The 71,635-nt window shown below is 46.4% G+C and overlaps 3 protein-coding genes across 4 annotated transcripts; 1 reads left to right on the top strand and 2 right to left on the bottom strand.

Annotated features, from left to right (window-relative positions):
• Positions 1 to 34,623: 34,623 nt before the first annotated feature.
• LOC112893243 (RNA polymerase II C-terminal domain phosphatase-like 4) lies at positions 34,624 to 44,018 on the bottom strand. 2 transcript variants are annotated; one of them, XM_025960454.1, is made up of 16 exons: positions 43,251 to 44,018; positions 41,658 to 41,731; positions 41,102 to 41,229; positions 40,708 to 40,888; positions 39,649 to 39,938; positions 39,056 to 39,244; positions 38,881 to 38,919; positions 37,841 to 38,560; positions 37,239 to 37,320; positions 37,030 to 37,160; positions 36,903 to 36,928; positions 36,175 to 36,774; positions 35,981 to 36,090; positions 35,753 to 35,904; positions 35,405 to 35,464; positions 34,624 to 35,269 (listed from the first exon to the last, which is right to left on the bottom strand). In XM_025960454.1, the coding sequence occupies exons 1-8, from the start codon at positions 43,460 to 43,462 to the stop codon at positions 38,021 to 38,023; spliced, it is 1,653 nt and encodes a 550-aa protein (XP_025816239.1). In that variant the 5' UTR covers positions 43,463 to 44,018; the 3' UTR covers positions 34,624 to 35,269; positions 35,405 to 35,464; positions 35,753 to 35,904; positions 35,981 to 36,090; positions 36,175 to 36,774; positions 36,903 to 36,928; positions 37,030 to 37,160; positions 37,239 to 37,320; positions 37,841 to 38,020. The 2 variants fall into 2 exon arrangements, with proteins under 2 accessions (XP_025816239.1, XP_025816237.1); XM_025960452.1 differs by having other exon boundaries at positions 37,239 to 38,560.
• Positions 44,019 to 52,469: 8,451 nt separating this feature from the next.
• LOC112891862 (pyrrolidone-carboxylate peptidase-like) lies at positions 52,470 to 56,565 on the bottom strand. Its single transcript, XM_025958854.1, is given in 8 exon segments — positions 52,470 to 54,227; positions 54,319 to 54,576; positions 55,183 to 55,230; positions 55,327 to 55,431; positions 55,824 to 55,900; positions 55,903 to 55,957; positions 55,960 to 56,120; positions 56,334 to 56,565. Coding segments are annotated over 6 exon segments (645 nt in total). The 5' UTR covers positions 56,080 to 56,120; positions 56,334 to 56,565; the 3' UTR covers positions 52,470 to 54,227; positions 54,319 to 54,336.
• Positions 56,566 to 60,690: 4,125 nt separating this feature from the next.
• Positions 60,691 to 66,477, top strand: LOC112895953 (NADH dehydrogenase [ubiquinone] 1 alpha subcomplex subunit 6). The gene is made up of 2 exons (XM_025963970.1): positions 60,691 to 61,038; positions 66,064 to 66,477. Exons 1-2 carry the CDS (start codon positions 60,826 to 60,828, stop codon positions 66,247 to 66,249), a joined length of 399 nt encoding a protein of 132 aa, XP_025819755.1. The 5' UTR covers positions 60,691 to 60,825; the 3' UTR covers positions 66,250 to 66,477.
• The last annotated feature ends 5,158 nt before the right edge of the window (positions 66,478 to 71,635 follow it).

The following is a 71,635-nucleotide window of genomic DNA, read 5'->3' as shown; positions in this document are numbered from 1 at the left end:
AATCAATCTTGCTTCATAATATCAATCTAATCCAATCTACGATAACTAAGCCCTCACTGCATGATCGGAACATCCTACACGTGATTGAGCCTAACGAATACGCAAAAGCATCGAAACAGACAACCTAAACAGAGATCCTAAAAACAGCCCAAGAGCCGACTCCTAGAGAAACCTCTACCCAAGCCATGATCCGATACTAACATACTGCCGGAACTTTCAACTCGTTTGCAAGGCCTAATCATGCACATATCGAGCTAAATCTCTAATAGATAGAAACTAGCCATAACAGATTGGATCTATTAATAAAAATGAAGCAAGATGCAACCATCGCATCCATGATCGAACACGATGATTGCGAAGCGCACATGAGCAACGAACAGAGCATGATCGGGATATAAAGAGAATAACGTTACCCTATGCGCGCTATGATAACTAGTGCTACTCGCCATCTACAAGGCTTCAGAACGAGCAACACATGAAACGAACGAGCAAGGGTAATGCTGCCCCGATCACGAAGAGCATGATCGGGGCCGCATGGCACTTACCCGATGAAAACCCTGGAATAGGGGAGGCGATGCGTCGTGAGTTGTTGATGATTGATTTTTTTCTTCTTGTTTATTCGTGGTACATATTTATAGTCCGTGGACTTGTTCTCTTTAACTAACCCTAACCAAACACGACACGAATCCTAACTGCCTATATCTAAATTTACACGGCCTTATTGGCCCCAATTACCCACACAGGGTCCGATCCGCAAGCTTACCATAACCATCTTCTAGGCCCATCTTACTCCATGGCCCACTTCTGGCCCATCTAAAATATGGCGATAACAGTAAGTCAGTGCCAAAAACACCGTATGGGTTATGGACAGGAAGAAAACCCACATTAAATTATTTACATGTGTGGGGCTGTCCAGCTGAGATGAAAGTATTTAACCCAAATATTAGGAAGCTAGATCCCAAGACAGTCAGTTGCCATTTCATTGGCTATCCAGATAAGTCAAAAGGTTATCGCTTCTATGGAACTGACAGACATATGAAGTTCGTAGAAACAAGACACACTGTCTTCTTGGAGGACGAGATGGTCAGGAGAGTATGGTAGCACGAGAGATTAGTCTTGAGGAGAAGCGGGTAAATGTACTTACTCCGATGACTCATGAACTTTTTTTCTCGATACCTGTTGCTGCTGCACCGACAGTGCAGGACACTGTGGTGACAACACCTATTGTTAGTTCTCCCATGGCAACAATGAATGAAGATGAGGAACCTTGTGTTCAGAATCCTATAGAAATCGTTGCCGCACAAGAGGAAGAACAACAACAACCCCAGGTAGAAGAGGTGCCAGTTGATGAAGGCCTCTGAAGATCTCAAATAACTAGAAAACCAGCTATCTCTAAATACTATGAAGTCTATGCTAGCAAAGAAATTCAAATGGAGGGTGATCCCCTTTCATTTGAAGAAGCCAAGAGAATTATTCACTCATCGAAACGGCTTGAAGACATGCAAGATGAGATGAGATTAATGAGTACCAACAAAGTTTGGGACTTAGAAGAAATTCCTAAAGGAGCCAAGACACTAGGCTGCAAATGGGTCTATAAAACAAAATGTGACTCCAAAGAAAATGTAGAAAGATATAAAGTACGACTCGTGGCGAAAGGCTTCACACAAAGAGAAGGAATAGATTATAATGAGACATTTTCTCCAGTCTCATACAAGGATTCTTTTAGAATCATAATAGCATTAGTGGGACACTATGATTTGCAATTACATCAGATGGATGTTAAGATGGCATTCCTTAACGGGGATTTGTATGAAAATGTTTATATGGCACAACCCAAAGGTTTTATTGTGGAAGGGAAAGAGGAATGTATGGGATGCCGCCTGAAGAAATCCATTTATAGATTAAAACAAGTCTCTAGACAGTGGTACTTAAAGTTTGATGAAACAATAAGGAAGTTTGGATTTAAAGAGAATGAGGAGGAGAATTGCGTTTATGCAATGTTCAAGAATGAGAAATTTATTTTTCTAATTCTGTATGTGGATGATATCTTACTTGCTAGTAGTGATGTCAACCTGCTATTGGAGACGAAGAAGTTCTTGTCCTCAAATTTTGATATGAAAGATCTTAGTGACGCTTCATTTGTAGGAATAGAAATTCTCCGATATAGAAGAAAGGGGGTATTAGGATTATCGCAAAAGGCATACTTAGGAAAGATTCTTAAGAAATATAGTATGCATGTGAATAAGCCAACACCTGCTTCTATAGTCAAGGGTGATAGTTTTAGGAAATTCCAGTGTCCCAGAACCAGTATGAGATCGATAAAATGAAAGCAGTTCCATATGCTTCAGCTGTCGGAAGCTTATAGTATGCTCAAGTATATACACGCCCTGACTCAGCATTTGTTACCGGGATACTTGGCAGATATCAAGATAATCCAAGAATAGAACAGTGGAGAATGGTAAAGAAAGCTTTACGCTATGTGCAAGGCACAAAAGGCCACATGCTAACATACCGAAGATCCGATTCCCTAGAGATAGAAGGGTATTCAGTGTGGCAGAACTGACTGAATTATTCCGGTTCAAGTGCGCTAGTCATCGCTATACAGCCGATACTAACTCAACGCACTTCAAACGGAACAACCCATTGGTCTGTCGGGTCTCCGCCTGATGCAACCACGGTTCAACAGGATTGAAGCAGGTTTACCTCGCACGAAGGCAAGTTTACAATCACACAACAGCTCACCAACTTTTAATCCACAAGATAGTTAAACATTATTACAAAGTTGTTTCAAAGCTTAAAGTAATTTATACAGACAGTGTTTCAAACGACAAGCTAAACATGCTTGTCAAGTTCACAGCGGAAGAAAAATTAACACGCGACTACACACGTCGCGGAGGTTGACACCACACTCAGCCCGAAGTATGGCGTCATTCAGGAGGGTCACTGCTAGCCGGGGACGGATCCCACTCCACGGACCAGCCAAACGGAACAGAAGTTGGCCATGCAGGACTATCCGTGGGGTTCTCAAAGGTCATACCTGAAAAATTCACTAGCAAGACTGAGTATACTAATACTCAGCAAGGCTTAACCGTTTCATGGTATACTTAGCCATGTAACTAGACTCATGAAGGCTTGAAATGATTCTGGGTTTAATTTTCAGCTGAAAAGCAACAAAAAGTACGATCTACTTTCATATTTTAGCTTTCAGATTCTAGTCTCATTAACCATTCTAGGTAAGCACCTATTCTAGACAAGCAAGTTAGAGATTATCATCCGTCAAGATTATTCCAACAATAATTACTATTATTACTCTATGTGGCAGAAAGAATAAGCAGTCTCAATCTCCGTGAAAAACGGATGATTCTGAATCAAATTTCCAAACCTTGCAAGGGTAAACCTAACTCACATGATTGGAACATCCAAAGATCGTTCCAAATCAACCGTTTCCCTCATATTCCAGGTTATGGATCAGGGCCACCACAAGCAACTGTAGGACTGTACGCACATCCAATTTGCAGGACGTACGTCTGTAGCGCGACTACATGATCGTACTCCTATCTGCTACGCAGAACGTACTCCCACACGTCGGTGCGTGTGTACAACAGAAACTAATTAATCGAGTGGTGGAGACATGTCTATTTGCCGGGCCAATCAGGTACTAGGCTTACCACGTACCATATTTACGGCATGTGGCTAGTACTTTCAAACGCTTAGCCACCACTACCACACACTGCAACCTTATCAACTTTTATCAACACAGACGGGGTTATCTTCCAAGTCATGATACCGCACATGACCCCGTCCATCATCCTTATAGTGATTGCAGAATAGTAAACATTCAACTCCTATATCGCGCGAGTGACAAAAAATCACTCGACTTCTGCCGGTCCTATTAGCAGAGCATCTATTCGATAAGGACTCAGGCTCAATACAAAGGTTCCTAGGATTCTTGCATCTAGGGTTCCATTTCAACTCCAAGACTTAATGCACATATATAAGGATAAAACTGTATAAATAAAGTAATTTAAAATACTGGGTTATGCACCGGGACTTGCCTTCTTGAGCGGGGCTGGGTGCAGGAGTGTCAAGAATTTTCGAACGTTGGTTCGGAGCTTCAGTTAGAGTCTCGACGATGTTTAATAGGTCTTCAGAAAACCCTTGCTCAGTTTTCGGGACTAGCTCGTAGTCTCCATCGTCGAGTGTCGTTGACTCTACATGATATGCAATGATTTGATTAGATGGTTCTCGAGTTAAGAGTTTTAGTTCACAATAAAGTTGCAATCCAACAGAGTAATACACATGCATTCATAAAGTAATAGGTTTAAATATAAACTTATTATTGGTATCCTAATTCAATTATCCTAATTAATTGAATTAGGTTAACAACTTTGATTCTTAATTTGAAATTCATAAATGCTATGGCCTTGAATTTTTGTGGATAAGCTTATTCTTAGTGGATAAGCTTACTATGAATTTTTCATATTTTTTTGAAAATAGACACTAGGGTATTTGAATTTAGTTCAAATGTTAGGTTTAAATTCAAATTTTAGGTAGAACGGTGCTATAAATTTTTGAAAAGTTAATTACGAACTAACTATCAACATATTAACATATGGTAAAAAGATCTAAGCATGAAAAGCTTTGGAACATATTTGAATAAATTCAAATCCTTTCAAGCTTGATTTGCATAAGTTTAAATTAACTCAAGCTATAGGTGAATTTTTCACACAAGATCACTTATACTTTAAACAAGCTACTCATTAAAATTCACAGGTAACAAAGTTAACATGCAAAAGTTACACTCAATACACTCTTTTGCTTGACTTTAAAATAACTTAAAAAGCATTGGGTTTCAAACCATACTTTATTAATCAAAGTTGTAGAGCTAAACCTCAGGAGTATAACAAAGTTCGTTTGACTATTTTTGGATTTTTATACAATTTCCTATGAATTTTACAAATTGACAGTTTTTACAAACAACACTAAATAAGAAACTTGCAGAGAGGCCCTCGGGTTTTTGCACATGGGACCCTAATATAAAAACTTAGATTACAATGGGGTCCTTGACGGGTCAAGACAGCGGCCGTGGCGTCTGACCGGCGTGTTCTCGCCGGCAGCGAGGGTTGGCCGAGGGGAAACTGGTTCTACACGACCACTAGGACGAGCTGCACATGTTGGTGGGTGGTGTGCACGAAGAAAGGTGGCAGAGCAAGGTCGACGGTGAGGAATGGCGGCGGCCGTGGCGGTGCATCCGTGTGCCCAACGAGAGGCCAGTGAACATGGAGGGATGGAGCGCGCACAAGCACCGTGGAGTCGTGGGGATGCTATTTCGGTACCTGGTGCGGCTGGAGGTGGGGCGGAAGGGGGTCGTCGACGTGGAGGTGGCTCGGGTTTCACCGACGGCGATGGCGCCACGGAGTTCTGGTGGCTGGGGTATGGGAGGGCGGTGAAGGAGTAGCTAGAACGCTTCTGTGGGATGATGTAGTGCTGCTGGTGCCCTTGGCTGGGGCTGAGGGGCTCTGCAGCGTCAGTTTGACGGCGAGGCCGAAAGGTGGCGGAGCTTGAGCTCACCGGCGCTGCGGGGAATGATGCTCGAGTGTGGGAAAGCAAAATTAGATGGGTCAGTGAGCTGCAGGGAGTCGCGGTGGTGCTCTAGGAGCACTGGACCGGGGATGGAAAGCGACGTGGGCGGCTGACGACGGTGGCCACGGGCTGCGGCGGAGGTCCGGTGAGGTGCGGTGGTCGGAAGAGGAATTGGCAATGGGAATGCAGTCGCGTGAAAGCAAGAGGGAATGCGTGGGATGCTCCAGGATGTGCTTCAAGTTGAAGAGAGGGCACAGTGAGCGAAAGCTGGTGCTGGCGGCCGGCGGCGAGCGTGGCGGCCGCGGGCGGAGCTCGGGCAGTGGCGGGGGAAGCGTGGCGCATGCGGGAGACGACAGCGGGGAGAACTGGAGCGGCGGTCGACCGGGAAGCGACGCGTGGGGACAGCCAGGAGCAGGAGGTGGTGTCGGTCGGGCTGCAACGACGGCGAGCAGCGGCGGAGAGCAGTTCGGGCGGTGGCAGAGCGGCGTGGCAAGGCGAGGAGAGGCCAGCGCGGTCGGGTGAGCGGCGGGCAGGGTGTGGGAGCAGCATGTGGCGCGCAGAGGGGCGGCACGGGCGCAGTTAAGGCTCAGCACATGGCCGGCGAGGCGGCGGGATCGGCGCGAGCAGAAACAGAGGAGGAGAGGGGCTGGAGGTAGACGAAGGGGACTAAAGTGTAAATCTCCAAAAGTACAGGGACTCCACTAAAAAACCTAAATAACTTTCAAACCATAGCTCAAATGAAAATGTGCCCAAAAGCAAAAGTGTAGGGTTCAACAAGATCTACAACTTTGCTTTAAGGTTCTGTTGCAAAAGAGCTAAGAATTTAAATATACTTTGAAACTTGGCTAAGTTTTAAACTTTAATTAAATCCTATTTAAAAACTACACTACACTTGCATCCTATGTGTAGTTTCATCTATATTTATGATTTAAAAGCAATTTCTTGTCTTTTGCAAAACAACCTTTATATATTTGGATTTTATCTCCCATTCTCTCCCATTTAACACTAAAGGACCTATATTATTCAGAATTACATAAATGTCCTTTTCCCTTTTGCATTCAAATTTGAACACACATACACAAGATCAAACATGCACACTTTATATTAGAATTTAGTGTATTTATAATCCTAATACCTGAATGTCACATTCAGATTCAGATTTTGCGGGAGATGTAGATGATGGAAAATCTACATTAGGTTATGTATTCACTCTCCCAAAAGGAACCATATCGTGGAAAAGGTCCAAGCAAACCGTCATAGCATTGTCAATGATGTATGCCAAGTTTGTAGCATGTTATGAGGCCACGGGGCAGGTAAAATGGTTAAAGAAATTTGTACCGGGATTGAAAGTGGTTGACAACATTCAAAGACCACTCAAGATGTACTGCGACAATGAACCAGCAGTGTTTTATGCTCACAACAATAAGTCAAGTGATGCTGCCAAACACATTGATATAAAATTTTATGTTGTGAAAGAGAAAATCCAGGATCATACTTTTAGTCTCGAGCATGTAAGAACAAAGGAAATGCTTGCGGATCCGCTCACGAAAGGCTTACCACCCAACGTGTTCAGAGAATACCTAGCCGGCATAGGTTTATGGGAAAGCCTATTATTCCTGAAAAGTAAGGGCCTAGTTGAGAATTTGTTTCAAAATAGAAAGATGTATTATGGCTGTTAATCTGATGGTATTAACCGTTATGATGAGGTGGGGGCCACAGGGGCACGTAGGCCAAGGATCGTCGTGCCCTAAAACCCCACAGACAAAACCCTAATCTGATCTAGGCAGCGCTGAGAGCGACAGGAAGCTCTGCCGCCCTCTTCACCGAGCTGCCGCCATCATCGACTACATCGTTGCCTCCTCTGCACCCTCAACACCAGCGTGACTCAGCCACATCACCACCTCGCCGTTGACGCTGGAACTGACGCCATGGGTGCTACTGCATCATCCTCCGCCAAGCCCGAATGTGCTTGCATTCTCCTATCTCCCCCTTACCCTCTCTCTCTCCAGTTAATGTACCGAACACTATTGTTTTGCCCCGAGATGATGAATACACCCACCTGATCTATGCCTAGATGACCTTGTTAATCTATCAGAAGCAACCTCTAGGGGTCTGAACTTGCCGAGGTAGAAGGTGCTGAGACTGAACCAGAAACTTGCCCTCCTCTCCTACCCGGCAAATTGAAGTCGCAAGTGTGGCAGGATCTTAAGACATGGCCATGGGGGCGCTGGCACTGGCAGCGTGCGTGCATGCATGCAACCAGGAACGTGCTGCAAGTGTTGGGTCGCTGCTGGGCTTGGGTGACTCGTCCATCACCTTTCCATGGGCGGAAAATGGATGCAGGCGACCAGTGAGTCAGTGGCAGTGCGTGCCAGCTTCGTAAAGCGCAGCTGCTTTGCTTGCTACGCCGGCCATGGCCCGCCGTTCTTGAAACCAGGTTCCTTTCGCCAAAGGTGTGGCAGCAGCTCCGTTTTGCACTCGATCATCCATCTCAGCAAAAGTTGAGAGGGGAAAAAGAGAAGAGCTTTATTCTTGTCTTTTCAGGAGTACTCTATATATTATACAAAGCGAAGCTTGTGGATAACATTGATGCTTGATCTCGCATTTGACTAACAACCTACGGATCGAGTAAAGTCGCTGCCCATGGAAGTGATCGATTGCCACTGACTGAGGTGCAAAAGCTCTCAGTTTTTTTTATATACTATAGAATTTGCAAGCGTGACAGAGATCGATCAGAAGCGAGGTGATACTGATATGCGATCTCTGTCCCTTGTCCCTTTGTTAGAAAGACACACGCGGCCCGATGAACATTCACGAAGCACTGAGCCGGCCAGAAACAGCTCCGAAAGCCGATGATCGAGAGGCTGCCCAGATCTCTGCGCTCGCTACAACTTGCGTTAAAAACAACCCCTTGTTTCTCTACACGCATTTCAGACTGGCTCTGTTCTGTTCTGTTTTGTTCTACGGAGAGTACTAGTACAGACTAGTACAGTATACTAATACTATACACACAACATGGTGGCGCTGGCGCTGAACAGTGGCATCGGGAGCTGCCTGCCTTGCGCCTGCGGAGCCCCAGCAATGCCTCGTATCACTCCAGACACGATTGTTTACTACTGGTGCTAACCGCGGAATGCTCCATGCACTAACCTCTAGCCAGCCAGCCTCCTCTCGCCTACCACTAGCATTGGGCATCTATTGCTGAGACCGGCCCGTAGTAAACCCTAGCTACTAGTAGTAGCTAATCTGCCGCGTCTTTAGATAAAGGCAAGCAGAGGCAGTGTGCCCCCTAGTAGACTTTGATATGCAGGAGTGTTTTGTTTTTGTCTTGTTTACTACCCTCGGCACGAATCGTTACCGAGGAATGCTGCCTGCTGGCTCGCTAAACAAATCGGTTCTAGGCTTTGACGGTGGCGCGCTAGCGAGGCTTGGACCGAGCGCGAATCGGTGGCTCGGTCCGGTCTGCGAGAGGGAGTTGCCGTGGCTTGGAAGCTGATGGAGAGGAGGATAACCTCGTCCTCGTAGTGCATTCTCGTGTTTTGGAACTTGTACTACTCTGTACGGGATGGGGCGGGCACTCGATGGCGCTTTGTTTGTTGGATGCATGGGCGTAATAGTTATTTCCGGCGCACTGTGTATGGGAGTTTGGGTTCGCGTATTCTGCTCTGACAACTGAATACTAGTATATACTTACTACTAGTATTGTCATGTGTCTTTTGTTTTGCAGGTATACAAGTGCTTGCATCCTCCTCGTTTCGTTCAATCGATGGAGACATCAACAATCCTTCCCTTCTTGTTCGTGCCCATCATGGGCTATACATCCGACCGGAACGAGAAAGAACAAACACCACCGTTCTGTGCTTCTTTCGCCACTGTTCTGTGTTTCTTCTCTATTGAAATCTCGGACGTACGGCGCCCATGCCTGCCTGCAGGAGCTATAGCTAGCAGCAGCTAGCGAGAAGCGGGAGCGGTGCCTCGTGGGCCCTGCAGGCTGGCGCGCTCGTGAGGAGCGCGTGGGAAGAAAGTGGAACCCAGCAACTGGGTAAGCACAGCCCACAGGGCAGGACGTGATCAGCAAGTCCATCGCCGTGGATGGGCGGGCCTCCCTTGTGCGCCACACGGTTGTTCTAGTAGCACAGCACCATGCGGCGCGGGTGTGACCGAGCTGCCGCGCGCGAGCGGGCTGGTCCGCTGCTGTGGAGAGCGCCTGGCGTGGGAGCCGCGCGCCGAACCGGGGCCGGAGGGAGGTTGTGGTGCGTGGCGCGATTGGCTCGCGCGCGGCGGGCGGGCACCGGAACGACGATGGGGTCGCACGCCAAGGAGACGGGGCATGGCATCCCGGCTGCTCGATCGCCTGAGCCATCGGATCGCCAACCCACAGCGCCGCACGTCCCGGCCTCAGCTCCATGGGTTCATCCAGGATGACTGTGTACGTGCAACGCGTTCCATCTTTTCTGCGCAGGAGCAGGTCCTATCGAGGTGACGTTACCCTTGCTATACTGACGCTACAGGGGATTGGCATGCGTCGTTCGATGAAGCCCCTTTTATTCCCTGCTCATTTTTTGTTAGCGCGTGCGATGAGATTAGTCCATGATATCATCGCAGGAGACGGCATGATGCCGTGAGTCCCGGCCAAAAAGGGCAGCAACAAAGAAAGCTCCTAGGATTCTCTCCACAAATCTACTGCTCCTACGTGCCAATATCTAGTAGGAGTAGCCGGGTAGGATTTTGGTAAGACAACAGAAAACGAAAATAGGTTCCAAGCAATTAAGGTCATTTGCCCTGCCCCTGACTCATCCGGCACGTGCCGCCATGCCATGCTTAATTGTAGCACGCAACGTGAGCACGTGACACGCTCTCTCCCCCGGCCTCCATCTGTCGCCACGCGACATGGTCCAAGCATCCGAGGCGACGCCGACCACCATCCTCTACGTACGAACCTATCTCGTCGCCCGGATCACCCATCAACTCGAGAGGGAACAAAAAGCAGCACCCGGGTAACATGGACATCGACCAAAATCCGCCTCGGATCCTTCCCCCGCGCCATCCGATCAAGCCGATTAGTGGCCGTGCCGTCCCGCCCACCCGCCCTAGCCGCGCCGCACGCGGCAGCCACGCTAGCCCTCTTGCCATCGTCAAGGAGCCCCCCTGTCACAACCAAAATTATAAAACCATGATTAACATGTAACTAGTAGTATCATGAGCAGCATTGAATCATAATGGAGCATCATATATGCATGTAATTGAATGATTTTATTTATTTTTTTGCCTTGTTTGCCTTGTTTTTTGCTTCATTTTGTGGCAGCAAACCCGAGGCATAAAATTCTTGGAACGTTTAAAAAACTGTTATTTTGTTTATTCTACCATGAGCATTCAAGATAGATTTTTGAGTGCTTGTTGTTGCATTGAGTTCTTGGTAGCTTTATTGTGCATCTGTAAATTTTTGGCGATTTTTGGAGCCAGGAAAATCCTAGTTTTAAAATTTTGAAGATGAATCATCGTTTTTCTTTTTTTCCCTCTACCCCGGGCCCACCTGTCAGCCTCGGCCCCCGCCTCCTCCGCGCTTCCTAACATGCCCGTTGGCCAGCTTGGGCGGTGGCGCCGCACCAACGGCTGCTGGCTGGGCCAGCGTAGCCACGGGTAGGCAAGGCCCCGCCCGGCCACTTGCCTCCCCTCCCCTTAACCCCGCGCCGGTTCTCCTCCCCCAAACCTAGCCTCCTCCTCCATTACCGCCGCCATCTTCTTCTTCCTCCCGCCGGCCGCTGCGATTCACCGCCTCCGGTGAACCCCGCTTTGATCCCTCACGCCCCCACCTCCTCCTTCCTCTCCTCGACCGATTCCGGAGCTAACCCGACCTTCTTCCCCGCTGTGAAGGGCCCCCGGCGAGCCCCTCCCGCCGGCGCCGCCTCTCCTCGTCGCACCGCCCCTCCGCCACCGCTCACCACTCCTCGATCCTGCAGTGAGCTTCGTCCCCTCCTGGACCACGCCAGGAACTCGTCGCCTTGCCGCGCCGCCGCCCGCCATCGCCAGCCGGACCTGCGCCCGTGCGTCGCGCACGCGTGTGAGCTGCACCGTGGGCACGCACGGCGTGTTCTGGCCGTGCCCCTACTGCAGGTCAAGGCCAGCGGCCGGCCTTGACTCGGCCCGGGTCCGTCTGGACTCCTGGGTCCACCTGTCGGCGCCTGGGAGCGCTGGATCCGGGTGCCCCTAGCGTTTCCTCGCGTTTTTATGTATTTCATAAAGCTGTCAACTTGTAAAATCTATGAAAAATTGTGTAGATCTCCAAAAATTATGAAATTTATTTTGTTGGATTTCTGTGTTGAAGATATACTCAACAAAAATGTTGTTTTGCATGTTACTATCCTGTAAAATTAGTTATGCTTTGTTTTTATAAAAGTAAGTTAATTGCTTAACAAATGATCTGATGCTTTAAACATGCCAAACTAAATTTTGTTAGACTCTTTGTGAAATGTGCTATCTATAGGTGCAGCTTGTCCCAATGAATCCTACCTATTAATTAGGGTTTTGGATTGATTTCATGTTTGCTGCCTGTAAGCTTGCTTCTTGCATATCTCTCTGTTGAAAAATGCTAAAATGGCAAAACCACTTTGGTTATAATTTTTTTCATGTCTCGGTCCTCTGGTAATTTTTTGAGAATTTTTGGAAGTGACTTGCTTGTCCTTTAAGATTTAACTTGTTTGGTGTAGCTGATTATTATCGTGCCCATAAATAATTCTATGAAAATAATTTTGCTGCAAATCCAACTCTCATGAGTTCCTTCTGATGTTCTCTTTATGCTAGAATTAAATCTTGATTTATGCTTGCTGTATAAATTTATTTTGACCAATCCGCGCTTTAGGTCCTTTTGTTTAAGAGAATAGTAAGCGAGATCTTATCGCTAGCATTCGTATTGCTTGTCTTGTTTATGTATACCATCCATTCCCCATTTCATGTCATGTCATGTCATATTCATATCACGGCATCATGCTAATGCATGCGTCTCATTCATGCATTACAGTGACCGAAACGCCGGAGAACGAGCCCGTTGAGCCCCCTGAGACCGTCGAACCTGAGCCCGGAGTTGATTTTGTTGTTGAGCCGAAAGAAAATCAAGGCAAGCAGCTAAACATGTTCCTTGATGCGCTTAAATTGCTTTAATTTAGTTATCTCACTTGGGTATATGTGGTTATATTATATGTTTATCTATTGCATCATTGATCCTACTTTCGTGCATTTACCTTCCTTGCTTTATATATCCATATCCTTGCCACTTGCAGTTAGTAACTAATTAATTGATTAAATGCTTAGCCATGCTTAGAGTTGGTCTATAACTTGTAAGAAAATTTTGGAAATAGGATCACACTACACTCACTTAGCAACTTGGTTACCCTTGATCGCACTTGTCCGGTTGTGGAAATGTTGGAAGGATCGGAACGGTCTAGTTGGAAAAGTGGTTTCGTGGTTTGGGTGGAATGTAGAGCCTGGAGAAAGGAGTCTTGGGGGCATAGTCCGCTTGAATCGTTTAAGGACCGTCCGTGGATGACCTCGGTTTTGAGCAACTTAACATACTACCACATATCCAATCATGGTATGGATGAGCCAAATATCTTCTATTTTTTAATCATTGAGGCACGATCCTAGATGCGTGGCCATAGGGCTTTGTACAGAGGCTTAGGAGTGTCCCCGGTGGACCTAGGCGACTCGCCCCACAACTTAGGCGTGATTTTCAACGGTTGAGACTTGTTGGAAAAGGTTGATGTGAGTACCCCCTTACCCAATGTGATCGGTTGGGTAAGCCGCATGGTCCTTGTATCATGTGGGTAAAGAAGTACACCCTTACAAGGTTAAATAATCACTTTGAATTGCCACACTCTCGGTTATGAGCAATCTCAATATCCAATGAATTCTTCGTAGAAGTATCATTTATGCTTGGTTATGGCTCATGTCACCTTATGTTACTTTAATTGTTTAGTAGTTTGAGCAACTAAAATTGTGAGGTGGGTATGGCAAGTTAATTAAATTGCTAGAGAGCAAGATGTTGGATTAGAGAGCTCGTTCTTGCAAACTTATTTAACTCTAAAGCCTTTATCTTGTTGAGCCCTCGTTGCATACTCCTTGGTTATTAAATTGCGTAAGTCTTGCAAGTACCTTTGTACTCATGTTGCTTTTTAAACTAAGTTGCAGGTGAGCCGGAAGTTGTGTTTGGCCACTTCTACCCCGCCGATCCCGGTGCGGGGGAGGAGTAGGTCATTGTGGCCTTGATGGTGTCCTTGAGCAAGACTCCATTAGTTTGTCACGTTTTATCAAGTTTGTCCGCCGCAATCGTTTCTTTTGGGATAGTATGTTAAACACTAAACTTTAAGTCTCATGTCCCTTTTAATGTCATTTGTGAGCCTAAGGATTGTAAGTTGTTGTTGAACCTTTAATTTCAGATTTGAATCCTCCTATGTTGAACTGCTAATGTTTATTTGTCAAACTCTTGAAATGCTTAAAAATTGCTCTTTGTGGTTCATCGACGATATATGTGATTGTAAATGGTATGTGTGTGCTTGATCCTAGGCATATGGTGGAACATATACCGGGACTACCAGATATGATGTCATTTTTGGCAAACGAGGTGTCGGTTGTTAATGTCGTTAGATGTGGGTTAACACACAGCACGCTCTCGAGCGAGCGCATGTTAGCTCTCGTCTTATTCATAATGACCGGCGGTTTGATTAAAATGGTATCAAATGGGGCAGTTCTTACAATGGGTATCAGAGCCGAGGTTCCATGAAGTGAACCTAAAATTTTTCTTAGTGGGTTTAGAGTGAAATAAAAATTGAGTACTTGCACTAATATTTATTTCTTGCTAAAAGTTGAATCTAAGTATTAAAAGTGAACCTAAAATTTTGCTTAGTGTGTTGGTCAAACTTGTTGGATGCTTGTGGGTTAAATTAAATCGGTCTCGTTATTATCGTTATGCTTAATGTTCCTAGTTGTAGTTTTATTTGTGCAAGTTAATCTCATTTTATTTCTTGCATGCTTGCTGAATTTTCTTTATTGTGAAGCTTATATTGTTGTGTGAAACGATGTGAGGAGACGACATATTGTACTCATACCTCGCATGCATGCACTCATACATATATAATACTTGTTGGAGTATATTTGTGATAATTTTCTAACTCTTTTGGTCACCAAATCTGCACTTAATCAACTTGATGCGTTGCTGTCCCAATTTTGCACTTTTCAACCTTGTGTCTCTAGTGGACCGGATATGTCTTTTCTTCTATAGAACATTGCTCAAGTATCAATCTTGTATTAAATCTTTACCTATGCGTTATCCTCCCGCCATTTCTCTTGAATATCATTCCTTTCTCACCCTCGATTGCTAACCTATTTCAATTTTTGCTAGGATGAATTTGTGTTCGGAAACCGGAACGAACCGTGCGAATGGCTCTGGCGAGAACAACAATAATAACAACAACAACGACATTCCCAACCCTCCCATCCACCCGACTCTCATGGACGTGCTTGCCCAACAAATTCAACTCCTTGGGCAAATAGTCAACCACATCAGCAACATGGGCAATGCCGGTAATCAAGCTCCTAGGGAAGAGCCTCAAGTTAACAAGTTTAGGGAATTCTTCCGCACCAACCCACCCATCTTCCGTGGCTCCAAGGATCCTCTTGATGCAGATTGTTGGCTCAATGCAATCGAAGAGAAGCTTGGTCTTATTCAATGTGAGCAACATGAGAAGGTTCTCTTTGCCTCTCATCAACTTCATGATGCCCCCAAAGCTTGGTGGCGGAATTTGAGGGCTTCACGGCCCGAAAATTACCGCTTCATGTGGGAGGAGTTTCGGACTACATTTCGCTCCTTCCACATCCCCAAGGGCATTATGGACATCATGAAGGAGTTTCTCAATCTCACTCGAGTTCATAGTGATGTAGTGCCATATGTCAATGTCTTCAATACTCTCTCCCAATATGCAACCGAAGAAGTGGCCACCGATGCCAAGAAGTGAGAGCGGTTTTATGATTGTCTCTTGGAAGAATTGCAAGACAAGCTATCTACCGCCAAGTTTGATGACTTCAATGACTTGGTGAATATTGCTGTTAGAGCTGAGCATAAGATGAAGAAGCTTGAAGCCAAAAACAAGCGCCCCACTCCTACCTCGGTGAGTGGTAGCTCCTCACGCCCACATGTGGGGCCACCTCCTCCTCCACCTCGTGCGTTGGGTGCTCAACCTCCACGCCCTATGTGGGTCGTGTGCTACCCTCAACCTCCTCAAGGACAAGCTCCAAGGCTGGCCAATGCCTATTGGAACAACCCAAGTGGTGTCGCAAGGGGTCCATGCTACAATTGTGGTGGCACGGGCCACATATCCAAGAATTGCCCCTCTTCAAGATAAGGTGGTACCTCCAATGCACCTAGGCCCAACAACCCTCCACCTCAAGCACCACGTCAAGGAGCCAAGCCACAACAAGCTCCTAAGCTTGGCCGCTGTCGGTGTTTTACCGGCTGCCCACCAAGGGGTATACCCAAGGTGGTAAGTTTAGGTGAGGAGACGCCGAGATCAGGAACTCGAAGGTGCAAGAAACACAAGATTTAGACAGGTTCAGGCCGCGAGGTGCGTAATACCCTACGTCCTGTGTGGTGCTTTGTATTCCCTTGGGTATAGAATGATCTGTCTTGAGGGGGTCCCTGCCCCCCCTTATATATCCGGGAGGTCAGGGTTACATGAATCTTAACCAACACTAGCCGGGGAATCGTAACCGAATACAACTCGAGTAGATTCCTTCTGTACCGACTAGCTTTATCTCCTACTCAAACGATTAGAAAACAACTTAAATAAGAGATAAAGCGGGCTTTATCTCTTAATCCTGTTTAAACTACATTATGTACACAGCCCCGTAGCCCCGGGTCCGACAAGCCCCCGAGCTCTTCGTAGCTGAGTACTGCAGGCTTCTCGAGTACTTTCAAAGCAGTATTCGGCTTCTCTTGAAGCTCCATCTTGAAGTTCTTCTTCGAGTACTTTCTTGGCTACATCGAAGCTATGAGGTGCTCATGCCCCGAATTACTTCCTTGATATGGTGTGCGATTGAAAAATCGCACTCCATATGGAGTAGCCCCCGAGCCTTAGATTGAATCGGAGAACCAGGCTGAGGGTTGTATTAGTCTTGAATCGTCCTTACTTACTTTTCAAATAAATTCAAAAAATAAGTAGTCGATGCCACGTATCCCGCAGCCCCCGAGCCTTGAATCCAAATCTCCCAGGTTTGGAAATAAGGATCCAAAAGTCATGGCATGCAGTGTAAAAACATCTACATGATAAATAACTGGTGTGATGGTACAAATGATGGAAGTTAGATCTGGAATTTGAAAAACCCCTTTTTTCAAGACAATTAACCCTGGAAAAATGATTAATCGAATATTTTATCTAAACAGTCCACCAAATGACCCCTCATCTTCCGAATATTCCCTGAAATGACTCTTCAACTTCAAAATAGTAAGTATCCAGCCGCTGGTTATTTAACCCCACGGTAACGCCAAGATAGAACTGTGCTTCCAATCTGCAATCCACCAAGAACTTGCCAAAACTCCCAAATAGAGCCGCACTCTGCCTTCACCCTCTTGGAGAGCCCCAATCCAACCAAAATCTCCCCGCCCCTTTCCCCACAGCCCCCAAGCAACTCATGGTGAGCGGATCTGGAAATGGCGCCCAAGAGATCTGAGAAGGATGGGAAGAAGAAGGAGGCACAGCCGCCGTCTGGGGAGTGGACACACAGTAAGTGCTCCCTCAATGACCTCCAAAAACTTGTTTCCGAAGGATTGCTCCAAGACAAGAATCTTGTCAATTGGCACCCCTCTTTTCGCGAACCAATCCCCATGGAAAATGTGGATGAAATTGTCACATTTTACAATTTTGCTGAAAGGGGATTGGCCCTCCCCTCTTGCTCTTTCTTCCGTGGTCTTCTTTACTATTACGGGCTTGAGCTCCATTACCTCAACCCGAATTCCATTTGCCACATTGCCATCTTTATTCACTTTTGCGAAGCATTTCTCGGAATTGAACCCCACTGGAATCTTTTCTGGTTCCTTTTCCGAATCAAACCACAACCCACCTCCAAAAATCCATCTGTTGTAGGGGGCGCCGGCATCCAACTTAGACAACAAGCCGGTGATAAGTACCTTTCGTACAAATTCCCCTCCAACATTCCCGGGTGGAAAAATCATTGGTTCTACATCGAAAATCATGCCCCCCAATTCCCAGAAAAGTCAAATAAACCACCTGTTGTAAGGCTGGAGTGGAATATCGAACTTCCCAGGGGGGACATGGATCAAGTCAATGAGTTGCTAGACACCATAGCAGCTCATAAGGAAATGGGAGTGATTGGCGCATCCGTAATGTTTTCCTTCTTCAAGCACCGAGTCCAGCCAATCCAACAACGCCATACACTTGGATTCGAGTGCATGGGCACTGAAGATCCATCTCGCATGTGCGGAGAGGAGCTGACGGATGAAGCCGCACTCATCCGAGTCAAGCGAGTGCTGATGGACGTGAACGCCGTCCCCCACGTTCCGGGACTGTTTTCCGCACAGAATCCTCCAAAACCGGTGAGTATTCGACTACTTTTTGAGAGCAAACTCTGCTGTTCTACCACTGCTAACTAAAAATCTTTTACAGGGACTCACAGAGTTGTACTGAAGCTACCCTCCACAGCCCAACATCCCGCAACCAGACCACCTTCTCCCCAGCGCCACAGCCGAGGCGAAGAGGGCTCGAGCAGCCGAGGCACTGCGGGCAGCGAGACCACGGAAAGCGGGAGCCCCCTGGTGGAAAGGGAAGCCGAGAGGGAGGCGAGAAGGGACAACTCCCCCGGACCATCTGTGGAGTTGACCGAAACTCTGCCTTCGGTCCTGTAAGGTCGTCGGGTTGTGCGCAAACGGAAAGCGCAAGAAGTTGAGTCTTCCAGGTATGAACATGCTGCCTTGTTGAATCATCAAATATCGATATTGTTGCATGCTAACAGTATCTATTTGCAGTCCACCTGCTTTTCCCGAGCCCGGGCGCGAAGAGGTAGGAACGGGTCCGTCAGCTTCTGCGACAGGAGCGGATCCATCAGCTTCTGCGACAGGAGCGGTAACCATTGCCGTGGCGGGCACCGCGCCACCAGCTGGTGTGACCCCACTGCCAGCAATGGGTACCATGGTTGAGATGCCATGGGCTATGAGGGTGAAAAAAGCTGTCATGAAGAAGTCTTCGCTGTAAGTATACATCTTTTGAATAATGAACATTCTGCTCTTTTTGACTTGTGTAATGATATAACTGATTCTACTTCATTAGGTCTGCAAGCGCCGTGAGACACAAGTCGAAACCAGCCGCAGCTACCCCAGCCCTCGAGCCATCAGCCCTAGAGGAGCCCACGCCCAAGGAGCCAGCCCCTGAGGCGGACACAACGCTGCCCGACCTGCCACCCTCCGAGCCCCAACAAGCTGAACCCAGAGCTGGTGGTGAGGAACAAGTCGAGGCCCCCTGATGCCGCTCCTACGGATGGCACAGGTAAGTGTCTGACCGCCCACGGCTATCTTCTTAGACCCCAGGTATGATGTACTGAATGCATATTGACTCACAGGTGCTCAGCAACCACCTTTTGAAGAAGCCGTAGGGACCTCAAGGACTCCTGGAGACTTGCTGATGGCCGGACCCGGATACCAGAACATCATCACCACAGATCTGGTGGATGATCCAATGTTGACGGACAACAACATAAAAACCTTCAAGAAGGCCTACAAGGAGTTGTATCGATTTTGCCATGGTAAGATATGATTGCCCTTCTGCCAGTATGCGTTGGCGAGTTGCTTGCCTTAATCTCCCCCTTATGCAGAATGTGATCACGCACTCACAAAAGAAGACAAAGAAACTGAAAGCAGTCCTGAGTGGCCACCAGGAGCTTGCTGCTAAGGAAAAACGCATATCCGAAGAGCTGATGAAGAACTGCTATCTTCAGAGAGAACTCGACAAGCTGAAGCAAGAGCGGACTCGAGAGACGTGGCTCCTCAAGAATGATCTGCGCAATCTCGAGGAACAACTCAAGGAACAAAAGAAGGTGCACCAAGGTAAGCCCTTATTTCCCTCGAGTACTTCCACTTAACAATTTATCTTGGATTCTAAAAATATCTTCACCGTAGAGCTTAGGAAAATCTTAACATATAAAGAAAAGCTGCTTACTGATGTGAAGAATATGCTGTTTCACCGTAGAGATGATGTCGAGAGGCTGCAGAAGGTAATCGCCGACACTGAACAATAATTCGCCAACTGCCTTCAGCAGATCAAGACGTTGGGCGAGGAGAAGGAGCGGCGGCAAAAGGAGTTAGAGGACCTCAGGAGAGCCGCCAAGAAGCTTGTGGACATGGTGGATCCACCAGAAGAAGGCGAAGCAGGCGAGCGGCCCTTGCTGGAGCGACTTCTCGGAGCACCACAGAAGGTCGTCAAGTTCCTCACAGAAGCCCCGGTCGCGTGTGTCAGCCACGCTCTCGCCTTTGTAAAATCCTTTTGGCTGGAAGCTCAACTAGAAATGTTCACACAAGGAGTGGCTGCGGAGTGCACTGAAGAAGAATTCAATGAGTACCTCCAAGAAGCCCAACCGGTAGCAGAACAAATAGTAAAAAGTGTACTGCAGAATTAAGATGTAAAAAATAAGTACTCATTTCCTTGTATATATGTTCTTATTTGATGTCTCTACTTGTATGTGCCTCAACTGACTTGTCATCCAGTTTTAAAGGCTAAGTAGTAGACACTACCCCGGGTGCAGCGACCCTGGAAGTAGCCGTAGTAGCTCCGGGTAGGAACCCATCCAACAAGTTAGATTGAACCCAATCGAGCAGGTCCAACCAGTTAGGGAAGAATGCGAGCATCGTCGCGAGATTGCCGTGCTTATGGCAAGAAAAACGAAGCTACCCTGAGTGCAACGACTCTGGGTGTAGTTGAAATCGCTCCTCATGTGAGCGCATCCAACAAGTTAGGTATAAACCAATCGAATGGATCGAACTTGTTGGGAAAGAACGCGAGCATCGTCGCGTGGCTGCCGTGTTTATGGCAAGAAATCGAGATTACCTCGTGTGGTAGAACCAACCTAAATTACACCAGCTCAAGTACGCAAGTCCTCTCTCAAGGGCTCCAACGTACTTCAAACGGTGTAACCCCTTGGCCTGTCGGGTAACGTCCTGATAAACCACTGAATGCAGGATCAAACAAGGTACCTCGCATGAAGGCGAGTCCAGAGATACAGTTGCCATCATATTTTACATCACAGGCATTTATATTACAAGAGTTTCCAAAAGCAGCATAAGTTCCAAACTGATAGAAATTATTACCAACCAGTTTTAAAGTTTCAAGTTCATGGCAGCGGAATTTAAAATACGACAACTATATACGTTGCCAGTACGGACATCATTCTAAGCCATGGCATGACATCACTCATTATGATCAGTGTTGGCCGGGGATGGGTCCCACTCCACGGACCAACCATTAGGCAAAGCATAGGGCCAAGGCATGGGAAGGGTAGGGTCTTCAGGGACATTACCTGAAATAAAATCATATTGCAAGACTGAGTACTCTAATACTCAGCAAGGCTTACCCGGAATTAGGGTATACTTAGCCCATAACTAGACTATGAAGGCTTTGCAAAGGTTCTGGGTTTAGCTTTTGCTGAAAAGCAACAAAGAGTGGATCCTTAATTTCATATTTTAGCTTTCAGTTTCTAGTTCTTTTACCATTCTAGGTAAGCACCTATAACTACTCAAGCAAGGTAGAGCCTCTTTAAAGCACACCTCAGTATTACTCATCATAAGATTGCGCTTGTTACTCTATGTGGTAGAAGAATTAAGCAGTCTCAATCTTCGTGAGAAACGGACGATTCTGAATCGAATTTCAACCCTTGCAAGGTAAACCTAACTCACACGCTTGGAACACCAACAGGTCGCTCCGAAGCAATCGTTTGCCTTTCATTCCGGGTCGTGGAACAAAGCCACCACAAGCAACTGCAGGACCATACGCACATCCAATGTGCAAGACATACGTCTACAGCGCGACTGTATGATCGTATTCCCGTCTGCTCTACAAAACCTACTCCCACACGTTGGTGCGTGTAAACATAAAATAAAAGTCGAGTGGTGGGGGATGAGTCCACTTGCCGGGCCGATTGGTTACTAGGCTTACCGCTTACCATATTTCACGGCATGTGGCTAGTACTTTCAAACGCTTAACTGCCACTACCACACACTGTGACCTTAACCAAATTCATCAACACAGATGGGGTATCATTTCTTTCCAAGATACTACACATAACCCCGTCCGTCATCCTTATAGTGATTGCAGTATTGTAAGCAACAAATTCCTATATCGCGCGAGTGATAGGAAATCACTCGACTTCTACCGGTCCTATTAGCATAGCACTAATCGGACTCAGGTTCTAATATTCAGTACATCGGTTCTTATGAATATGCAACTAGGGTTTCCAGATAACTTCTAAGAACTTAATGCACAAGTATATATATAATATAGATTGTAGTGTAAATAAGGTAGTGGGTTTATGTCCGGGGCTTGCCTTCACTGGAGAGGCTGGGGTCAGAGACGTTAATAAATTCTTCCGAACTTGGGTTCAGGGCTTCAGTTAACCCTCCGACGACATTCTCGGGGTCTTCAGAGATTCCCACTTCGGGTTCCGGGAGAATCTGATAATCTCCGTCGGCGAGAAGCGTCGAGTCTACATGCGATGTAAACGACGCAGTTTAGAGAATGCATGGACTTTTATTCTATTTCACAATAAAGTTGCAATCCAACGAAATTAATATTACATACTAGCAAACAACACAATTTCCCTTCACTGGGCAGTCATTTATCGGGTATTAATTAAACTACTTAGTTACATTAAGTAACACGGGTGGTTCCCTTCACTGGGCATGAGGTAGCATGTTTGGTTATCTTAACAATTAAACTAATTACATTTAATAACTTTATTTATTTGACTAGCTAATTAGCTTTAATAACCCTAGGTTATTCTTTAATTATGGACCTACTTTGATTAATTAGGAATATAACAATATCATATCATGTCCTATTCATTCTGGTTGTTCTACACCTGATCATAGGTTGAGAATTTGTGGACATGTTACACTACTCAAGAACAACACCTAAAAATATTTTTATAATTTTTCATGAACTAGAGCTATTGTTCATGAATTTTCTTTAAATCTAAGCTTAAATTTATTGTTGAAGCTACATTATATTTCTGACTCTCAAACTTTTATTTTGGATTAGATATGCTAAAACAAAGCTAAGTTGAAATTTTCAGCTATAAACATGAAGAAATGCTTTTGGAATTAAATCATGAAACTCTTATTAACATAAAGCAAAGTTATCTAAACATCCTAGCTAGAGGGCTGTTCTAGGCTTCCAAATTTTACATAACTCTACTTATGGCATATATATTTCATGTTTCAAATTTGAGCTTCAGCACTGCTATGGATCAAAAGATCTAAGTAAAGTACCCCTTATCTACTAATTTAAACACAGCACAAAATACAAATTTTCAAACCCAACTGATTTGATATTTTTCTAAATTTTCTACAATTTTCTACATATTTTTGAAGTTCACAGATTTTAAATTGGGGGGCTTCTGGAATCTTGCAAGAGGGCCCTTAGAACTTTTCAAATCTTCACAAATATGCCCTTGGCTAGTCGGGGAAGAAGAGTAGGGAGATTGCCGACCAAATTCCGGCGAGGGGGTGGCGGGGGTGGAGAAGGGCTGGTCTACGGGCACCAAGAGCTTATGGCGCATTCATGAGTGGGCTTGGGAGGAAGAGGGGATGGCCGGAGGTGGGGTTCCCACGGCGGCCGAGGCGGCGGCGAGGAGGAGCTCGTCGGCGAGGGGCTTCCCGGCGAGGAAGGTGGCCAAGCTCTGGTCCAATAGCTGCAGCAGGAGGAGGGGAAGCTGTTGGGGTGGTCGGATTGGGCGGAGAAGGGGCGGAGGTAGGGGCTCAACGGCGACAGGAGCTCACCGGAGAGGAGGGGAACATCGGCGACCGGGCTTCGGTGAAGGATTGGCGTCGGGGTGGGGTCGTAGAGCTTTGGCATGGAGCGGTGAAGCTTCCTAGGTGGTCGTCCGGGACAATGGGGGGCTTGAGGTGGGAGCTCCGCGGTGACCAGGGGCTCGCTGGCGAAGAAGAAGGAGGCGGCGGTGGTGTTCGGGGCTCTGGATGAGTGAAGAGCAAAAGAGGGAGTGGAATGGGAAGAGAGGGAGCTAGTGAAGCTTTTGAGCCAGAAAAGAGAGGGCGAGGGAGCCTGCACGGGCAGTGCCACGGCGGTGGTGAGGTGGCGTTCGGCGGGAGCTCGGGCAAGAGAGGAGAAGGGCGTGGCAATCCCGCGGGAGGCCAGGGGAGGGGAGGCTAGGGCGGTGGCCGGCGTCCAAGTGACACGTGGAACGGCTAGGAGCTGGAGGTGGCGCCGGGGAGCGGTTGGAGCGACGGGGAGCGGTGCTGACACTGGCGGCAGAGAAGCAGAGCAGGGGAGCAGAGCAGGCGCCAGAGGAAGAAGAAGAGGGGAGGGGGTCCGAGGGACCTTGTTGGAATTTTCCTAAATCTCAGGGACTCCTCTGTGAAGTAAAATTTCCCACTGATCCAGAGCTCTAATGAGGAAATGATCAAAATAGAAGTTGTAGAGTTTTTCAAATCCTACAACTTTGCTTTAGGGCTCAAGTTCAGAAACCTAAAGTACAATACTTTATTTTACCATTTTGCACTCAAATCAAACTTAAATAAGTTTTGTCCTTATCAAGGTAAATTTCTTATAACTTTGGACCTAATTGCAAGTATTTATGACATGTCATGATGACTTTCACCTTTTTACATTTTGACCCTTGGTAAATTTGGATGTTACTTTTATACTTCAACTAATTTACATAAAAGGACTTGTACTTTCATAAATTTACACAAATACCCTTATTTTCATAACTTTGCTCAATTTTCACACAATTTAATCCACACCAAACATTCTTCCTATTGGCTTGCTCTATTTAAAACCTAGGGTGTCAAACCCCGAGTGCGACGACTCTAAGCGTAGTCAAAATAGCTCCTCATGCGAGCCCATCCAACAAGTTCGGTATAAACCAATCGAACGGATCGAACTTGTTGGGAAAAAATACAATCATCATCGCAAACGACCATCGAAGGTCATGGCAAAAGTCGATTCATATAAAGCAGGAACATGGCCGTAGCCTCTATCAAAACTTATAGTAAGAAGTCGATAAAACATGAATGTGGCCGGAGCCTCCGTCTGTTAACAGAAAAGTTTACATTCCGAATTTTGTGACACGTGGCCTCCAAATTGATTCGGAAGAAAAAGGCCGCCTAGGCGCCCGGAGAGCGGCTATCCCCGCACGCTTCCTCACAGGTAGAACTTGCGCAGATTCTGAATGTTCCAAGAATATGGGACATCTTGGCCTTCGGGGTATTGTAGTCGATACGACCCCGATCTTGTAACCCGCTTGATGATGAACGGACCTTCCCACCTTGAGTTGAGCTTGTGTAAGCCGGACTCATCTTGGATGCGGTGTAGGACCAGATCGCCTATATTGAATGATCGTTCCCTCATGATCGTGATATCGCCGGATCCCCTGTAGGTATCAAGCTGACTAAACAAGAGCAGTGTAGCGAGCCTCTTCGACAGAATCGAGCTCTAACTGCCTTGCTTCGTCCGCCTCGCCTTCATTGTACATTTCAACCTTTGAGGATTTCCACATGAGGTCGGCCGGCAAGATAGCTTCAGAGCCGTAGACGAGGAAGAATGGTGTTTGTCCTGTGGCTTTGGACGGCTGAGTCCGGAGCCCCCAGATGACATGTGGCAATTCGTGTATCCACTTTCCTCCTTTCTGGCTATTTTCGTCATAGAGTCGCTTCTTGAGGCCATCAATTATCATGCCGTTCGCCCTCTCGACTTGACCATTGGCCCTTGGGTGTGCAACGGAGACATATTTGATCTCGATGCACGCATTTTCATAGAACTCCTAGAACTGGTTGGCCATGAAGTTTGATCCCAAGTCCGTGATGATGGTATTCGAGAAGCTGAAGCGATGCAAGATACCGGAGTTGAAATCAACAACTCGATCTGGTGTGAGCTTGGCTATCGGCTTGTACTCGATCCACTTGGTAAACTTGTCGATAGCCACCAATACATGGGTAAAACCGCCTGGCGCCGTTGTGAAGGGCCCAATCATATCAAGGCTCCAGCAAGCAAACGGCCAGGATGGCGGTATGGTGATGAGACTGTGAGCTAGGACGTGGGATTGCTTACCAAAGAATTGGCAGTTTTGGCATCTCCGCACAGGATCCTCAGCATCGGACACTGTGGTGGGCCACCAGAAACCAGCTCTGTATGCTTTCCCCACCAGCATTTTTGAAGCTGCGTGGTTGTCGCAAACTCCCTCATGTATCTCCCGCAGTATGTCGTAGCCGTCTTCTTTCGTGACGCACTTCATGAGAACGCCTGAACGTGCGCCACGCCGGTAAAGCTTGTTGTCGACTAGGATGAACCCCTTACTTCTGCGCATGACACAAGCTGCCCCTGCGCTTCTTGCATCCATCCCCGCTGGTAGTCTTTGATCCCGGATGAAATCAATATAAGCCTCTCTCCAGTCCTCACCAAGCATCATAACCTCCCGATCAGGTTGTTGAGGGCCCGCATCGGTGGTTACCTACGGTGAGGACTTGATGGATGGTTGTTTTAACTCCTGGACAAAGACTCCTGCTAGAACCTGTGCACGAGTAGACCCTAGCTTGGATAGTATATCTGCGCCAACATTATGCTCCCGTACCACATGATGAACCTCCAAGCCAGAAAACTTATTTTCCAGCTTGTGCACTTCTTGTACATAAGCGTCCATCATCTCCTTGTTGCAGTCCCACTCTTTGTTGACTTGCTGAACAACTAGAAGTGAATCACCATATACAAGAAGTCGCTTGATGCCTAGTGATATCGCCAAACGGAGCCCTTGAAGGAGTGCTTCATACTCGGCTTCATTATTGGATACCTCCCAAAGGATCTGGAGGATGTACTTCAATTGTTCACCTCTTGGAGAAATAAATAGAACTCCAGCACCGCCACCATCGAGCTTAAGTGACCCACCAAAGTACATGGTCCAGTGCTCTGGCTTGTCGACTGAAGCTGGAATTTGATTCTCCCTCCACTCAGCCATAAAATCGACTAGAGCTTGAGACTTGATTGCAGTGCGTGGCTTGAAGTCGATAGACAAAGCCCCTAGTTCCACTACCCACTTTGATATACGCCTCGTGGCATCTTGATTATGGAGAATATCCGCCAACAGAAAATCCGTAATCACAGTGATCTTGTACTCGTCGAAGTAATGGCGCAACTTTCTTGATGTAATCAGAATTGTATATAAAAGTTTCTAAACTGCCAGGTATCATACCTTGGATTCAGAGAGTACCTCGCTGACAAAATATACAGGCCTCTGCACTCCAAATGCATGGCCTTCCTCGCCTCGCTCGACTACGATAGCACTGCTGACAACATGAGTTGTTGCCGCAATGTAGAGTAGTAGATCTTCTCCCGACAATGGTGTTGTAAGGACTGGAGGCGACTGAAGGTGATGCTTCAGGTCTTGCAAGGCTCGCTCGGCCTCCTCTGTCCAATGGAACTTGTCTTGGCACTTCAGGAGCTTGAAGAAGGATAGTCCTCTCTCCCCGAGCCGGGAGATGAACCTGTTCAGGGCTGCCATACAGCCTGTTAGCTTCTGCACATCTTTGATTGTGGCCGGAGCCCCCATATCGGTGATGGCCGAAATCTTCACAGGGTTGGCTTCAATTCCCCGGTTGCTGACGATGAACCCGAGCAATTTCCCTGATGGTACTCCGAAAACGCATTTAGTTGGGTTGAGCTTCCACCGAAACCTACGTAGTCTGCTGAACGTTTCTTCCAAGTCTGCAATCAGGCCGTCGGGATTCCTGGTCTTGATGACCACGTCATCCACGTAGGCTTCAACATTCCGATGGAGCTGATCAGCAAAGCACATCTGAATAGCGCGCTGATAGGTTGCTCCTGCATTTTTCAAATCAAAAGACATAGTTTTGTAGGCGTAAGTCCCGAACGGGGTGATAAACGCGGTCTTGATTTGATCCTCCTCCTTGAGCGCAATCTGGTGGTATCCTGAATAATAATCAAGGAAGCAAAGGAGTACACAACCTGTCATCGAGTCGACGACTTGATCAATGCGAGATAGCCCGAAGTGATCCTTTGGGCAATGCTTGTTGAGATCGGTTTAGTCAACACACATTCTCCATTCATTATTCTTTTTCCTTACAAGGATGGGATTAGCTACCCACTCTAGATGAATCACTTCTTTAATGAAGCCAGCCGTGAGGAGTTTAGCTATTTCCCATTTAATTGCCTCACGCTTGTCGTGAGCAAATCTTCGAAGGCGTTGCTTTTTGGGCACAGCCTGCGGGTGTACATTCAGACTATGCTCGATCAGTTCCCTGGGTACCCCTGGCATATCCGCTGGTTTTCACACGAATATGTCTCGGTTAGCCCAAAGGAAACTGACGAGTGTGAGTTCCTATTTCTCATCTAAGCCCGCGCCAATGACGGCGGTCTTAGATGAGTCACCCTCCTGAAGCTGGATCGACTTGAGGGCCACGTCACCAGTCGACTGGATGCTCGACTTACTGGCCTTTCTTGAAGGGATCTCCAACCCAGCTTGGGAGAGCTGCTGCACGGCCGCGAGCACTTCCTCTGAAGCATCTAGCACATGCGTAGTAAAAGCATATTGGATCGCCTCCTGATTGCAATCATATGACTTCTTCAGGTCGCCTCGGAGAGTAAGTACCCCACTTTGTCCTAGCATCTTAAGAAGCAGATAAACATAATGCGGCACTGCCATGAATTTGGCGAGTGCCGGATAACCCAGTATAGCATGATAAGAAGATTCGAAGTTAGCAACTTCGAATTTAATGAACTCGGTGCGGTAGTTCTCCCTCATTTCAAAAGTGACTGGAAGAACCACCGTGCCAAGTGGGTGCGCCGCATTACCTGGGACAATGCCATAGAAAGGAGACTTGCTTGGAACCAGCATATCCGTGAAGTCGAGACCCATCTTTCTCAAAGTGCTAGCGAAGATGAGGTTGAGGCCACTCCAACCATTGATGAGCACCTTGGTGAGCCTGACTTCTGCCACCACCGGGTCCAGGACCAGAGGGAACTTACCGGGCTCCGAAAAGCTTGTCCACTGATCGTCCCGGGAGAACAAGATGGGCACCTCTGACCAGCGGAGTGGTCGTGGTGCCGCCGACTCGAGGGACATGATCTCCCAGAGAGGCAGTTTTTGTTCCCGCCTGGAACCGAAGTCTCCATCTCCCCTGAAGATGATGTTGACGGTCTTTGAAGCATCCTGGAACTTCACATTGCACCCTTGGTCCCCTTGGTCATCATCTTCGGGTTCTTTGTCCACTGACTTCTTGTTCTTCTTGCCACCACCGGAATTGCTGAATGTCCTCCGGAGGTGGTAACAATCGATTGCCGCATGATTGGCATCTGGATGCCATGGGCATTTCTTCTGCAGGAGCTTCTCAAACTCCTCCTGCGTCGTCGACTTCTTGCCTCACGAGGGATGATCCACAGCCGTGATGAGATCATCTGGCTTGCGTTTTCGGGATGGACCCGAATAGTCCCGCTGGCTCTTGTCATTGCGGTTATCATGAGGATGCCTCAGATTGCTATCATTGCGCCGCGGGAACCACTCCCGCATCTTCTCTTCCTGCTCGGACCAGTCATGCATCATGTCATGAAGCCCCGCAATAGTCTTCGGCCTGTTCCGCCCAAAGTCCCTATAGATGCCTGGGTCGGTGATGCTGTTGTAGAAGCAGTCGATGATGTCCTCCTCCGAGATATTCGCAATGGTGGCGCGGACATCAAAGAAGTGGCGTGTATAGGACCGTAGGAGCTTGTTACGTTCCTATTTACACTGAGCAAAATCGTGACGAGTACCTGCACGAGCGATCGCCCCCTGGAAGTTGTCGATGAAGACCTTCTTGAGCCACTCCCAGGAGTCGATCGAGTTGTTGCTGAGGCTCTCCAACCATGTGAGCGGCGCAGGGTCCAAGGCCATCAGGAAGTAGACGACCTTAGTGATGTTGGAGCCCCCTGCGACTTCAATGGTGGTGGAGTAGCAACGTAGCCATTGCTGAGGAGCTTGCTTGCCATCATACTTGGTGATGCCGATCGGCTTGAAGCCCTCAGGGTACTTGTAGCTGTTGAATCGTGAGGAGAAAGCTGGAAAACGGTCGCTGCAGTCAGTACCTTCTGTCTCGACTTCTTCGCGTACTTTGCGCCTGGAATCGATCATGGACTGCGCATCGCGGCCTTCATTGATGTGCTGGCGCAGGTCTTCTGGAGGAGGCCGGTGATTGGCCTGTCACGGGTTACCCCCTGGAGGTGGCTGCTGCCTCCCGTCAGGGGCCTGACTCCCGCGAGCGTTGTCGTTGTTGCTGCGCTGAGGTCGAGGATGGTCGCCTGCCGTTCGACTGTGAGCCTGGCTTCGGCTCTCGCCCACGCGCTCCTCCCTGATGGTAGACGCTGGGTTTTGCTGATCCAGCTGGATTCAGGCCCTCTGTGTGTAACGAAGTGCTTGACGCACATTCGGGTCGTTACTGCGCTCGAGTATGGTCGTGACCCTGGCGATGTTGGCCACCGAAGTCCTGAAACCCCGCTCGCTTACGGCAGCGAATTTGGCATCAAGCTCGCAATGCATGGATCGCATGCGCTCATTGACCCTCCTTCGGCGAGCTGCACGAGCCCTGTTCCGGGTCCTCCGTGCCTCACGATCGGCGTCATTTTCATCACCGGCGTTGGCTGTGGCTTCGTCTTCGGAGACCGCATCAAATTCGACGATAGGCAAGTCACCATCATTCTCGTCTTCTTCCGCCATCAGCACCTGGCGTGAGATGAGCTCCTCAGAGCTCTCATCGACTAGTTCGGTCGACTCCACCACGGTGGCTAACGGCCTGCGCTCCTGAAAAGGCAAAGGCTCGAGGTGGGCCACAAGTCGGTCCTCAGCCTCGAGTAGATCAGAAGGTTTCATGCCCTTCCAATGCACGAGACGCCCCTCCGGGGTAGAGGTGATCATCAGATCGCTGGCACCAAAACAACCCGAAGCCCCCCGACGTGTGGTGGCTTCGGGCCCTCCAAGTTGGAGCAGAGAATCCAAGTCCTTCTCTAATGCGGAGAGGGACTCAGAGATGTCGGCCTCCTGGAGATCAGTGGCCAAATTGCGTAGACCGAGTCACGATCGGCTACGCGAGTCCTTAGATTGGAACGAGTCCAACCCAAGGAAAGTTGCTGCAGCGCCGGATGAAGTTGCGCCGGAAGCAGACTCCACCTCGGTCCTTGCAACGGATGCATGGATTGATAAGTCATCGAGAACATCAACGAGCTTGTCAAGGTCGCTGCGAGGACCCGCCGCGGGAGTTTTCGGCTTCATGTCGACGAGGAATCGACGGAAACTGCCCGCACCATCTACGATGCAGACCCACGAGCCAAAAACAAATGTCGTGCCCTGAGAGGGAACTGACCTGGTGAACTGGAAAGATGCCATCGAGTTCGCCGGTGGATCTTCGATGCGCTCCCCTACCTGGCGCGCCAGCTGTCGGTGTTTTACCGGCTGCCCACCGAGGGGTATACCCAAGGTGGTAAGTTTAGGTGAGGAGACGCCAAGATCAGGAACTCGAAGGTGCAAGGAACACAAGATTTAGACAGGTTCGGGCCGCGAGGTGCGTAATACCCTACGTTCTGTGTGGTGCTTTGTATTCCCTTGGATGTAAAATGATCTGTCTTGAGGGGGTCCCTGCCCCCCTTATATATCCGGGAGGTCAGGGTTACATGAATCCTAACCAACACTAGCCGGGGAATCGTAACCGAATACAACTCGAGTAGATTCCTTCTGTACCGACTAGTTTTATCTCCTACTCAAACGAGTAGAAAACAACTTAAATAAGAGATAAAGCTGGCTTTATCTCTTAATCCTATTTAAACTACATTATGTACACAGCCCCGTAGCCCTAGGTCTGACAGCCGCCTCAACTACACCACCGCGGAAGAAATTTCGGAGGATGCCGAAGTGCTCATGGGTACGCTTCTCATAAATCCCATCCCGCCATTGTTCTTTTCTATTCCAGAGCAACTCTTTCTTTCATCAACAAGAAGTTCATGTTGCATAGTAAACTTCAAATGCAAACCCCACAACTACCATACCATATAGATTCACCGGGTGTGAAAATCATCTCTAAACACTTTGTAGATAAGGTTCCAATTCTCATTGAGGGAGCTACCTTTCAAGCTAATCTTCTCATCCTAGACAAGTTAGGTTTAGATGTAATCCTTGGAATGAATTGGTTGGGTAAACATGATGGGGTTATCAAATGTGATAGGAGGATGAGTCCCGATCTTCCGAGAGGTACGGTAAACTTGATTGGTGGAGAACTCGATGTTGATAAACTAAGGCTCCGAACGAACAGAACCTCATAATCACTACACCACTGCTCCGTTGGATATCACCCGTGTTACACGGATGACCTCGCCACGAAGGCTTATCCCTGCAAGAGCAATCAAGAACACAAGCAAGAATAGGAGATGCAATCAAACAAATTTGGTTACGAGATGGGGTCTCACAAACCGATGAACGGTGACACTGTTTGATGGCAAATTGACTCTAAGCAAAACCGAAACCCTAATGTGGCGATGGCTACTGAACAAAAAGGAGTTAGGGGCATGCAAGTCCCCTGGACGCAACCCTAATGGGTTCCAACACGGTACACGGGCCAACAGCCCAACAGACAGTGACAGCACTCTGACAGATTCTGAACGTCCACTTGTGTCGATGATTTCCATCGTCTCAGAAGGAATTTTGAGGTGTGACCTGTGCCATTAGAAGCTCTATGAAATTCTGGTTCCAACCGTATATAGAACATCCAAATCCGACTCCGTACGTGTCCAGGGCGTCAATTTTGGTGAAGTCAGATTCTGTAATTCGAGGTGGAGTATGTGTGAGCTCTCATCTTATTAATAAATCTTGTTAATAATAATCAGTGATTTGTTTAAAAGATGTTAAATTGGATGGTTCTTGCACCCCACCAATGCTGGCGCAGCCGCCGACATGCTGGGCAGCCGCGCATGTGCTGGCCGTGGTGGGCGAGCAGATGAACCTATGCGCGTGTGTGGGTGCGCGCACGCGGCGGGAGGGGAGGGGCAGGGGGGGCGTCCGGAGCCCGGAGGCCACAGCGAGGCGGGTCGGGCCGACGGGACGCAGCGGCTGTGCCGGATGCCGATCCATGTGCGATCATTTTGACCTTTCCTGTCCAAGAAGGCAGGCCATTGTGGAGTGGAGTGGAGGGAGGGGACTCCCTCAGATTTGGACTGCCGCTGGGCATGTGGCTTCTGTTGATTTTACCGTGGTCCTTTTTCCGCACGCACCGAGGGCAACAGCCGCGAACACAGGTGTCTATCCATCAGGCACCAGGGTTCGCGTGCACGGGAAACTAGCTCCATAAATCTGTTATTGCTCTTTATAATGCGAGCAGAATTACTTGAACAAGAACAGTTCTACAGGTGCATTTAGGCTTTAATGACGGGACGTCAGGTCTAGAAAAGTGTTCAGGATAATAGCCCTGCTAATGGGGTCAAACCCACCCCTAACCCGCCCCTACCCACCCTACCCACAGCTAATGAAATATTATAACCAACCAAACCCGATCCATAAATTTAATCAATCTGCCCGCTCCAACCCGCACCACCCGGTGCTGGATGCCTATGGGTTATGACAATATAGAGACTAGAGAGAATGCAAGCAGGAACAAACTAATGCATCACCAGAAACATTTAGCCTCTGCCAAGATTAAACATCGTTTATAGTTGTTACATGCCGATTATTGCAGAAGTCTGTGGCCTTTTGGGTGTTGACGTTTTGTGGACACTAGCTGTCTTTTGGTTATAAACACGAGCATCAAGGGGCCGTCGACTCTCTGGGTGCCACCTCGTCGGACATCGATCTTCAGCTACACGCTCCCACCTCCAGCACAGCGGCGGCAGCGACGATGGCAATGGACGCGGCTGTGGCTGAGAAGAGCGGAAACGACACCGGAGCGGCCAGGGGAGCTGCGCAGGCGGGGAGCGTCGTTCCCGGTTCCAGCGAATCTGCGTGTACTACAGCTGCGCCAAGGGCCGGAAGCCGTCGTGGTCGCCGTCGAGCTCAGCAAGTATCCATTTTCGCACAGACAGCAAGAGCGGCGACGGCGGCGGACAGCCAGCTGCGGTGGCGTCCTCCCCATGGGGCCATGAAGCTGTTTGCTTTCGTGAGGCGCGCGCGCCGGCCGCAGCGCCCGAGGACGCTCGAGGACGCAACGACCGCGGCGCCCGAGCCGCGGAGGCCGTCGTCTTCAGGTTCGACGTCATGGAAGCCGACGCTGGCGCCATCTCCAAGGACGCCGTGCTGACTGCGGCGTCGGCGGTGACGAAGGCGCAGGCGAAGCCAGCCTCCGCGGCGAAGGCCAAGGCGAGGTCGCCCCGTCGTACGAAGTCAACAAAGAACCATTCCAACCCGCTCCGACCCGTCTCGACCCGCAAATTCAGACGACCCAACCCGCTTCGACCCGCTAGCCTGAATAACCCATCCCCACCCATTCAAACAACGCCCACTTGAGAACAGGCCCCGAAATACCCATGTCCACCCGCCCCACTAGCAGCGCTGCAAGATAATGCGTGTTTGACGTCACCATCACACAAAATTCACGGGAAAGCAGAAGGGAGAATGTTTCTCGCACCTCTGGCGACAAGACGATGTGCCTGAATTTATTCTCATCATCGCTATGAGCCTATGATGAAAGGACCTGCGAGTCTATTCGGATAGCAGCATTTCACACCATGTGCTGTGTATGACCACATCATAGCAACCTTCACCTGAACCTTTTTCAGTGCTGGACCATTTGCAACCTTGAAGTCACAAGAGTCCGTTTGCGATTACTAAAAGATAATGTAGTTCAACTGGGAGCCAGTACCTGAAGCAGGTAAAGCTACAATTGTTTGCATACACTGTCGCAGACCTTCACCTAGAATTGTGCCATAATCAAATAGACTGATCTGATGTCGAGGTTCAAAACAGACATTGATCTGATTTTGTCTTTACAATACCAATTCAATAGTGTCCACATTTCAGGGGGAAAGAAGGTTTCCACTGGGGGATCTGCCAGTGTGAGAGTTGAAGTTCAGAATAGAAAATCTCTGGTACATTTTGCTTGCAAAATCGAATAGGCTACATTTCTGTAGCTTCCGAGGAACTTTACTTAATGTTCAGAAATCTAATACATTAACACTGTATAACATCAGACAACCCTCCCAGAGTTACTAACAGACATAAATTCACAGATCTCAAGTCCACAGGTGTACGATGAGTCGAGCTTGTGGTGAAAACCAACACTACGAAACTGATGGGTGAAGGAAACATTATTATTTTCAAACAGACATTATCAAAGAGTGAGGTGCACTTAAAAAGGAGCCCATAAGGCACATGTAGGTGCTTGATCCTGCATTTACGGGAGTCAAATGAGTTCCTTCCTCCCCTACATCATCATTTCCTCCCCCTGATGATAACAGGTTCAAATCCGTAACATGGATGAATGTTGGATGCACTTTTTAACTTCTTATTTCATGACTCGCACTAAATTCACTTAAAACACGGGAAGACTGAAAATGGAAAGTCTATTTCTGTTGTTTACCTGTTAGACGCTTTTCGGAAGGGCATGAGGTCCATCTTCCACTATCCTAAATCGTGTATCCTGTATAAGAAGCATATTGAAACTTCATTATGTGGAGAAAGAGTTCGAGCAGAATATGATATTCATAAAAGGTTATTATGCAGCAACATTTGATAAGTTTGCCACAAGGATTATGCATCAAATAAAGTTGCACATCACCAAAGTATATTTGTAATTTTGGAACTTCCAACCATTTCCAAAATGACGCAACAGAACAGCATCCTTAGGACACATGTAATTCAGAATCTTCTAAAAGTAACGGGAAAAAGTGCATTACAAAGTTGTTACAACCTAGTTGATCTACATTACCTTTTCTAGCTTGTCCTTCATTGGTGTAGGCACCAGTATCTTCTGAACACAAAGCCGCTGGAGAACACGTTGTTCAAGCATAAACTGATACTGAACATCACTGTTGTCTGGTGACACACTTGCTATGATCTTCTTCTCAATCCCCACCTCCTCTAGATAGCAGAAAACATATTGACATGATGACATGGCTTTTTGAGAGAGAAAGCTATGGGGAAATGAGCAATGAACCTCCAATGAAAGGAGATTGGAACATTGCATTTAGTTTAGAATGATCTCCAACATCATGAATCTTGCTTCTCGAATGCATTGGAGCTTTGAAGTCAACGCCAGGATTGTCTCTAGTAATGGACAACGAGAGAGCCTCCAGTAAATCTATGAAACATACAACTTAGAAAAAGAAAATTGAGGGGCACAGTACTTACAGCTTTTCTCCTGTTACAGGTCTAACATGAGTTTGAACTTGGAACGATTCTGCTGAGGTTTCCTGAAGACAGCTTAAGTTCGCAGGAATTTGTGTTGCTGCTGCTGAAGTTTCCTTCTGCGCTTCAGAACAATTGGACACTTCTGAGCCATTAGAACTTGTTTCAGTTCCATTCATCTCATTTTTGTGATCTGCAGAGATCCGATGTGTTTCTGTCAACAGCCTTTCTCAGACGCCTCAATCTTGACTTCATTCTTACCACCACTGCTTTTTCTAGCAAGTAGACCACTAAACTCAAGATCGCCCCGAAAAGTGTCATTACTAACATGGATACCCCAATTGGAAAATTTCTCGTTAAGTGATAAACGGCAGCTCAGCTCTTGAGTTCTTGGCCGCTCAGTAACACTTTCTGGACAATAATTTGTTCCAAATATCTTCTGATCTGCTGTTCCTTTTCTACCCACCTTTTCTGGATTGTTAAATAGTGACCTCCCATGAAGATGTGCATCCATATCTGGAATATCTAGCTTATCCAAGCTTATATGAAACTCATCCTTCTGGTTCATCTCATTCTTTACTGATGGTGATGGTTTCTTCATTGCTTTAAACCCAAAAAAAGGGAAGGTCAAGACATAGGTTTTGCATATGTAAACCCTAGTCCACTAGGAAATGCACCCCATAAAGAGCCTTTGATGAAGATAAAAGAAGTCAAGAGTAAAAATTACTGACCTGCAGCAGACAAGCATGATTCTTCACTGCAAAGAACAATTTTGAAGGGATCAGCAAGAAAATTCCTAGTAATTTTGCACGACATAAAAAATAATTATGGAACCAAGAGCCTAAAACCCATTCATACACAGATACAAGTAGATTCTCCAAATCCTTATTGGGCTCTTCCTTTTCTCTGAATCATCTACAGTGTCGAAAGACCAAGCAGAAGCATCAAAAGTGCCATTTGAGTTGAAGATTTTCTTACTTGGTGGGTGCCTGACAAGAATGACAGAACGATCAGAACCATTGTATAAATGTAATAATGTAATGTGCATGAAGCTTTAGTATGCTTACCTTTCCCATTCAAAAAGTCCAGTGCCCTCATCATCATCCATCAATGAATGATCATAAAACAGGTCATGTGATGATGGAATTCCTAGGACGAACATCGCAATTAAGAAACACAAAGATCTCAGAGCAGAAAAAAGGACAGTCATGATTTAATGACAGTAAGACAAGTGTAAAAGGAAAGCATACTGCTAGGCTGACTTAGTCCACAATGTAACAGATAAAACAAAGAGAATACACCACAAATTCCATGTATCTCATAGATGTCAGAAGAAAAGCAGAACTACAAGAATGCTGAGCACCATTTTACAAGTCTGCTAGGTGGCTGGTGGCAGATGAACTAAGAACAGGTGAAGCAACTTTCCAGCCGAAGTTTGGCACCTTGTGCACAAATCCAGTCATTTCAGATATATCACAAGAAAAGCAGAACGGCATGATTGTGGAACACTGTTTTACAAGCCTACTTCGACCATGCTAGGTGGGCTTGTCACTGATAAACTAAGTAAATGTAAAGCAGGTTTTCAAAACCAAGTTGGACACCATGCCAGAGATCAGTAATGTTCTAGTAACCACATCAATTTCCTTAAACTTCTGTAGTGTCATCATACCAAAAGTCATATGGCCGGAGGCCCAATCAGTATCTCAGGTCAGCAGCAAAATTTCGTGTGGACCAGTTTTAACATCCTGGACCTGCACGAGCGGGTAACAAAAGCAATCTCCGCGGTCCGTCCCCACAAACCTGCACACGCCTACACTGTATGTCAGACACCTTTCGAACCCTACAGAGCTTACAAGTCAGCAGGACCTGTAGCAGTAGTTGCCACAGCGTTTTCTTTGGTGTCATCCTTCTTCTGGCCGTCTACATCATTTCCATCTTGATCATTGCTCGTTTCATTCTGGCCAGCTACGTCATTTTCTTTCCTATCGTTGCTCGTTTCCTTCTCGCCAGCTACAGCATTTTCTTCTTTATCTTTGCTCGTTTCCTTCTGGCCAGTCACAGCATTCACTTTATCTCTGCTCTTTTCCTTCGGTGGAAGGACAGGAAAATCTTCCTCCGGTTGTCGGTGCCATCGGAAATTGGCGGCTTCAATCCAGCGCGGGTGGACCAAAAACTTCTTGTTGCCTACAGCCCAGCGGGCCTTCTCTGTTCCCAGATCCACAGCCACGACATGGGTCACTGTGGAATCCACGTCTGTGGAGCAAACGGCACCCAGATGCTCGGCCATCTTCCACATCATCTGCTCCTGTGGGTGAGCGTTGTTCGGGAACACCCGACTGAAGACTAGTTTGCAGCCTTTCAGTACTTCTTTCCGTACCGTCTTGATCACCTGCATTCAGAACACAAACACAAGCAACCAATTGCAAATCAAATCTGTAAGACATGGTATGTTGCACGATTTGTTAAAGAAGTTTTAGTTCAGTCATTTTAAATCTGATTACCACAACTGTATTTGTTAGTACAAATAATTTTAAATTATTTTCATTACCAATAAACCCTATCCATCAAAATTATTTTGGCAGGTGAAAGTGATCATGTCCACAATCCACAAAATGGTGATGGCAACTAGTGCAAGTTAAAGAACAATGGGTTATTTGTAATATAAAATATCATAATACACGAAGGGTGACTGTACGTTTAGTGGCCTACCTGTCTTACATCCTGTAAAGAAAGATCAGTTTCAGCAGCCTACAGGAGAGAAGTACAAGAACAAATGGTTAGACATAAAACATACTTTCGTGCTAACAGATTCAGTTCTACTGGCAGGAAGAGACTAAAGAAAGAGGAATAAAATGTCACAAAACTATGTACTTAAGCCACAAACCGTGTCAAAGAAAATCGCATGTATGCGCTTCAAGACATCTAAAACTGTAGCCAAAGCACCATCAATCTCCCTTTCATCTTGCATAGACTCCGACAAAGATCTAACACCAAAACCAAATTGGCGGCAGCTTGAAGCAAAGTAATGATATCTCTCCATCAGAATTAGATTTTCTTTATGATTCTGCCAGACCTGGAAAAAGATCATTTTGAAGCTGGCTAAATATAAATGACAAATTACAGCACAAGCAAGATATTATACTCCAACCCAAGGAATAAAAGGCTCCTACCAGCTTCTAGACATTGAAAAGTGAAATCATTATGGTTTGATAAATGTGCACGGATGTTTCTACTGTTAGGTTTATATGTTGGAAGAAAACAGGAAACACTGCAGTAGCTACCCAGGAAAACTAAACAGCAACCAGAGTATTTTACAACAGGACATTAAGATGTAGCCTGACCAATGAACTCATGAAAAATAAAATGAATTTATTTGAATTTTTTATGCATGAATTAAAGTTGTTCCAAATTAGGTTGTCCTGTTGTATAGAAAATGCACATAGTTGCTGAAAATAGCCATTTAACGATAGCACTTACATATTCAGTGTCATCAAGAATCACGGCAACACTTTCAGCCCCAAGAATCACATCAAGACCTTTCTGATGTCGCTGAGTGCAATCCGAGTTCGAAATCACTTTTGAAGGAAAATAGACATTAGTAGGGTCAAGAAGCTTTGCTATTTCAATTGCATAAGCTTTGTCACCCATGGTGTATATATACATTTCAAACATATTGCTTGCTTCTTTCAAAAATTTACGGACAAATGGTCTCAACTTTGTCAGCATCTGCATTGAATCTAGCGTGAAGATGCTTCTGTCCGGATCATCTGCATTTAGTACATGGACATGAGGGGTTCACTTTCTATGTTTTGTATTCATGGATAAGCAACAACGGTTTCAGAAAAGGATCAAAGGGAATGAAACAAAGACCGGGAAGATACCATTAAAAAATCTAGCATGCATTACAACTTAGTAATCATGTAAAATCTGTTGATCCTATTAGTAGTCTGCTAAATGGGATCAAAGTTAGAAATGAATTACCAAATAATGCTAACTGCACCAAGCCAAAAAAAATGTGTCTAATAACAAATAATTTAGGTACTAGAGGGGCATAATGTCCTTAATAACATCAATCTAACAAAAACCACATTGTGCAGGAGACAACAAAAGCATACAGACTGTCATGAGTAGTGGCATTTAACTTCTATTTTCTACAATGATGTGCTATGCTTATGTAAATGCACTGGCTCTGCATCAATACATAACATACATTCCAGTCCAAATTCAGACATGCATGCCATATTTTCCTTTTTATTGAACCAACATTAACAAGTATTTTCAAATACAATTATGTAAATATTAGATAATACATATTGCAAATTTATGATGGCATAGAAGTGTAAGAGAATATATTTACTCATGCCATTCCCCTATGGATTCTAATACTTTCAAGTAAATTAGTGTAAAAATGAAGTAGACTAAATATATCATAACAGCATACTAGCATATCTATAATTGGCATCAGAGGTGGTACCTTATGGTAATAAAATATACATTTACAAAAGAAACTACATGTTCTCGAAACCAGTCTATTACCTTTTAGAGCAGCTGTCCGAATACCCAACTCATTTTCAGCAGAAGAAATATCTTGGAGTTTGGTTGAGTTGATCAGTGTATGATCCAGGTCTAAAATAAGCACTAATTTTCTTTCACGCAGCAGATTCTTCAAATCAGCGCCACGTAATCTGTCGATTTCTGAAGTACCTAGCCTCAAGCCCTGCATTTTTAGAATTCTCCTAAACTTGTAAGACTGTTTGGAGACAGGGCACTATGCAAGTAAAACTGGAAACAAAAAAATAAATGGGAATACAGTGCTAACAATAGTCCAAGAATGTGCATTATAAGCCAGGCGCAATAATGAAACACCACACTCCTGAAATCTATGTTAAAATACTCCTAAAATTATTTGTTGCATCTGGTTTGACAGTACCTTGTGGATGTAACCAAAAGCAACTCCTGAAACATCTTCCTCATCTTGTGGCTTGCCACATCTAAAGCAAAGTCCACCAAAATATCCAGGATGTGGACATAACTTAACTTCAACGTTTTTAGATGGACCTGATAAAATATATATTCAATAATTCAACATGCCATCTATCAAACATGGACCATTGGACATTCATTATTCAATAAATGATGAAGTAAGCCTAAGGCAATTGTAACAGAAGAAAGAAAGAAAGATACTGAAAATTTTGGGGATATCATGAAAAATATAATAGTCCCTGCAGCCGGATAATTTGGTGTAAGAAAATCAGAAATATAAATGACTGATAGTGAGTTGTACCCTAAAACTTTGAACAAAAATGTGAAATGGCAGCCATTTGTTCCATTAGTGCATTCAATGCAAAAGGATAGCCAGCCAATATGCAACACAATGCAGCCTAAAGTGAAAAGTATATCTTTAAACACACCTAAAAATACGTAAATATGTCCTCTTTAGCTGCTAACTTACAAACAGATTTGCAAAGTGAGGCTAACAAGCATACCAGTGGCAATTTTGTCAGGCCTAATTGATATTCCTTGATCTTGGCGTTGTTCCTCCACTCTACGCCTTTTAGCACTGCATTTTGCATGCAGTTGACAGCAATCAGATACACATTACAAAATCTACAGAACAAGTCACGATTAGTTCATACTTAACACAACTTCATCCCATGAACTTCTTCTCTTCCTTTCCCCGAATACTAGGATGCTCTCCCCATCACCCATCACTATCCTCAATGATAACTGAACACTCTTACTACCCAGCATGGAAGGCCATCACACTTCATACAAGTTGTATTGCAGTTAAACATCTGACACAGAATTTTTACAGATGCATGGTTTTTTATACCATAAATACCTCCATGATACTGTAACTGCTCATTTACGGTTCTGTTTCACATCACATTTGTCTTTAACATCAGAAATTTGAATTTCATGTGAACTAGTGATCTAACAGGTAACAACCATTTGGATGGATATTGAACATCAGAAAATCAAGCGCAAACCAGCAAAGGGCAGGCGCCTAGCCTGCCTAGTCACTAGGCACCATGAGCAACCAGTGCCTAACTTCTAGCAAACTGACTAGAATTCAATGATTCTACCTGGGCCTATTTGGATTAGAAGGGATGGACAAGGACTTAGACTATTAAACTAAATCCTAATTCATAAGTATGTGTCTTCCTACTCCAGCACACGCCAAATTTACAACTACCAGGCCCCAAACTAAAAACAAGGGAAGGGGTCTCTGAAGTAACACGAGTTTAGATCAAAACCCAAGAAAATCATGCAGATGGACCAGACAGTGGCTAGGAACACCGGAAGGTATGTTTGCAAATAGGCCTTGCAGCAACAAAGCACACGGGAGTTCTATGATTTACCTCATAGATAGGATGAAATTGTTGTCACTAAGCAGCAGAAATTTTTTGTTAGCTCGAAGTTTCTCCAAAAAATGATATCATAAAAGGCTTACCTAACAAAAACCCTCCCAAAAAGTCCCCAGGTTATGTTTATTTGGAAGATTTCTGGTGGAAGGACTGCAGCACATGCTAGTATACCTTGTCCTAGTTTTAGCTTGTGATAGCATAAGCTGAAGATGCAACTTGCATACCGCAAGAGGACAAATGTCTTTACAGTTCCCGCACATGGGATTGTAAGACAGATCAATGCTATCAAATCAACTGGTTACACAAATTTCAGATTCCACATTTCACATAATATAAAGTTCGACTGAATAATCAATATGATTCAGTGTGCTCAGTACAGGAGCAATACAAAATTCTAGTAAACCCTAGAGGGGGATAAAAACTCTCAGAATCACAATAGCTGATCCACCCAGTCTAACACACTACGATGCAAGTTGTAAGGAAGCAAAAACCCTCGAGCATATGCCTACGCCTTTACCCAATCAAGCACGGAACCCTAATAAGCTCAAACGGAGGAAACTCTACTCTTCCCTACTCCAGCAAAGAAGCCGATCATCTAACTCTAAATGCACGTGGAATCAAATGCTGCGATCGCGTAGCTGGAGCTGCCAAACCCATGGGGCCGTCAAATGGTGAAGTGAGAAGAGGGGGTAGCGGGCAGGCGGTGCTTACCCGTTCTGTTCTGGTACTTCAACTTCCACCTCCTCCTCTGAATCCTCCTCCTCGCCCTCGTCGTCGGTGGTGAGCGAGGCGGAGGAGGGGTCGCCGGGGAAGGCGGAGTCGGCGCCGGAGGCGAGCTCGAGCTCGGCGTCGAGGAGGGCGGCGAAGTCGTCGCTTCCGCTCGACGACGATGGGGACGGCGACGGCGCCTCAGCGAGGCTCATGGCGCGGCGCCGAGGGCACAAGGGAAGGAGCTCGTTGGGAGGGTGGGTGGGGAACGGAGGAGCCCGAAGACGAAGAGGCGAAGAGGCGGAGAAACAGCAGGAACAAGGGATGGGAAACGAAAACGGAGAGGAAGCGAGGTGGGCTTTTCTGGTTCTGTCCAGAGTAGCGGTAGTGTGGCAGCAAGTAAATTACTTGTTCTCCCCAAAATAAGCCCAACGGCCGCGGAGTCAAGAGAGATTTCTTTATCTTTTTCTTTCTAAAGGAGGGGAGCGGCGGCGCAGCCGGTCGCGCGCGAGGAGCGGCGGCGCTGGGCAGGGAGCGACGGAGCAGGACCAGCCACGGGCGGGGATGGGGCCTGGAACCGGCGGTCGGGCGGCCGCGGCCGGGGCCGAGCAGCGCCGGCGGCCGCGGCCGGGAAAAGGGAGGCGCCGCGCCTGCGCCTCGGCGGCCGCGGTCGGGGACGGGGACCGGCGGCGCTTGGGCGGCGGCGGCCGGGGACGGGCGGGGACGCCTGGGGAGCCGCGCGACGGTGGATGGACACGCCAGGGAGCGGGGGCGAGGACAGGAGAGAGATGGAGGGCATCGACCGTCGAGTGGCATATCGGTGTATCTTTGAATTGAATATGGGCAGAACGGTAAATTCACGGCCCAGTACTGCCCTGCTCCAGCTTCCAGGAATCCGTGCCGACTCTGCTCCGTTTGGAAGCTCATCAGCTTCTAGCTTCCGGATTCTAAAAATCTTGCTGGATCCAAACAAGCCCTACTTGGAAAACACATGGATCAATTTTTTGTTTCGCAGTTTCGCAAAATATAATAAAGACACAGACCCTCGTATACCTGCATGCATACTTATCTCAAAATACACACACATAATCCTACCCTATAACCACATCCGAGATACCGAGCAGATCAAGTCATCACGTGCACCTCGCTATCGACGAGTACATCGCCTACCATTGAAAGAATAGTACTGGTAAAATTAAGAAATAAATTTAGAAAAATATAAGCACCCCTGCCGAGTCGAGAACTCAAGCTTGGATCGGTAAATCCATCATAAGAAATCTTAGTAGCTAATTTACGTTTAGTTTGCCATGATTCATTATTTCGAAAAACCTAAATCACATATTTCCTTCTATCAAAAAACTCACGGTTCTCTTCCACAATTTTGCGATAAAGTGTGTGTCGATCAGAACCGAAATTTTATATGTTACTAGATCTATGCCCGTGTGTTGCTATGAAAAATTGAAAATTGTTCAAAGCAACAAGAGTGTCCGTGTGCTGCTACAGGAGCTGGAAATTTATCACACAGTTAGAGGAGCTACGAGTCTAATTTTTCTCATCACAAGTGTACAGCCAGCTAATGCTAAATGTTGATAATAAAAAATTTGCAATAAAAAAACTTATTTGCTTTTCTATCCTAACCAAAAATTAACTCTACAATTATTTCATAGCAATAGCAAAATTATTCTAAAAACTTAGTAGATAATTTTAAATTGACAATTAGATACCCCTTTCTCAATATACAATTTCAAAATACATGTGATCCTCATGATGATGCACTGCAATAAGAGGCATGGTCCAATAACACTCCTTCAACCTCATTTTTCTCTCCTGCAAACCGAGGGATGACAGAAGGGAACAGGCAAGCCCTCTAAAATCCTAAAAGATGACTCAAATGAGTGTGACATGGCGTAAAATCCATGTATAAGATTAACAAAAAAGTTATAACCAGAAGCCGGAATAGAAATATCAAATATATATTTTACCTCGTGCTAAGTCCTAAAACTTGACTCAAGTGGGATCACTGCTTCTATGCACACTGATGCCATTTGACTGAAGCACATATTAATAATACAAATGACTGTTTCACTTACCAAAGAAAAAATCACTCGCTAGTGAAGTAGAGAGGAAGATAGATAGATATATCAATGCAAGGATCAACACAGAAAAGTAGAGAGGAACATAATTCACCCGTCAACGACAATCAAGCAGTAATTGAGAAACAATCCGTCGCCCAACGCCCATGGCCACGGTGGCAAGGACTTGGCGACTCCTACCCGGCCAACTCAAGGACGACGACGGAAGACATCAGCAATGCACACACACATGCACTGTCACCAATTCGATCACCATTGCCACTCGTCACGACTGTCACAAGAACTGCTTTGCGGTGTACGTCCTTTCCCTTTCCCTTTCCCTTTCCCTTTCCCCACCAATGCCAACTTCGAGGGCTCATGCAACAATTGCCAAGAAGCCCGCGAATGCGAGAAGCATGAGCACAAGAGCAGATACGTACATGGTTGTGAAAGAATCTTGATGATGCCTAGGAGGGTGACTAAGCGTATCCGAAAAATTTATGAAAAATCTTCGCGGCGTTTAAACCTGTCGGAACTTCCGACACTGTGCAGGAAGTTCCGATGGACCGCAACTTCCGACACAGGGCCGCAACTTCCGACAATAAGGGAAGTTCTTACACGAAATTCAAAATTAAAGTTTACACTGAGGAACTTGGCTGAATCAAAAGTTTAGCAATGATGCCTGGAGACTCCTGCAAGTGACCTTTACAAGCAAAACTATATGAAAACATAGATCGGCACTAAACAAGCTTTAGGTCAACAAGAACTAAATAAATGCAACAAGCAAAAAATACAAGAGATTTGTTTACCAAGTTTACTTCCACATCTCTGTTGAGGAGCTCACAAAGAGCTGGGTCTTACAATAACCCTTTTCCTCACTCAATCAACAACAAAGAAGGATTGAGGTACTTATGAAATCCACAAAGGATGGATAATACAAACTTCCTGAGGCACGCGCACACACAAGAGGACGCTCAACTGGGCGACGCCGAACCGTCTAGAAGCAAGCTTCAAGAGTAAAAAGTGCGAATCGATGGATGAAGATGCTTCAAGTGCTCTTGAGATGAACTTAGCTGCTTTCCTCACTTAAAACCTCAAGTCTCACACCTCAATCTTTCTCTCACACAAGCCCTAGCTCAAATCTACTAAGGATCAGCTCTTGGAGAGAGTGGGAGGAGTGCTTGAATGTTCTTGGAGGTGTTCTTCATAAGAAGAGTCAGCAAGAAGTGAGGAGGGGGCTGAGGATATAAATACCTGAGCCCAAAAACTAGCCGTTAGTGTGCTGGTTATGTGATTGTCGGAACTTTCGATAAAGGATCGGAATTTCCAACCCTATTAAAAACAGCCGGCCGAGAACCTCTTGTCAGAAGTATCTTGCTACTTCCGGTAGGTATCAGAACCTGACCCCCTGTCAGAACTTCCGACAACTGCAGAAACTGCAGGAACACAAAGTGAAGTGTGTGATTTGTGTCTCTATTGGGTGGTTAGCATCTCAATTAAGCACTTTGACATTTTCAATCTATCCATTCGCATCCCTCTTAATAGTATGGTGTTTTCTATACTTAAATTCAAAATAGAAAATAATAAAGATCTTCTTTTGAAGCTCAAACACCGTCTTTTAAGAAAATTAGGCGTCTTTTCTTTCTCTTTTTCATTTCATCAAATTTTAACATATCCATAACTCGATAAACTCATTAGCTTCTTAATTATGCATGTCATCAACACCAAAACCCACTTAGGGGGCCAAATGCACTTTCAATCTCTTCCTTTTTAGTGATTGATGACAACACAATTAAGGCTCACAAATAATATAAATTGAATCATTTTAAATCCAATCATATAGTTGAACTTCCCCTTAATATGTGCATTTTTCAAGATAGAACCAAGAATGGCCTCAAATGCCATTTGCACATATTAAAAGAGCTCCCCTTATTATCACCATAATTTGGCTGGGCCAGAAGGTGGGTCATGAGCAAGATGGGCTCAAAGGATAATTGTAATGGGCTTGCGAATCGGCTCCTGCGCGGGCGGTTTAAGGCCAGATTGGCCATGTATCTAGTTTAAGTTAGTTTAAATATAGATAGTCAGGATTCGTGTCGTAGTCGATCAGGATTGGTTAGGAGAGGCAAGTCTCCAGACTATAAATATGTACCCTAGACTACGAATAAAAACAATAACAAGCATTCGGAAACAACTCTCGGTGCATCGCCACCCCTGTTTTAGGGTTTTCTCCGGGTAAGTGCTATGCGGCCCCGATCACGCCTCGCGTGATCGGGGCAGCATTGTACCCGTCTGTTATCTTTGTGTTCCTCGTGTTGAAGCGTTGTTGATGGCGAGTAACACTAGTTATCTTAACATTTATAGGGATGCATCGGCTTTTTATACTGTATCCGTACATTATTCATCACCTGTAAACATTTAGTTGTCTTCGTGCCCGATCCCGGGCGTAAGAGCAGCACCTTGCTCTATTTCGATTAGTAGATCCAATCTGTTATGGTTAGTCTTTATTTATTAAAGATTTGGTTTAAGATCTACATGATTAGATTCTTCAAACAAGTTAAATGATCCGGCAATACGTTTGATGCTTTACATTAATCTAAAGAGAGATTGTTCCGGAAATCGGCTTTCTGTTGGTTTTTAGGCCTCTGTTTAGGTTATTGTTCTGTTACCTTTCGTATTTGTTAGGTTTAACTACGTATAGGATGTTCTGGTTATGTGGTGAAAGCTTTAACCATTTTAGATTGAATTAGCTTATTGATTACAGAGCAAGTTTATATTAGTATCAGATATATGCACTTTGTTTAGATATATAGATCCGATCTGATACTGGGAGACAATCGGCTCTTTACAGCCGATATCAGGGATCACCCGATGAGCCGATCATGGCTCGGACTAACGTTTGAACGTGTCTGTGCATGCAGGAAACTAATTGAAACCACATCTACACCTTCCTGATCAGGTATAGGTCAGGTGGCACGCCTAGCAGATCAAGACGCCAGGTCGTGTTCTAGATCATGTGCCGTTGACCGAGGGATCGGGGCCCACCAGCAGTACTGGGAGCCTCCTGGCTCCTCGTGTTGCCTATCGCTACTCGCCGGTGGGTTTTGACCGATAACACATTCTAGCACGCCCAGTGGGACCATCTTCATCGACTACATCAACTTCCACCGCCAGTATGTCAAAGGAAAACTCAATCACATACGAGGAGCTTTCCGCTGAGCACAAGCAGAAGTATGATGAGATCAAGGCTCTCTTTGAAGCCGATCTCATCGGCTCTTTTGAGAGGACCCGCCACCACGGCATCAGGTGGAAGGGGTTCTCACCTGAAGGCGCTCTCGATGAAGTGGATCTATCTACCTCTTCAGAGGAGCGCACCAGAGCTCTACGCCAGGAGGTGAACTACATGGTGGCTCATTCATTGCATCGGCACTCAGAGAGCCTGGTGAACGCTTTTGAGCGTGTCGCGCTGTGCGTGGTCCAAGAAATCATGAAGAATCAATACTCTCCATCGGGACCTGCCCCAATGAGTCACAAAGGAGAATTGCCGTTCCAGGCCAAGCCACCACTGCCCTATACATTCACGGCTCCAGAATCGCAAGGTTCACCGGCATACGTCGTCTACAAGATGGGAGATGATCCTGTGGACCATCAGTTTTTCAGTGAGCCGCCTAAGAAAATTCCATATGGCTATATGTGTGCATATATACCGGACAACAACAACTCGGTATATTCGGCGCAATGGGCTGTTGAAGGAATGTCTGGAATAGATGCCAATAAGCAAGCATGGCTACCTAAATATGCCACTGGGCCGAGTCATGATAGCACGCACTTGGCCCTAGGAGTTTAAACTGTGGACCAGATTAGTACCATCTTGAGGGATTAATTTGGTATTTTACCGAAAAGGCGAGCGATCGGCTATACTAAGCCGTATCCAAATGAATATGACTTGATCCCTCTGCCACCTAAGTATCGGCTCCTTGAGTTCATCAAGTTCAGTGGGTCGGAAGGGTCCAGCTCTATCGAGCATGTGAGCCGATACTTGGCGCAATTGGGGATGATCTTAGTGTCGGATCCTCTGCGAGTAAGGTTCTTCTCGTAGTCTCTTATAGGGCCAGCCTTCGGATAGTACACTTCATTGGGTCCTGACTCGATCCGCACATGGAAGCAGCTGGAGGAGTAGTTCCACATCCAATACCACTCGGAAGCTGCGGAGGCTGGGATTGCCGATCTGGCGCAAGTCCGGCAGAAGCGAGGGGAAACTGTGGCAGAGTATATCCAGCACTTCAAGGAAGTCAAGAATCTATGCTATTCAACCCGAATTTTAGAAAAATAGGCAGTCGAGCTGGCATCCTTGGGACTAGTGAAGCCGATCAAGGATCTGGTCTTTCAATTGGAATTCAATTCTTTGGCGCACTTGGTGTAGAAATTGACATCATATGAGCAGCGCCACCTAGAATTGTACCAGGATAGGTTCAAGCGTCAGGTAATATTGATCGACGCAAAACACGCTGAAGATTCTAGGGATGATCAAGAGGTAGCGGTTGCAGAGTGGACTCGGGGGGCAAATCCCGTGTCCTGTAAGTGGGTGAAGCAGCAAGGACCTGCAAAGGATTTTGATTTCGACATAAGCAAGGTCGAGCAGATATTTGATCTGTTATTAAAGGAAAAGCAGTTGAAGTTACCTGAAGGCTGTAAGTTTCCTACAGCACAAGAGCTACAAGGGAGGCCATACTGCAAATGGCATCATTCTTTCACCCATAACACCAGCGACTGCAAAGAACTCCATCGACAGATCCAATCGGCTATTAAGCAGGGCCGATTGATCTTAGGTCAGTATGCCATGAAGGTCGACACTCAACCTTTCCCAAGCGTGAACATGGTAGAGGGTTGTAACCGATCTGCTCGACGACAATTGGATTTCGCATTTGGCATCAATATGGCGGGGCCTGCGCCACGTCGCTATGCAAGGAAGGAAAAGGCTGATCCCTGCGATCGACCCCAAAAAGGGGAAAAGGAATACATCACTGAAGAGTGGCGTCCTAAGCCAACAAGAGCCGATGCGAAGACATCGGCTGACGTGCATATGGTGTTTGTACTCCCTGCGGAGTTCTATGCCCAAAGCCGTGAAGAGTTACTAGTAGCCCAGCTTTACTTGGGGCCGCGGCCAGTCATATTCGAGAAGCCCCGATTAAAGAATTATAAGCATTTGAAGGCTCTATACCTCAAGGGTTACATCAACGGTCAGCTTGTCAACAAAATGTTGGTCGACACCGGTGCAACGGTCAACATAATGCCATACTTAGTGCTGCACCGGTTGGGGCATTCTACTATACTTAGTGCTGCGCCGGTTGGGGCATTCTACTAGAGATTTAATCAAGACCAACGTCACGTTGAGCGACTTCAATGGCTAAACATCAGAGGCACAAGGCGTCCTTAATGTGGATCTGACCGTAGGAAGCAAGACTGTCCCCACCTCTTTCTTCGTCGTCAACAGCAAGAGTACTTACACCATCCTACTTGGGAGGGATTGGATTCACGCCAACTGCTGCATTCCTTCCACGATGCACCAATATCCGATTCAGTGGGATGGAGATGAAGTAGAGGTGGTCCATGCCGATGATTCGATCGAGATTTCACACGCCGCCGTGAGCATTTGGGACACAGAAGATCAAGAGCCGATTTTAGGAATCAGTTTGGAAGGCTGTGATCGCGTGGAAGCTATAAAAAATGGGGTGAGGCTGATCTTATCCACTGGCCTTACAGAGTAGACGAAACATCAAGAGCGAGCTATTCTGACGCACTTGGCAAGGCCAATCCCTGTGATCGGTCCCAAAAAATAAAATATAAACTCCTGATGACAAGTGTATTGCATAATAGTGGCAATTGCAAGGAGGCCCGCTCTAGCAGCCGGCCATACATCAATTGTAAAGTTTCAAGGATTAATGAAGATTATAAGGCGGCCGATCTTAACGATCGGCCGAAACTCTTTTCATCACATTCTTTGTTCATTTGCAGCGTTGACTTGACAGATGACGGAAAGCTAGGATACGGGTTTACATCGGCTGACGAGCTCGAAGAGGTTGATATTGGTCCTGGGGATAAGCCACGACCAACATTCATCAGCAAAAAGTTAAGTCCATGTCTACGAGAGCCGATGATAGCTTTGCTGAAGGAGTATGCAGATTGTTTCGTCTAGGATTACCCGGAGATGCCTGGGTTGGACAGGAGCATAGTCGAGCATCAGCTCCCTCTCAAGAAGGGATTTCGGCCGTTTCAGTAGCGAGCGCAACAAATGAAGGCTGAAGTTCTAGAAGAAGTCAAGAAAGAGGTGGAGAAAATGCTAGAAGCAGGATTCATCAGGCCGTGCAGGTATGCCGAGTGGATTTCAAGTGTTGTACCTCTACAAAAGAAGGATGGCCAATGACGAGTCTGCGTGGACTTCAGAGACCTCAACAGAGCTACACCGAAAGATGAATACCCGATGCTCCATGGTAAGAAAAGGATAAAAGGAAGAGGAAGTTAAAAAGAAGGGATACACGGGCAACTAGTTTCGAAGACAACTACAGCAACCGATCCCCGGCAACGGTGCCAGAAATGCTTGTTGGTATTTCTTAACGTTCATAGAAGAATCCGCAAGCGCACGGATATATCGCTATAGCACTTCACCCGAGAGTATTCAGGGTATCGTATATTTCTCGAGGAACAAAGGTGTAGCGGTCTGCTAGGTAGTTTATCCAAGGAAAAGAGAAGATAGGATGGTTCTGGGTAGTGTGGTTGACTAGGGATAGAGGTACTTAGGAAGATAAGCTGAGCTATCACTTGCTTGCTTCGGGCACCGACTTACTCCTAGTCTGCTAAGAGTATCCGGCTATTAGCTATACGCCCAACCCAAAAGTGGGGGACTACGAAGGAAGGATAGGGCTATCACCACTTGCCGCCGACCCCGACAGACCGTGGGGAAGGGTAGCAACCAAAGGCAACTTCAAGCCTAGACACCACGCCTACGCTATCGATCACTGCTTCTAACCCCGACCAGACTCCATCTTAAGACTCAAGTCCTTAGGCTAGAAACAAACATTTAAAGAACGAACAATGATCCGCAAGCAAGAGATACCAAAGACTTAACTTCGATAAGAGCTCACCACCGTAGACGAACCCGAATACTTACTCAAAAGATGTTCGTATCCGCCGAGGTACAAGTAGAGGGAGGTCGACAACTCCGACTCTCCTCCTGGACTTCTCCTCCACACACTCCCTAACCTACTCTACAAAGTAGCTCTACAAGGTGGAATCCTCCTATCTTCTTCTTCTCCAAAATTGTGTTCTCCTCATGAGTGAGAGGTCTCCTCCTTATATACTACTCCAAGGGTGGTTCCCAGGTGAACTACACAAGGAAACACTGATAATCGATGTTCCAAAGGCAGTGGAGTCCTTCCCGCTAAGCTGCACCTGGATGGGAACCAGGCCAGGGTTGGCCGACCCTTGGGGTCGGCTGACCCACTGGTGGGCCTCTGGCCACCGCCTTCGAGTGAGTGGCTAGTAGGTGGGCCTTGATCTAATCTTTTGGGTGCTTGCCGCCTTTGGACGTCGGTTTGGCGTGTCGTTGGGTCCTTCTTTGGGTCCTTCTTGTAAGTGTAATACAAGTTATGATCTTTTGTGCATTTTTCGGTGTTTCATGTATGCTACTTTGGGGTATTTTTTTATGGTTGTCTGGAAATCATGATTCACCAAAACTCATGGAAATAGTTAAGAGTTAAAATTTCTTATCTCTAGTTTTGGTAATCTTATTCGAAGTTAATTGATGCAGATGTTGGCGGTTGATTTTCAACTTAAGGACCGCCAACAACACCCCCACACTTGGTCCTTTGCTTGTCCTCGAGTAAGGGTTGAAGGACCGAGGTGGATGCAACTCCTTTGATGTAACCTGCATATAAGTTATTCCAAGCTTTTCCTAGACCTATGAACTATTTTTTTGAGTGTCTACCAAGCTAATCTTAACAATTGAAATTTGGAACGGTTTGAACTTCAGGTTCCTTGGCCTTCCTTGCTTAGAAAATTGGGGGGGTTTTTTCAAAGACAAATATAGCTTATCTCCTCAACTTGTCCTCTCAGATCGCTCTTTTTGTTTGTATCTTTCTCACCAAGGCAAAGTGATGCCTTCTTTCTTTCCTACCTCAAACCATGCTTATGTGGAGCTCAGGGTAGGGAAAGACTGAAGGCATACTTGTTTCTGGTATATTGCTAAGTTAAAGACCGGATCCCAAGGAGAAGCAAGTCATAGTCTTTGATCAAGATGTGCATGTGTGTGGATATTTTTGGTGGATGATGCATGAACTCTTTTTTATGAGCCAGCTCTCTCCCTTTTCATGGGATATGGGCTATATTTCTTCTCTCTCTTTTTTTTTTCTTTTTTTTCATCATGCTTACTTGAGCATTCTTTTATTCCTTCATGCATAGCCCATGTCTTCTTTTCATAATGATAACTTTTGGAGAGACTGGTCAGGTAACAGCATGGAGTTTTATTTTGTGGGCGGATGGATAAAATTCTTGCTATCTTCTAGTGTAGAAGCATAGCAAAGGTGGATACGTGTACGTGATCTTGATCATGGGAATATGAAATATTTCTCACAAAGGGTCACAACAATTTGACAAAGCTTAACAAGAAAACAAGTTGCATTCATAGAAGGTTTTTATTTATTTTAGCATATGGCCTTGTATAGGAATTTTATTGACAATTGAGGAGCCTTGCTGTAGAATTTTCAATTTTATAAAAGAAATCCCAAGTACTTTGCAAGGAAGAGTTAGGTTCCATTCATTCGACCATATCTTAGAAGTCAATTATTAGATAGCATGGATTCCCTATAAAATTTTAGTTCACAAGAGCAATGCGAAAGTCAAGACCATTGATCTGCAAGCAAGAAATCAACAAAATTGAGAAGGATTATAATCAGGCTCTCCCTACAATATAATAAATGGACCAAAAGATTAACTAGACCCACCTGGAAACAAGTTGCTGTCTAGTTCAAGCTAGCAACAGCTTCAAGAAGGGAAGCAACAAAATGCATCTGAACAGCTTCATCAATTGTCGAGAAGAGAGGCACATGCACAAACAAAGATTTGATGCCATGTTCCTCGGCAAAGCGGAGGGAATGATAGTACACATAGTTGCATACAAATCGATCAGCATCATCTGAACGCATCACATCGTGGCCAATCTTTCGAAGCATCTTGACTAATTCATTAACTGGAAGGATAGTCTGATTCATAACAAGAACTTCATCAAAATGCTGTTAATCATATTATAAATAATGCTTGAATAATGAAATCAAAAGTCACTATCCCAAGCCCCAAAGTCGAATTTGTATTGATGTAATGTGTGTATATAAAACCCATTTATCTAGCAAGTAATATTTCTGTAACAAGGAACAATATTTTGATTCACATGTACGACATGCAACCAGAATACAGTTTCTCTGTTCCAACAACTCTTATCAAAACTGGTATCAATGATTTTCAGTATGGAGAACATGCTGTGGTTACCTAAAATATAATTTCTTGCTGCAATCAGGTGACGACAGACATTTATCATACTCCTTTTTTTCTCACTGGCTGATGCTATATGATTCAAAAAGAACTAAACAAGAAAGGTAAAGTTTCCAGTACTACAACCAGAGTTTTTTTTCTTTTTTTTTTTTGCATGTACAACAAAAAACCACTTGTCAAGTAGCTCAGTTATGAACTTTGCTACCTTTGAAGGTAAAATACTGTCAGAGATAATATTCACAGGAACAGAATTTCATGCAACAAGACATCAAAGAAAATATGGCTGCAATTTCTAGTTATAATTCATACTTGACAATTACCTTTCTAATCCGTGAGATGTTTCCGTCAGATGGTACAATAGGGACGCTCTGCATAGAAACAATGAAGCAAATAAAACATATAGAATGAAAATATTTGTTTGAATATGTAGATAATGAAAATAGACAATTGGGCAATAACGCAACCTGAGGTTTCCATCCTAACTCATCAGGACAAGCGAATGTGGTATCATTAACAGCTTGATTCTCAAGCGCAAATCTTGGTAAACCACCACTGACCCCAAAGTGGATCTGAGAAACAATCCATACGAAAATTCATTCATGTGGCATTGGATACAACTAGAAACTTTTATGACCTTTTCAGGGATAAAACATGACAACACAAGAACGGAGGTGGATGGCAGCTGAAGCATTGGTTTCCAGTTATCTATATGTTTTTTCGCTCAGAAATTTCTCTGTAGCAATCTGGGCATCATACAACATAAATATTAAAAAATTTAAGTGGAGCTTTGCTGTAAGACAAAGTAAATCAACTAGCAACAACAACCAACATCAGCTGCACCCAAGAGTAGAGCTTCAGCATTAGATTACACGGTCAAATGCATATTCTGTTAAAGGAAAGCTGCTTCACCTAGCATGATATTAGCACAGGCTATCAAATATAGAATAAGGTGAGCACTAACCCAAATTATTTGCGACCCTTCCTCTCTGTCTGAAATAGCACACTCTAAAACTTCATAAAGTGTGCCAAGTGCACCTGCCCTGCAACCTTGAGAACTGTGCAGCTTCCGAGTACAAGGTTTTTTGGCAAAACCCTTTCTTTTCCATATAAGATTGAATATTGCGCACTATTTTCTCAGTTGGGTTCTCAGGAACTCCAATAAACTTCTTGAATCCAGTAACATGGACAGTCACAACTGAAGGTCCTTCTGATCCCATTTAAACTTTTAAGAATAGCTAAACAACAAAGAATGGTTTCCCTATAACATGAATTGAACAATGATCAATAAATGGGAAATTTCAGCAAAGAGCACACTCAACAGTTGCACAGGCCAGAGGGGGCCGTAATCTGAATTGAACAACATAATTTGGATTCGGTTCATCATAGAAACAGGCAACCTGTAAACAGATCTATCTATCTCCAAGAACAAATTACTCCAAGAAAATAAAAGGCATATAGTTAGGGTTCTTACCAACGAAAGAAAAAAATGAAAGTTGGATCACCGATCCAATCGACACGGCGGCCGGGGAGTACTACTAGCTCCGGATGCCTCCCGTTTGTCTTCTTCAATGGGACCACCAAGGGTTGGCCTGGTCACTGCCGTTCTTTCAGCGGAAAGGAAGAGGAAGAGGCCGGCGCCGCCACCACGGTGGTGTTTGAGCGGAGGAGACTCGGACTCCCAAGTTCGGTCAACCGAAGTAAAGCCCACAGTTCGGCCCAGCACATCGTCTAGTTTTTGTTAGGTTATATATTTTTTTCCTTTGCATGTTTATTTCTTCAAAAGATAATTTAATACATCCATCTTCCGTTATCTATTCTAGATCTTTTCTGATTATTCTCTATTGTTTATTAAGCCTCAACAGTGCATGATGCTTGTGTGCTGAAGCAGGAGGGCATTCGAAGGGGTAATGATATAAATATTATTTGAGTTGCTTCGTTATGGTGAGTTGATCATACAGAGCTTTTAACTTCGTTTGCATATTATCTTTATTTATACGACTAGAAAGTAACCCATTTCAATAAATAACAACTACATCTATCTCAAAAGTAGGTGAACCAAAATACTATTTTCAGAACAAACATCATGTCCATTCTCATGATACCTATGATAATAAACTTTTTTTTTAACAATGCACTACCGGATTATATATTAACAGAGAAGGAGAAAATACAGAAACAAAGCAAAAAAAACCACCACGGCCACGGAAGACAACGAATGTGACCACACAACGACCACATCTAATACTGCTGGCAAGACCAACACTGTATTGGCATGCCAAGTAAAAAACAACAATGGCAAAATGGAGGGTTCTCCATAGCGATGCGTTCAAGGAGGAGAAACGATGTCACGGACGCCGCTAGCACCAACTAGAAAACCGGTATAAAAGTGTTTCAACCGAAGAACCCAAAGGGGAGAATTTTACAACAGAGCCTCCAACGAGGACAAGGTGCCAAAGGCGTCACCAATGTTGGCCATGGCAGGACACCGAGCAGGGCCTTTGCCCGAAAGCACCACAATCCCCGACCCCACCATGGGCAAACGCTGCCATACCAAACTGGTCATTGTTGCGCAAGATTAGACGTCGTAAACAACACCCACAGAGAGTAGTCGCCAGTGAGCCATCGCTGCCACACCCATTTCATTTATATGACTCAAATGTAACCCATTTCAATATATAAAAACTATATCTACCTCAAAAGTAGGTGAACCAAAATGCTACTTTTAGAACAAACCTCATGTCCATTCTCATGATACGATGATCATAAAAAAAATTCGAACAATGCCGGCAAGAAAACTTCCAAAATATATATTAATATTGAAGGAGAGAATATAGAAACAAAGCACAAAAAACAAAAAAAGAAACACCACCACCGTAGAAGACAATGGAGGTGACCACACAACAACCACGACTAAAATTGCCAGCAAGACCAACACTGTATCGGCATGCCAAGAAGCACAAAAATAGAAACAGCAAATCGGGGGTTCTCCATAGTGATGCGTCTAAGGAGGAGAAACGACATCCACGGACGCTTTCAATGCCAACCAAAAAACCAGTATAAAAGTTTTTCAAGTGAAGAACCCAAGGGGGAGTTCTTCACAACAGGGCCTCCAACGAGGGTATGGCACTAAAGGCGTCATCAATGTCGGCCACGGCAGGATTCGGAGTAGGGCCTTTGCCCAAAAGCACCCCAACCCACCATGGGCAAATGGCTGCCACACTGAACTAGTCATCGCTGCGGGTGAGCCACCGCCTGCGGGCCATTGCCGCCACACCGATAAGATCACAGACATGTGCAACCTGTCAACGTTGCGCCGACCGCCACAAGCCACTTCCAACCCGCCAAACGCTGGCCTTTGTACATCATCCCACCAAGTTGCTGCATAGTGACAAAAGTCATCTCCGCCACCAATACACTTGACCAACCAGCAAGCTTCAAGTCCTCGCCATCGGCACTCCTGCATAGTCGTTGCCAGGAAAGAGCCACCTCCAGCTGGTTGTCGCAGTCACAGCAAACTGGTCACTGGCACGCATGACCTGTTGTCGCGACGCCGATCAAGGTAGACCGCAATCAACCAGCTATCGCCGACCTCCTGTAGACCGTCTCATCACGACCACTGCGGTCATCCCATCCGCTTGATTAGAAGGCCATCATCGTTACCGTCCGCAAACCCAATATCGCTCTTCGTCATGTCGTTAGCGATTCTATCTCTGTCCCACTAGAGCCACCATGGATGCACCAGGCCGCTGCCACCACCACTTCGGCGCGACAAGGCTTCCTGAGCACCTACTTGAGCGCGCCGCTGCCTAGACGCACGGCCACGTGGCCACGCTCGCACGCTAACCATTCAGCCTCAACTACCCCACCCTCATGCGCACCACACCATGCGCCACCGTCACCACCGCTGCACCTGCTCGCGCAGCTAGCTCCCCCTGTACCAGCCATAGCTCCCTGGCATCTCCCCTCCTGGTGGCCAAACAGCCCTACGGCCGGCCACGAATGCCGTCGCCGCAAGCAGATCCATGGCGCCCTCCACCTCCAACCGCGTCCTAGCTCTTGGTGGAGCCGATGGTCGCGCCGCTGTGCAAACCCATCGTGGCCATCGGTGCAGCACCACGATGAGGGGGCCACCACCTCCTTCGCATGCTAACCTCGCACTGGCCCCAGGCGTGCCTCGCTGCGGTGCTGTGCTCCGCTGCCCACGTAGCACCGAAGGCATGGTGGCGGGAAGGGGAGGAAGGGGTGGCAGCGGCTAGGGTTTGGCCACCACCCGAGTCATCCGCGTAGGGAGCGATGCGGGGGGCCTTTCCTATTATCATAAACTTTAGTATTCTTATCCTACTTGACTAAAAGTACCATTAGCTATTAAAATAAGAATAGTATCCAACTTTTTAACTATCTAGTTAACTTTGACTAAGGATTAATCCCAAAACAATAACAAATTTAGCAAGCATCACGTGCATGAGTTTAACATTATGCCTATAAATCTGTGATGACTTTAGCTCGTCGGTGGCCTTGTGCAGTTGTGGCTGCACCTTCTTCAGTTGTTTAGCAGCATCTTGTTTAGTCTTTGCCAATTTTTCCTCCTCCCACTTCTTTGCATCCTCTTCAGCTTGCACCTCCCTCTTCATAAGCTTCACCAGAACACCAGAACATTCGGGATCAACCCACCTCATGAAACTGCATCGCTCCCTCTCCTACAAATTTAAACGCCAACTATAAATCACCATTGATCACACTAGCATGAAACTGCAGAAGTAAAACCTCTCTATTGCATGTATTGCTTGTTTCATTGTGAAACCGTTAGATAGAGAGAACGAACTGAATATAACTGAACTGGTAAGGTTTCTTATGGTGGAACCTGCCCATCAGGATTTGAGTTCTCGATTCGGCATGGGTGCCTACTTTTTCCCGTACTTATTCAATTTAGGATTTAAACGGTGTTATTCTTTCAGTGGTGGGTGTGGTAGGTGAAATCCCCGTTGACAGCGAGGCACTTATATTGACATCATCAATATTGAGATTTATCACATTAGTCTCTCAAAGATGCTCGTAAAGGTGTATGCATGGATTCGTAGAGATGATTTTGTATGTGTGTTATGGGCGTCTGCGTCACACTGTATTTCTAAAGGGCAAGTAAGATTAAGTGTATTAATATCGAGTTCTATACTTGTGGCATTTTACTCTTTAGGGCCCGAGAAGGGTCTTAGTGGATTTCAGGATAGGTTGGACCAACGTCATGTTTGGTGTTTCATCGCTCACATCAGCCAAGTTCAAGCAGCCTTAAAAGACTATCAGGAATTGCTATTAGAGGTTAGAAGTAGGTTCTGATGCAAGCATGGGCTCGTGTCCGCATCCGTGTGATGCTACTAGCATTGATGAAATTTAATCATTTGGATCTGATATGGGTGTAAAATTAGGATCACAATGTTTTATATACAGATTTTACTCCCTCCATCATAAATCATAGGTCATTTTAGTTTTTATCTATATAGATTTTTTATATATCTAATTGTACATTATGTCTAAATATATAATATAAATTATATATTAAGAAAAGCTAAAGCCATTTATAATATATCTATGATATATAGTTAAAAAAGGAGGGAGTACGCGCTATACTTGATATGAGTTGCACATTATAGTAATATTGACATCTGGAGATACAGAGTACACGTTATAACTATAAAATAAATCCATTCAAATTCATATTCACTACGAACAGCTAAGGAAAAAAAAACTAGAATCACGTTTGTATTCAAATTCATTCACGTTTGTATTCGGCCCAAGCCTTCGCCTGAACGCCGTCCCCATCCTTGCGGCCCAACGACACCTCCCACAGCTATCGCAGGTCCGCGGCCAAATCACGTGGCCTCCCGGAGCTCGAACCGAAGCCACCACCAGCACGACCCACCGGCGAGGGAGAGGGCGAGAGGCGGCGCGGCCGGAGGAGTGGGGTAACGATGGCGTTCACGATGCGCGCGGTGAAGGTGCCCCCGAACTCGGCGTCGCTGGAGGAGGCGCGGCACCGCGTGTTCGACTTCTTCAAGCAGGCCTGCCGCTCCATCCCCACCGTCATGGAGATCTACAACCTCGACGACGTCGTCACCCCCTCCCAGCTCCGCTCCACCATCGCCAAGGAGATCCGCAAGAACCAGAACATCACCAACCCTAAGGTTCCCCCTCCCGTCCCCTTCGTTTTCTGGCTTCCCCTCTCGATTCGATCCCTAGGTCAAGACATAGGCTTCTCCGATTTGGATTCTGTCTGGTCTAAAGGTGCATTTTCTGTAGAATCCGGCATATTTGTTTATAGTTGGGCTCATGAATCGTGGATGCACCGTCCGTATGGTATGACATGTTGGGTGGATTATAAGATTTTACGTGAAAGATTCACAGCCGATTGCAGTGTATTTTTAGGCATAGGGCTAGTTTGGCTAAATCATTCCCCGGTATAATGGCGGCGATTGAGGGGGAAATGAACTAACTTCCCCCTCAACCCGCCCCCCACCCCCCTACCCACAAAAATCCACACACAGTCTCCTCCTATTATCCACATGGCGAATGGGCGTATCCAAAGGAGGCCGTACAGTTATTCATTCGAACTTTCGAAGGCAGGTTACAGTATTTTAACCTGCTCATGTCATATCATATCACATTGCTGGCTAAGTGCACGGTTGACTGTAGTGTTTGATCGACGTTGGTTGATTTGCATTATTGTGATGCTAAATGTCGCTGGCTTGCTTTCATATTAGTCTTACTTTGCTATAGTTTCAGAATTGCACTTGCTCTTCCATAAGGCAATAAGGCAGCTCACAGTCTGTAAACTATTTCACTATGTTTCTACTTGAATATATGTTTTACGCCCTTTGCCAGTAAGGCAGCTCACAGTCTGATGATATTAGGGATCTTTGACATTTGTAGTCTGGAATGATTTGGTTAGTCGTGATAGATGTTAACACCTAAAAGTTTACAGGGAAATTCTTTGCATTGCCTGATGAATTACTGTAACTGTCTACCCAACATATTTATAAAAATGTTTATCAATGCAAATCCCATTAAAGGAAGAATGAGTTTGATACTCTTGTTTCTGCAACCATGTGCTTGTTAGACTTCTAAATTCTGCGTAAACCCAAATTTGTTTCTTGGTTGTTTTTGTTAGGCAGGATTAAGGATGAAGTTTATAGTTCTAGACAGCTTGCTAATTGTTATATAATCAGCTCATGTTAAATTTAGAGACATTTATGAAGTCCTTTTTTTCTCCTAAGAAAGATGCTAGATCCCATTTGTATCATCTAATGAAGTTGAATATTGTATCATTGGATCTCTGTATCTTAGAGTTCATGGTTTACAGTGTCATAATGTGGGCCACCATGCCCATTACAGGTTCTAACTTTCAGTTTCTTGGCTTCCTTGGAATGTTACTACAAGTGATTTGGCTTCAATTCACAAATATGAACTCCTGTATACTTCATAGCATTAGAGATGCAATTAACTTGGCTAACTTAAAGTCTGTTACCTTCCAACTCAGTTTGACCTTTTCACATAATATGAAGTTTCCACTACAACAACTACAACAACTTAGCTTTTTGTCCCAAGCAAGTTGGGGTAGGCTAGAGATGAAACCCACAGAAAACAAGAATAAGAAACACAAAAAGGGCACAAGCCAAAGGAAGAGTTAGGGGTTAAATAAAAAGTAACAAAGGTCACGGTTCAGGTACGTTAATTGCTAATCTCCAAGCGCTCCTATCCATAGCTAATTCCTTAGCGATATTCCACTCCTTAAGGTCTCTCTTAACCGTCTCGTCCCAAGTTAGTCTAGGTCTACCTCTACCTCTCTTTACATTATCGTCCCGCTTTAAAACTCCACTACACACCGGCGCCTCGGGAGGCCTCCGTTGTACATGTCCAAACCATCTCAACCGATGTTGAATCACCTTCTCCTCGATAGGTGCCACCCCTCCCCTATCTCGAATCTCTTCGTTCCGGACTCTATCCCTTCTTGTATGCCCGCAGAACCAACGCAGCATACGCATCTCTGCTACACTCAGTTGCTGGACATGTCGCCTTTTTGTAGGCCAACATTCAGCACCGTATAGCATCGCCGGGCGAATCGCCGTCCTGTAGAACTTACCTTTTAGCCTCTGTGGCACCTTCTTGTCACAAAGGATGCTCGAAGCCTGCCGCCACTTCAACCAACCGACTGAAATTCTATCTCTAACATCTTCATCAATGTCTCCATCTTTCTGAAGCATTGATCCTAGATACCGAAAAGTATCCTTCTTGGCCACCACTTGACCTTCGAGGCTAACGTTCCCATCCTCATGCCTAGTCGGGCTAAAGTCGCACATCATATACTCGGTCTTGGTCCTACTCAGTTTGAACCCCCTCGACTCTAGCGTGTGTCTCCACAGCTCTAACTTCGTATTAACCCCTGCTCTACTCTCGTCAACTAGCACCACATCATCAGCAAAGAGCATACACCAGGGGATATCGCCCTGTATGTCCCTTGTGACCTCATCCATCACCAAAGCAAATAGATAAGCGCTCAATGCTGACCCCTGATGTAGCCCTATTTTAATTGGAAAGTCACTGGTATCGCCATCACATGTTTGAACACAAGTCATCGCATCCTTGTACATATCCTTGATGAGGGTAATATACTTAGTTGGGACTTTGTGTTTTTCCAAGGCCCACCACATGACGTCTCTCGGTACTTTGTCATACGCCTTCTCTAGGTCAATAAAGACCATGTGTAAGTCCTTCTTCTCCTCTCTATATCTCTCCATCAACTGTCGTACTAAGAAAATCGCCTCCATGGTCGACCTCCCAGGCATGAACCCAAACTGGTTTTGGGTCACCCTTGTCAATCTTCTTAGGCGATGCTCGATAACCCTCTCCCAAAGCTTTATCGTATGGCTCATCAGCTTAATCCCCCGGTAGTTAGTACAACTTTGAACATCTTTCTTGTTCTTGAAGATCGGTACTAATATACTTCTCCTCCATTCCTCCGTCATCTTGTTTGACCGGAAAATTAGGTTAAAAAGCTTAGTTAACCATACTACCGCCCTCTCGCCCAGACATCTCCACACCTCAATGGGAATGCCATCGGGGCCCATCGCTTTACCTCCCTTCATCCTCTTCAAGGCCTCCCCGATCTCTGCCTCCTGAATCCTCCTCATAAAGCGTCTGTTGGTATCATCAAATGAGTCGTCCAACTCGAAGGTAGGACCCTCATTTTCTCCATTAAACAACTTGTCGAAGTATTCTCGTCATCTGTCCTTGATCTCCTCATCCTTCACCAGAAGTCGATTTGTCCCATCCTTGATGCATTTGATTTGGTTTATGTCCCTTGTCTTCCTCTCGCGGGTCCTAGCTATCCTATAAATGTCCTTCTCTCCTTCCTTCGTACCTAGCCGTTGATAAAGGTCATCAAAAGCCTGACCTTTCGCTACACTTACAGTTCGCTTTGCAGAGCTCTTCGCTAATCTATAGCCCTCGATGTTGGTTGCGCTCTTGTCGAGGTGAAGGCGTTTGAAACACTCCTTCTTCTCCTTAATAGCCCTTTGCACCTCGTCATTCCACCACCAACTCTCTTTCACTTCCTGCTTGCCTCCCCTACTCACACCAAACACTTCTGAGGCCACCTTCCGAACACATGTCGCCATCTTTAGCCACATATCATCTACATCTGCTCCTTCTTCCCAAGACCCCTCGCCTAGCATCCTCTCTTTAAACGTTTGTGCCTCTTCCCCTCTAAGCTTCCACCACTTCGTTCTCGCAATCTTGGCACGTTTCCACTATCTTAACATTTTTTATCTGGGGTCAAAGTTCACTCTGAGTGTACGGCTGTATGTTTCTGTAAACTATACATATTGGTGTATGGCTGTATGTTATGTGGGAAAAATGAATGATGCATACCTTTTATTCTAGGGTAGATTTACAAAAATCAAGCATAAACATTCTTTATCAGGGAGTCAAAGTTATATAATTGTGGTTTGATGCAATCATATTGGTATAACTGGAGGCTATCAATGAACAAACTAAAAGTAGCATCTTGTTAAAAATATGGTGATAACAGGAAAGCAGTCTGCAAAATGTTGTAGTTCTTGTTTTGCAACAAGAGAATGATTTTAGGCCTTGTGGACATTTTGTTAAAAAAAGATATGCAAGTCATTTTTGGTCAGGCGAAAAGATGTATAACTAATAACATATACTATCTTTTGAGATCTTGATTATTACATATTCCATCTTTTTCAGCTGCAAGTACATATTATGTTTTTTACGGTTTGCCCATTCTTGTGTTAGCATTTCTTGTCCAAGGCAAATAAAAATTTGTAACTACACTTGTATGATTAGGCCGCTTAAGTAGCAAAACCGGGTGACAAAGGACCACAGATGCAAAACCACCCATCAAAACCAGCTTAGGCCTTGTTCGGTTGCGCAGGGGTTGGCATGGAATCGGAGGAATAAAGTTCAATTCCCTCCCAATCCCTCAGTCCTTGATAGTCCGCATTAAACTGAACTAGGCCGGGTGATCTGGATATAACAATAAAGTTTAGGGGTTGGATTCATGGTGTTATATCAGGGGCCAAACGAACTCTGGACCAAACTTTGGAGGTTTATTTGGATTTCTTCCTAAATTATTAACTGACTTTAGGTTTGTAAAAACTTGGAAATCATTTGGAGTTAGCTCCTTATCCATTATCATTCCAAGAGAGTGGAAATGAAGGAGCAAGGAGCTGTGTTTAATGTATAGAATAACAGTTATTGGGATCAAAGATCCTGATAGCTTGGAGTTCAGTGATGTATTTTGTATGCACCAAGTTTGGATTGAAATTTTGCAGAAACTCCAATTTTATTATTAATTTCAATGAGTTTATGATTTTTCTGGTAAACTTAGTGTTGTCATTCAGTGAGTTTTACATGATAACAGTGCTAACTTGAAGTGCGTCTGTTTTGTACCACCTATGGCCTTCAGCCTCCAACATAAATTTCAGAAACCCCTAGAATTATTATTTCGCATGTTTCATCAATGCCTTCCCCTTAGAGCGATGGCAGATCCCTGCCTTGATATCTGTAGCCTTCCATTGCTTCTGAATATCAGGATTGGCTCTTCTTTTTAATATTACCATTCATGTAGGTCAGCGGTCTTTCTTACCAAAGTGTCATGCATGTCAACTAACCTTTTTTTTGCAAAACAGGTTATTGATATGCTTCTGTTCAAGGGGATGGAGGAGCTGAACAACATAGTTGAGCACGCAAAGCAGCGCCATCACGTGATTGGGCAGTATGTGATTGGCCAAGAGGGCCTGGTGCAGGAGCTGGGTTCAAAGGACCAAGGGAGCTCCGATTTCCTGAAGAAATTCTACAGTAGCAATTACTTCTGATCAGAATTAGAGATTTTCGCCTTCTGTAATAGTCGGGAGATGCTCCAAATAAGATGCTGAGGACCTACCGGACCCTGTTATTTCGCCACTGGAGGTTTTGATTTATTTGGCCGAATCCTCTGCTCAATGTGATGTTGCTGTTAGTTGTTTCACTTTGTGGATTGTTGTTGTACTTACGGAATTGATGTTTATGAATCGAGCCTAAGAAGATCGAGCTTCGTGCCTTTTGTTTTGGTTCCAGTGAGCAGTTAGCTGAACATGCCGGTAGTCCGATATCTTATAGGCTTTAAATGGACTGATAGTCTGAAACTGTATTAATTATTTCGTGGCTCTATCTTCCCCACGTCTTTGACACCAAATAAGGCTGAACTTTGCACCTCTTCTTCTCTTGCACCTTCAGCAAATCCTGCTGGCAGGCAATAAACATAATCTGGAGGGACAACCTATATTTCTTCCAAATGATGAAGAGAGCTAGACAGGACTTTCAACATTGGTTCTTCATGGAAGTATTCATAATAGCCACCTGGCACATCCAGAAGCAAAGGAACAATCTAATCTCTGAAGGGAAAAGACCAACAGTTAGAGGCTGGTTTTCAAACTTTATAGACGAGGCAAGACTTCAAGCTCACAGAATCAAGGAAGACAAACGACAGGCCTTTCTTAGCTGGATTGATAGTGTCCGCCTTAGCTAATGTTTCTCTTCTCCTTTCTCAGAGTTTTCTCTGAGGTTTCCTCTCCTTTTCTAGCTCCTCATCTCTTTGTGGTTGGCGAACTTCTGTACAATACTTTTCTTTATATATATATATATATATATATTACCATAGCAGGGGCTTCCCCCGTTGTACAGTTTTCAAAAAAAAAACTCTGCACCTCTTGCCCTTGCCCTTGGGCTTTTCTGCTATGTTGCAGCAGAGTGAATCCATGTCTCCCTGTCATGTGAGTCAGGCCACAGGTGGTGTGATGTTAAAAGATTACTCGGTTTGATCTAAAATCACGGTGTCTAACATGATATTTTGATTCCACTAAAATAAATAACTTAACAAAAATACATCTATAAGATATGCCTATTATTTTTTTTAAAAAAGAGTTATGTCTTTAAAAATCCTTTTCACGACATATTAAGTGACATATCTAATGCTATGAATATTTATGATTTTAAAAAAATTGATGACCAAATTGATAATATTTGACGAATGATAATCCTAAACAAACTTATATTTGAGGTTAGAGGTATTAAAAACATTGCATACATGTTTGTACATTTAAAGATGAAAGTAAGTTGGTACTGTCAGTACATACAGACAGGGGTACCTCCTGCTAGGGTGTCCAGGCCCTTAGCGTCTCATTATCCACGGTCTCCGGACCTTCCCCGTGCTCTTAGAGGACCGGGGCCTCCACGTCCCCAGAAGGGAGGAGCTCTCGGGTAGCCCATGTGGACCCGGACTCACCAGGGAGGTCCGGGGCCACCACGCGTGATGGCCAGACCATCACGAGCCTGACTGCTCCAGCTAGCCTCGGGCGGCCCGGACCCCCTTCCCCCGGGAAGAGGTCCGGGGCCGCCACGTGCCGCCCATGCGGAGGGCGCGGGGCTGGCCCTGCTACGTGTCCATAGCTGGAGGTCCTTCGCGGGTCTCCCGCCCACCTACCAGCATTTAATGCGTTACTGGGCGGGGCGCGCCCAAGTCAAAAAGCACGGCCTGCCACTGACACTCGGGGCAGGTATACTGACACCGCAGTATGCCTGCTTGATCTGAAGGCGGCGCGTCGTATCACCGTGCACAGTGCGCGGACTGTGTACAGTCCCGTCACGGCGCTGCGCGCGTGATGATGGCCTGTAATAGGCGAGCCAAGGCGTGCGCTGTAACAGTGCGCATGGAACGGGTCAGCGTTGTTTCACCGCTTGACGGGAGGTAGCAGTGACAGCACGGCTTCACTGTTGGGCAACGCTGACACCGGACGCTGTGCGAGACAAGGCTGTACACGGCCGTATCCTGGCTGTGGATACGCACATCAACTTCCCGATCAAGAGGACTACGGAGAGGAGCTCGAGGAGAAGACCTCCATATCTCTCGTAGAACAGGCTCCTGTTGACCGGGCCCACCTGTCGGGGCCGAGCTCAGTGTAAGCACTCCCCTTGGACTATAAAAGGGAGAGGGCTCTCGTTAGAAGACACGGTCGCATACACGTACACAAGTTCAGACTAAGTTCCACCCAGGGTCTACACAGACAATACAACACCAAAGTGGACGTAGGGTATTACGCTCCGGCGGCCCGAACCACTCTAAATCCTTGCGTCTTTCCTGCATTCATCAGTCCACCGATCTAGCGCTCCTAAGTCTCCTCCAAACCCATCCTTAACTAGGATTAGGCGGGTGCGGTCCGCCACCCGGCTGGAGATTACCTCCGACATTTGGCGCGCCAGGTAGGGGACTTAGGTTTGGTGTGCGCTAGGTCAAAACTCAAGACCACGATGGCACAGGAAAATGGTCACCACGGCCTCCTGATTGGAGAAGAAGTGGCATCCACGACGCCACACGCTTCGCGCCGTCCCGCCTCCAGGGCGGCCCCGCGTGCTGCTCCACAGTGTGCAGCGGGGCGGGCCTCTGTGGCCTAATCGGTGCCCGCACCGAACGGGCCCCTCATGGCAGCCAGGGAGTTGCTCCGCAACCCTCCTAGTGAGGCGGCGTCGCCAGACGCGCACAGGCAGTGGCGTGACGACGTCGACCGCCTCCTCAACCTGGCACAGGCTACCCCAAGCTCAGCGGGAGGGTCTGTGTCCAGGCAGCGTCGTCGTCAGGGCAGCGCATCCGGTTCTGTGCACTCACCATCAGTGAGGAGTGCACGGACTGATGACCTCCGGGCGGAGCTCAACCGCAGGTACGCGGGAGAGGACACCCGGATCTCCATCGAGCGAGCGCACAACCGACGACTCAACATTGAGGGTCGGGATCTTGTGCCCGAGCTCGATGCGGCCGCGGCCAGGCCGCAAGGACCCGCTCAGGCACCGGTGTCAGGCGTGGGCTGCGCAGCACTCGCATACCACCTTCGCGCGGTCGCCTGGCCGTCCAAGTTCCGACCCCACCTGCCGGAAAAGTATGATGGGTCCTCCAACCCATCAGAATTCTTGCAGGTCTACATCACCGCCATCACGGCGGCTGGTGGTAATGAAGCCATCATGGCAAGTTACTTTCATGTAGCCTTGACCGGGCCGGCCCGGACTTGGCTCATGAACCTCACCCCAGGGACCATCCAGTCCTGGGGAGAGCTCTGCGCACAGTTCACGGCGAACTTCGCCAGTGTGTACCAGCAGCACGGTGTGGAGGCTCACCTCCACGCCGTGAGGCAACAGCCTGGAGAAACCCTCCGGACCTTCATCTCCCGCTTCACCAAGGTACGTGGAACCATACCACGCATCTCCGATGCATCTATCATCACGGCTTTCTGCCAGGGGGTCCGAGACGAGAAGATGCTAGAGAAGCTGGCGACCCACCAGGTGGAGACCGTCACCACCTTGTTCGCTTTGGCGGACAAATGTGCCAGGGCTGCAGAGGGCCGTGCATGGCACTCTGCAACCCAAGCGGGACCCGCTCAGACGAGTGGGCCCAGTGTCGCTGCTCTAACAGCGGCAAGAAGAAGAATAAGAAGAACCGTGGCTTCGACAAGTCACGGATCGGGGGTCCGGCTGTTGCAGCTGCGACGACCGGGGGCCAGAATTCCCGTGGCAAGCGCCCACGACAACAGCGCACCGACCCCGGGTCGTGCCCTGTCCATCCTGGGGCTCGCCACAGCGCCGCTGAGTGCCGCGAGATCCAGAAGCTTGCGGAGCGCCTCAGCAAGAGGCGTGACCAAGCCTCAAGGGAAGGCTCCCCCCCTCCACGGCGGTCTAGCAAGGAGAAGGTCTTCGACGCTGACGCGGCCGCGACGGAGAGGAAATTGGGGTATCAAACCCCCAACAAAGACCTCAAGGGTCTCTTCCACCAATCCGACTCCGAGTCCGGGGGTGACGAGCGCCGCAAGAAGCTGTACGTCATGTACGGTGGAAGTTCAGAGCTCGTCTCCCGGCGGGACGTCAAGACTCTTCGCCGAGAGGTCCTCTCAGTGAAGCCGGCGACGCTAAAGGCGGCGCCCCACCAGCGGTGGAAGAACGTCACCATCTCCTTCGGGCCGTCGGACTGCCCGGAGAACATGGCAGGCGCTGGTGTGCTGCCGCTCGTCATGGCGCCCACCATCGCCAACGTCCGCCTCCACCACATGCTGATCGACGGAGGCGCAGGCCTCAGTGTCATCAGCTATGCAGCCTTCAAGCACCTGCAGATCTCGGAGTCCAAGCTGACTCCTTCGCGTCCATTCTCTGGAGTGGGCCCGGACCCGGTATACCCGGTGGGGACCGTCTCCCTACCGGTCACATTTGGGACGGAAGACAACTTCTGAACCGAGAACGTGCAGTTCGAGGTAGCAGAAGTTAACCTCCCTTTCAATGCCATCATTGGCAGACCAGCCCTGTACCGGTTCATGGCCATTGCCCATTACGGGTACCTGGTCTTGAAGATGCCTTCTCCAGCAGGCGTCCTCACCGTCCAGAGCGACCGGGCCGCCGCCGTCGTGGCGGTCGAGAAGCTCCATGCGCTGGCAACAGGGCTTACCCCTGCAGCTGGCACCTAGGGGTCCGACCTCTCCACCTTGCGTGCCAAGGCTCTAGCCACGACGCCCAAGGTCCGTCCGTCCGATACGGACGATGTTCCCGTGAAGACCGTCCAGGTCGGAGCGGAGGCCTCCCAGACCACCCGCATCGGTGGCAATCTGGGAGAGAAATAGGAAAGCGCGCTCATCGCCTTCCTCCGGGAAAATGTTGACGTGTTCGCCTGGGAGCCGTCACAGATGCCCGGGATCCCTAGGGAGGTGATTGAGCATCATCTGAAGATCCACCCCGACGCCAGTCTGGTCCGGCAGAAGCCACGCAAGCAGTCCATCGAGCAGCAAAACTTCATCCGTGAAGAAGTCCGCAAATTGCTACCGGCTGGTTTCATTGAGGAGGTCTACCACCCAGTGTGGTTGGCCAACCCAGTCGTGGTACCGAAGGCAAACGGGAAGCTTCGGATGTGCATCGACTACACCAATCTTAATAAGGTATGTCCAAAAGATCCTTACCCACTTCCACGTATAGATCAGATTGTAGACTCCACCTCCGGGTGCGATTTGCTGTCCTTCATAGATGCCTATTCTGGTTTTCATCAAATCAAAATGGCTAAGGATGATAGGAAGCACACTGCTTTTGTAACAGTGGATGGTCTTTATTGTTATATAGTAATGCCTTATGGATTGCTTAATGCTCTACCCACCTTTGCTCGTGCAATGAACATCACTTTAGGCGATTTGGTTAGAGATA

This window comes from Panicum hallii, chromosome 5, assembly GCF_002211085.1.
Source record: "Panicum hallii strain FIL2 chromosome 5, PHallii_v3.1, whole genome shotgun sequence".
In the NCBI taxonomy this organism is placed as follows: domain Eukaryota; kingdom Viridiplantae; phylum Streptophyta; class Magnoliopsida; order Poales; family Poaceae; genus Panicum; species Panicum hallii.
Note: the sequence above shows the minus strand (reverse complement) of the source record. Positions and strands in the feature narration are given on the sequence as shown.

Excerpts from the sequence above, each read along its gene's own strand:
- LOC112893243 (XM_025960452.1), bottom strand. The coding sequence starts at position 43,462 with ATGAGCCTCGCTGAGGCGCCGTCGCCGTCCCCATCGTCGTCGAGCGGA. Across the intron at positions 41,732-43,250 it reads GAAGTACCAGAACAGAACGG|TGCTAAAAGGCGTAGAGTGG; the intron begins GTAAGCACCGCC and ends TGCAAAATGCAG. Across the intron at positions 39,939-40,707 it reads TCGGACAGCTGCTCTAAAAG|ATGATCCGGACAGAAGCATC; the intron begins GTAATAGACTGG and ends TACTAAATGCAG.
- LOC112895953 (XM_025963970.1), top strand. The coding sequence starts at position 60,826 with ATGGCGTTCACGATGCGCGCGGTGAAGGTGCCCCCGAACTCGGCGTCG. Across the intron at positions 61,039-66,063 it reads AGAACATCACCAACCCTAAG|GTTATTGATATGCTTCTGTT; the intron begins GTTCCCCCTCCC and ends TTTGCAAAACAG.